The sequence below is a fragment of the Rattus rattus genome, chromosome 16 (genome assembly GCF_011064425.1).
Source record: "Rattus rattus isolate New Zealand chromosome 16, Rrattus_CSIRO_v1, whole genome shotgun sequence".
NCBI lineage: Eukaryota > Metazoa > Chordata > Mammalia > Rodentia > Muridae > Rattus > Rattus rattus.
The window spans coordinates 27,737,351-27,809,439 of NC_046169.1; positions in this window are offsets into that span (position 1 = coordinate 27,737,351).

Below are 72,089 nucleotides of genomic sequence, written 5' to 3' on the forward strand. Positions count from 1 at the left end.
ACCTGCCCCTTTCCATCCATCTATGTTACATGCCTGCTCTCGGACAAAATTTTTAATTCACTTTTGGACTATGCGTGAGTCCCTCGAGATTTTCATAGGCACTTGGACAAAGTGAACTAATTAGACCTCAGGAACTAATACAGGACCAAACAGAACCAGAACGCCAGGAGTAGCCATGGCACAGAATGCTTCTCTAGAAATTCATTGCCTTTGTAATTTGGAAATGAAGCACCAGGAGTCCTCTCTGGGAAAACCATCTTGTAAATTAATATCAGCTTCATTTACTAAAGACATGTCGCTAGTTTCTGTAGTGATTTATCAGTACCTTGTAATAAAGTAAAAATCTATTCACGTGCGTAGTGAGACAGATGACCACCTGAATTGAGTCTTTAGAACCCATGTAAAGTTGGGAGAGAAATCACTCTACAAAGTTGTTCTCTGACCACCACATGTACACTGGGGGAGGGGACTCATACCAATTTTCATATACTTGATGCATTCATCTGCAGACACACAATGATGATGATGATGATGATGATGATGATGATGATGATGATTCTTTTTACCAAAAGCATATACAGTCATCACTGGGGCTCATGCAACCAGACCCTATTTCTCAGGGTCTAACCAGCAAAAAGAATAGAAAGGTCAAAGCCAAACCTAGGTATAAATGGAACTGTGGAGGTCACCTACCCAGACGCATATTCCAAATTTGTCACACTGGTTTTGCATCTGAAAGGTAACTATTAAAGAGAAAATCTGATGCAAATATAAAATGGCAGTGGAGAGAAACAGTACATTTCTGGGATGTCCAACCATGTCGTGTCCCATTAGGCTCCCATACTCTTGAATCTGGTGGTGCTCATGAGTGATTTGCTTCGTTAACCAAGGGTGGAAGAATCTATAGTCAAAGGTGCTTCTGGGGAAATGGGAAGGGTTGACGAATCTGCCTGGAACTCCACAGATTTCTCAGCTGAAAATCCTTAGAAATGCTGTTGACTCCATTCATTGTGGAAGTTGTCAACACATAGGGCTGATATAGGGTCCAGAGAAGAAAGCACGGCTACTGTTAAGAATGTATATGAACATCACACTGAAAGATGAAGTGTGATTGGGTATTGGGATTGTGGCTCAGTTGACAATGTGCTCATCGAGTATGTACCATGTGCTGGGTTCGATTTCCAGGGACACATAAAGTAGGCATACTGATCCACACCAGCAGTCCCAGCGCTCAGGAGGAAGAGGCAGGAGGATCAGGGGCTCAAGGTGAGACACACACACACACACACACACACACCCCAGAGAGAGAGAGAGAGAGAGAGAGAGAGAGAGAGAGAGAGAGAGAGAGAGACACCAGTCATGAGCATGTGAATAGAGAGGGAGAAAGGGAATGAAGAGAGCAGGAACAGGAAGGCAAGAACAAGAACAAGAGCCTACTTCCTTCTAGTACCCGGAACCACCAGCCCAGAGATGGCACCTCCCACAGTGGGCTTGGCCCTCCCAGTCAATCATCCATCAATCAAGAAACACCCCACAGACATACCAATCAGCCATTCCAATAGGAATGAGTCCTCATTTAAGGTTGCCTCTTTCAGGATGACTCTGGTTTATCCCCATTGATACTCTTTTTCTCCTTTCTGTGATGAGATACCTTGAAAAAGGGCAGCTTAAGGAAAAGGGGGGGGTGGTCGGGTTTTACTGTTATTGTTTTCCAAGTTCAAAAGTACAGTCCATCACGGTGGGGAAGGCATGGCAGCAGGAGCATGAGGCAGCCGGTCACCTGCATCTGTAGCCTGGAAATAGAAATGAATGCCATTGCTTAGCATCAATTTCTCATCTTTATTCAGCCCAGGACCCAAGACCATGAGATACTACTGTTCACAGTTAGGGTAGGTTTTCCCACCTCAGGTAAGCCGATCTAGAAAGTCTCTCACAGAGATAGACCCAGACGTTTCTCTCCTACGTGATTTCTAGACCCTGTCGGAGTTGAAAGTCAGTAATGGCCGTCTGAAGCCTGCAATCTCTCTCCTCTGAGGGTGCTGTCAGGGTTCAAAGAGGTGTAGCCCATGGGTGTAGCCAAAGAGAACTCCTGTTTGTTTCACACCCATTTGTTCTCTCCTCCTTGCCCAACCAAAGTCCTGCTCTGCAGCCTCTCAGGAACAAGGCATCTATTCAAAGGAGGCTGAAGGTGAGTGTGAGCATTTGACCTTGACCCACAGCTGTCAAGAAGATGCCAGAGGCATTCATTAGAGTTGCCGGGAGGGGCTGGAGAGGTGGCTCGGGGGTTAAGAGCACTGACTGCTCTTCCAGAGGTCCAGAGTTCAAATCCCAGCAACCACATGGTGGCTCACAACCATCTGTACTGAGATCTGATGCCCTCTTCTGGTGTGTCTGAAGACAGCTGCAGTGTACTCATATACATAAAATAAATAGATCTTAAAAAAAAAAAAAAGGTTCGCCTGGAGTGCCTCTGCTATATGAATGCAGCATCTGCAGGTACCACTACTCCAAGTCTCCCTCCTTCATACTCCAACCACTGCTTGTGAGGACCTGCATTCAGAACACCATCTTGCAGCATGAAGCAGTAGTGATAAAAGAAGCCCTGAGTGTGTAGGAGAGAAAACAGGCACGCCCTCCCCCCCTTCTCCTTTTCCCACAGTGAGGGAATCAGCTAAACCTGGGAGAATTCTCAGTGTTAAGTCCCAAGGAGCCCACTCACCAACAGGCCCACTTTTAACTACAGAGAAGATCCAGATGAGTCTTTGACTAATGTGTCAACAAGCCAGTGTTCGCTTCGCTGTGTTTTTAGTTGTGTAGGTGTGTAATCAGAGAGTATTTTTTTTTCCCCAGATACTTCAAAGGGTGCTGCTAGTGAGCTGGCTGAAAACAGTACTTCTATGGCTGCCCTGTTCTGAATAAAGTCACTTTTTAAAGACTAACGGAGTAACTTAACACCTAGGCTTCCCAGGTCTGCATTCTCAAGAAATGGCTACACGAGAAACACTTGAAGCTGAGTTTCGGAGCAAGACATCTCCCTCTGAGGACGGACGGCTTCTAGAAATAAATGGGATGGCTTGGGGGCTTTGAGGACCTCTGAGACGGCTGACAAGAAAATAACACACATCAGCAAAACCTCACCAAAACCAACAACCTTCACCACCCAAGAAACACTCAGTTAAAGTTATCTCAGAGCAAGTTTTCTAGGCAAACTGAGTAGGGCATCAGAACAAATGTATGCCCTTCCCAGCTTCCTCAAATGATAACTAACTATTTTTCTAGATCCTTGTCTAGTTCTCAGTTTGGTCAAGAGATGTTCTACGGACAGAAGTATTTGGCAGGTGAATCCTGTGGTACATGACTTCTATCTCTACAAGTCCAATATTAGGAAGAGTCCGGTGCTTTTCTTCATGTCTATATCTACTTGAACAATCACCATATCAGTCTCCCAGACTAGCATTATCTTATAGAACAATCCCCCTGCTTCTACCTTTGCCCCATCCTGATGCAGACATTGATGGCCCTGTTAAAATCTGTTCTGTGGGTGGGTCTACAAAGATAGTCTAGGTTAAGTAGTTGCTGTGCTAAAATGAGGAGCCAAGTCCAGATACCCAGCACCCATGTGCAAAGGCAGAGGCAGGATGCACCCATAATCTTAACAGTGGGGAAGAGGAGTCAGGATTCCTGGAGCTAAGTGACCAACCATTGAGCTACAGGTTCAGCGAAAAACCCTGTCTCAAAAATAAGGTGATAGCAGATGAGGAAGGGTTGTCACCCTCTGCCCACTCCAATCTAGATATTCTAGCTTTTCTATTCTCATGGTACTGGGTTGGCTTGGCCATAAGCATTGGCACCACTTAGCCCCAGGGTGGATCAACTTCCTATATACTTTCCCCAGTGAACTACTCGCTCTTCTGTTTGATACTCTGATACCTCCCTCTATGGGCCACATTCTATATGATACTATGATACGCTCTTCCATACACTCTCCTCTAAGGTTCCTTCCCCCATGAACCATGTTCTCTATAATACTCTGATGCCTTCCAGTATAGATACCATCTTCCTCCATGATACCATCTACCATGGGTCCCTCTTCTCTAAGACACTATTCCTGCCCACCCCAAGCACTCTTTCTATGGTATAATACCTTCTCCCATAGACAAAACTTCCCTGTGGTACCTTCCTTTGTGGACCATGGTTGCCTGTGATGCTTCCCCTACTGTTGACTACCTTTTCAGTGATACTGTGTTATCTCAACCCAGCAACCAGTTTTTGTTTTCTCTGCTAATATTCCTCTCTTTCTTCCTCCCTTCCTTCAATCTCTATGCATACTGTTCTTTTCAAGTGAAATTTGCTTAATGTCTTCCCTAAAGGTTCCTCTCCCAGGACAGTTCCCTGTACTAATATCTAATACTTGATATCTAATGCACTATATATCATACTTACCTTGCTGTGTGTCTGCCTCCTAAGGAGACAGTTCCATGAGGATGAATAGTTTATCTATGTTTGCTACTGTTTCTCCAGTAGCCACTAGTGTATTTATAGAAATATGACATTGATGGATAAATAAAGGTATGCATGGAATGAAGGATAGATGCACAGTTGAATAGATAGATAGATAGATAGATAGATAGATAGATAGATAGATAGATAGACAGACAGACAGATGCATGGATGATGGATGGATGAACAGATGCATGGATGGATATGTAGATTCATGGATGCATGAACGGGTGCATGGATGGATGGATAGATGGATGGATGGATGGATGGATGGATGGATGGATGGATGGATGGATGGATGGTTGAATGGATGGATGGATGGGTGCATGGATGGATGGATGGATGGATGGATGGATGGATGGATGGATGGATGGATGGATGGATGAATGGATGAATGGATGGGTGCATGGATGGATAACATACTTGTGGACAACAGTTATCTCTACATGTGACACTCTTATCAAAATGAACTATTTTCTAGCCTTTGACCCATCAGGGTAGACTGTAGTTCCCAGTCTTCCTCTCATTGCTCCCAGCTACCTTTCCATATTTCTCTGAATTTTCAAAACTTGGTGGTCAGTTTCATCTCTGCTGAGTTCCACTTTCCTCTTAATAGGGGCAGAGATGTCCTTTTCCCAGGAGAAACGTTAAATGGCAGAGTCAGGTTAGAGTGGAATTTCAAATAGTCAAATACAGGCTTCTGCTGCTGTGTTTAATTCATCTCCATGTGTCTAACTCAATGGTCTTCTCCAGGGGCATTTAATAAGCACCTGCAGAGTATCTAGCCTTCATTTTCGTTCTTGAATCAACTCGCTTTAGCACGTAAGGTTTGGAACACCATGAGACCCAGATTGACTGGGATTACATGTTCACCGTAGAAGCAAAGACTACATTTAGTTTAATCATGGAACCCCCAAAAGTTTTGTGATGGCATGGTGCTCATTAAATCATGCTTAAGTTCAAAATCAGATTGCTCCATGAATATAACCATCCTGGAAGAATTCTCACGAACAAAAGGAATAGCTTAGAACTCAATGCCCATCAGCAAGGCAGGCTGAGAAGCAGTGTTTTCAAAGTACTTCCGTGACTAGGTACTGAGGCACGAATGACAGTGACCTGGGTATCAAAAATAACAGGGGCCACCAGCTCTGCCAGGAAAGAAGAGCTCATAGCAGCTTAGAAGCACTCATAATTGGGCTGGGGATATGGCTCGGCTGGCAAAGTGCATGTGTAAAAGCCTAGGGGCGGGGTTCAATCCCCAGAACCCACATTTTAGAAAGTTGTTGGAACGTGCTTGTCATCTCAACAGTGATGAGGTGGAGACACTCGGGGTAGGTGGGGAAGGGATACCTGGGGATAACCAGTCAGCTTGTCTAGCCTAACTCAGTGAATTGCAAACTAGTGAGAAACCCTGCCTCCAATACAAAATAAAAAGGATCCTCAGAAACAGCCCCCAACACTGACCTCTCTCTTCCACATAAATGCACAGGCATGCAACCTGCATATGAACATGCAAACACAACTGCACACACAAAATAATGGGAACATTAGTAATCATCAGGTGTTAAATCCCAATAAAGCGAAGAAATTTAATGTCAGTCCAAGAGAAAAAGGCTCTTGAGTATACGCACATATACACAGGCACTCTTCTTCTTCTTCTTCTTCTTCTTCTTCTTCTTCTTCTTCTTCTTCTTCTTCTTCTTCTTCTTCTTCTTCTTCTTCTTCTTCTTTTTAGATTTATTTGAATGTATGAGTGTTGTACCTGGATGTATATTTGCATACCACACCCATGCAGTGACTACAGAGGCCAGAAGAGAGCATGAGAGGCTCCCCTAGAACTAGAGTTAGAGAGCTGTGAGCCTCCGTGTGGGTGCGGGGAACTGAGGCTGGGTCCTCTGCAAGAGAATCACATTTTCTTAACAGCTGAACTGTCTCTCCCTCATGTACCCTCACAAACATATGCATTCCTTCAGGAGAGAGAACGCGAGTGAACTTTTCTAAAAACTGTAGTTCAAAGCATGTATTTTGACCATCCTCCAGGTCCACGGCTATACCGTGGGGTGACATCAATGCGCACAGAGACTGACTCCAGCTCCAGAAGCTGGAGAATTTAGTGAAGGAGACGCAGCCGGGTCACAAGTGGGACAGCACACCGAGTGCCATTTGAGTCACAAAAAACCAAATCAGAATTCTTATAATGTTCAATTAACCCAAGGTCTCTCCAACACCTCTCATCTGGACAGAAATTCAATGAAGGGATTTGCTGGCTCTTATAATCTTAAAGTGTGTAAATATCCCTAAGAGAGGAACTCTTCTTGGAGAGAAATGAGACGTTGAGGTGCCCAGGCTCCAATTAATGGGAATCCAATAATTCAGCCATAGCTCCTACTCAACTCACTGTGATAATTACCAAAGATTCGAATTTCTTTTCCTTGCAGGACAAAGAGTTTCATTCTGGGCACCCTGACATTTTAGGTCAGATGCCTCTGTCTCTCTGTCTTTCTCTCTATATCTGTGTGCAGGCATATGTGCATGTGCAAAGCAAAAATAGTCTCATATATATATTTTCATGTACACGCCTAAACACACACATATAGGTATCTAATAATAATCAAAGGAAAGGGGGCTATCAACTTCAGAGTGGGGTGTTATAAGAGGATAGGGAGGAGGGGAAATATTTTTAAAGCAATTTAAAACATTTTTTAATGGCCCATGTTGAGGAACGGACTTCCTGTTTCTTATGTGAGCACTTGCCTCCCTGACCAGGACAACGTAAAGAATACAGACCTTGGAGTTATTTGTGACATACAAAACCGAACGGTTTCGAAGTCACATCCCTCCCATCCCAAACAGCCATCCTTGATCTTTTTGTTGGGCAACACAATTAAAAGCCAAGTGACTGGATTCATCCCGAATGCCATTGATTTGCTTGTGCAAACCCGCCAGGATCTCAATCCCAAAAAGGCAGGTGATAAAGCAGCAGGAGTTTGTATCCCTCAAAGTTCACAAAGTATCTTCCCGGCCCAGAGCCAAAGACGACGCTCACCTTTCTGTGACCTTGGGAAAGGAGGTTGTCTTTTGTCCCAGCCAGAACGGACTCAGAGCACTGGGACAGGACATCAAAGTCAAGGAGCACCTGCAGGCTTTAGATTCATCAGAAGTGAGCAATTGCCTAGGGCTTATTTCTCTCTACTCAGGAAATCACATCTTAGAGACTGGAGTCCTTCTGTATCCTGGGTGGTACCCTCAGGGCTCCCCAATCCCAGGATCAGCCAGACTGATTTTTTTTTTTAAAATCACAGGATAAAAAAGACGTTGCAAGCAGATGGCTTGATCTCATGCATCCCTCTGCTGGAAAGTCAAGCCACTTATCTCTAATACACGCTGGGAATCACATTCAAAATGTGATTAAACGCCACCAGCCAAGAACGGCTATTATGTTTAACAGACTGATTAGCAAGTGGGGGGCGGGGGGCTGCAAACTGCGGTTGGGGTAAATGGAATGTTTTAAATGATGCTAGCTGGTCTGTCTTCACTTCATTTTTAGGGCAATGGTTTGTTACACGTATAACTAATAATGCCGAATAATGGGACGAGGAGCTTCTAGTCTTAATGGGCTCATTTAAATTAAATTTGTATTTACTGTCATTCTAATTATTTTCTCAGCGTCTGAGCAAGACCCTTAGATATGCCACGGTGAATGGCCATCTTCCTAACGCAGGGCTGGTTATAGATAACACACCAGTTCTTGAGAAATTGGAAATGGCAGCTGGAGGGATCTTGGCAAGACACTTTCAGTTTAAACATTTTTTCCCCTAATACCACATTCTGAAAATAGCTCTTCCAGCTATTCGCTTAGAGTACATCGTATTTACTCGTTTATTTGCTTACGGTGTAACATAAAGCTACTTTCTTGCAAATATATACTGTTCTTAGTACACATACTCTTACTCAATATTCTCTTCTTTTGCCTCCCTTCTTCTTACTTGGTCCCCTTTGTTCCCCTAGACGGTCCTATTTCTACTTTGTGTCTACTTTATGTATCCATGTATTATGTATGTATATATCTATGAAGTCTGGGTTCTACAAATGAGAGAAAACGGTGATACATGTCTTTCTCAGACTGAGCCAACTTGCTTAATATTGTAACACCCAATTGTATCTTTCCCTATGAGCAGCATGACCTCACTCTTTTCTGTTGCTAAAAATCTCTATTATTAACACAAACCACCTTTTCATCTGCATCTCCTCTGCCAGGCTTCCCAGATGGATGCGAAATATATTTGTAATTATGAGCACAATAACCTCCCCAGACCTCACTGATGAATCTTCCTTCCACGTACTTGTCCGCGCTCACATAAGTGCTCCCCTGTGGTCTTGAGGTGAGTGAGTACCATAAATAATCTGTTTTACACTGCAACTCTGGTTGTTACAGATTATTTCAGGGTGTACCTGCTGGTTTCTGGCTACTTCTAAACACAAGCCTGCTCTCAGTCCACTTGGCAATAGGTGTGGTTGTCTATAATCCCTGGGGATAAGAGGGAACAGCATCTTGGTTCACTCAATCAGACGATTCCAACCAGGACAGAGATGCGCCTGAGACTGGGTAGAAACACAGTATGTCCTGCAGTATTCGAGCATGGAAAACTGAGCAAAAGCACTCCAGTCTTCATGAGTTCAGAGCTACATGGACACATGCTGGGATGTATCAGGGGTTGGGCGCATGCAAACACTGTTGGAAAATGAATCCAGCACAGAGGGAACTGGGCCAGAGACAGGTAGTGGTAGACAGTTGGGACCTGTTCGTGACTCTGGAATTAGCTAATGCTCATTTTTGTTTGCTTGCCTAATATCATCTCTGTGTCCTTGAGTAGTTTTAGGGTCATAGAGACAGGAAATGGGATGTGTGGAGTTCCCACATAGACCCTCCACACCCTACGTACACATGCAACACCTACTCTCCAGTAAGGATCAGAGCCACAGTCGTACACTTGTTACAGTCTGTGAACCCATGTTAACACACCATTATCACACAATGCACAGCCTCCATAGGGATATCCAATAACCTCGAAGGACAGAGGGAACCTCAAGTGTTAAAGTCGAGTCCTCCTAAGCACAGAGCTCCAGGTATGATTCACAAAGAAAAGCAAACAACAAAAACCAGTTAATACACAGTGTCATCATTCAGACCAAAATAGCGTTCATCCAATCAATCAATCAATAGTGAACATCTTCACAGAATGTCCTGGATACTTTTCTCACCATACTAAGAATTAGGGAGAGCATTTCTTACCTGAGAGCCAAGCATAGAAATAAATATCTCCTAGGGTGTGCTAAGCAGTGTAGCACTCACACGTCCTCTGCAGATATTTTTAAATGTAAAATAATTTAACGAGACGAAATAAAAATTAAGCTCTACATATGATAAGCAGCCACATTCAGTTGTGTGTGCACCAGTCACAGGTGACACTTGGCTACTAAGCCAGTAGCACAGATACTGAATGTTTACATCATGGTACAAAGTGATCAGCCCAGAGCATCAAGGTGTCGCTGTTGATGGTGATTGGCTTCTCTCCCGTTTTCTCCATGCACCTGTAGGAATAAAGGTCATCGTCAAAATCGCTGCTGTCTCTTAGGTTGGCAGGCTGCCTTCAGTTGCTAAGCTATTGCAATCTATTCCCCATCGTGTGATGATCTTACAGTGTGTTTTAGTGAATATTTAGGGGTGCTGGGAAGATGACTCAATGGTGAAGCTCTTGCCGCATGAGTATCAGGCCTGAATTCAGATTCCCCATAACCCACATAAAAGCAAAGCATGGCATCGTACCTCTCTAATCCCAGGGCTCCTGTGACAAGACAGAAGACAGAGACGGGAACATCCCAGCATCTCTCAACCCTCCAGCCTGGTGCATGCACTGGTAACCAACAAGAGCCCTGGCTCAAACAAGATGGAAGATGAGGACCAATAGCTGATGCTGTCTTCTGACATCCATTAGCATACGGAGTGGGAGGGGCAAGGAGAGAGAGGCTAGAAGAATAGCTCAGTGGTGCCTCACAACTGCCTATAACTTTAGCAACAAGTGATCCAATGCCCACTTTTGGCATAAACACACACACACATACATACACACACACACACACACACACACACACACACATACACACACACACACACACACACACACACATACACACACACACATACACACACACACACACACATACACACACATACACACACACACACACACACACACACACACACACACACACACACACACACACACACACACACACACACACACACACACACACACACACATACACACACACACACATACACACACACACACACACACACACACACACACACACACACACACACACACACACACACACACACACACACACACACACACACACACACACACACACACACACACACATACACACACATACACACACACATACACACACACACACACACACACACACATACACACACATACACACACATATACACACACATACACACACACATACACACATACACACACACAGGGTGGGGGGAGGAAGAGGGAAAGAGAAAGAGGTGGGAGAGGGGTGGGGATCACAAATAGAAAGTAAAATAAGTCTTAAAAATGAAAGTGTTCTGGGGGATAAATAATGACAATCAATACAATGTATATTGTAAAGGTTGAAAGAAATACAAATAGCATTTAATATAGTAACAAAGTAGCTATGACTGAAGCCCGAAAACATATCAGAGTAAACCCACCTCCCAGGACTCGCTGCTGTCTAAAGCTTGACTTTCTCATGCCTGGAAATCTGTGGGAATCTTCCCTAACACCATATATCTATATCATGTAAGGATTTGGTCAAAATGGCAAGACATAATTTGTGTGGAGCATCATAAAACCAATCTTCCTCATCACACACATATTCATTTGTGGGTGGATGGGAACTTGTGATGCGGAGAGGATGAAGGGTGTTTGAGAGAAGCCCAAACACTTAAAATCAGACCCTGGGAACGCGGCTCTAATTCTGATTTAATGCCAGCTCTGTCAGAACCAAGCTTGCATCTACACCGCACAAATGATAATGTGTGTCTTAATGGCCTGAGCATTTTACCTCCCCGTGTTTCTTTAAATCAAATTCAGCTCCATGCCTTGCATCCTTAGAATACGATATATTTTAGTTTCACTTACAGGCGGCTGCATGAATTAGAAAAAGCCTCAAACTCAAAAGCAATCTTATCTTAATTTCTAAATTTTATTAGGAAAAAAAAAAAGAGCCATCCAGCTGCAAAGTGGTGCCGTTATTCTGATGCAAGGCACAGGTTCTGTCTCCTTTAGCCCACCCTTTTGCCTTGCAAAGACAAGAGAAGTCAGCTGAATTCCCCCAAGGGAGACCATTTTTCCTCACCTTTCTCTTTCCCGGAGAAGCATTTAATTTGGGGGTGTTAATTATACTTCTCATTGAAATTAATTTTTATTTTACTTAAGTTCTCTTGGCTCCTGTTAATATTAATCAGCTGCTGGGGCATGCGGTAAAAATATCATTAACTGATGTTTAGGGCTTTAATTTGCTTCTCTTTGATGTGGACACGGTGGGTTTTCTTTTGTATGGTACATGGTTTATAGGGGGAGACGTCGGAACCATTTTCATGACTAGTGTGAGGAAATCAGAGAACGGAATTAAAACATCCAGAACTCAGTTATAAAATCCACGGTGGTCATCATTAACGGCTGTGATCGTTGATGTTAATGATCAACTTGACAGGTTCTTCATCACCTAGGAGACCAGCCTCCGTGCACACCTGTGAGGAAGTATCTTGATTCACTTAATTGAGTTGGGAACACTCACCCGAACAGTGGGTTACGCCATTCCCTGTAATTGGGCCCCGGGCTGCATAAGAAAGAGAAAGCTTCAGGGCTGGAGAAAGGACTCTGTGGTTAAAAAGCACTTACTGTTCTTGCAGAAGACTGGAGTTCAGATCCCACCAGCACCGCTGACAGCTCACAAATGTCTCTAACTGCAGCTCTGGGAGAGCTGGCTTCCCCCTGCTGGTTTCCATGAGTACTGCACACACTTGCATTCATAAGAGACAAGGGCACATAAATGAAAATAAAATAAATATATATATATTTTAAAGACAGAAATGCAATGTGGCAAGCTGCCTCATCCTCCAGGCACCTTGACTTCTCCACCATGATGGGCTGTACCCACGTACTTCGAACCAAAACGAACCCTTCGTTGTTGAAGCTCCTTTTTGTCACGGCATTTTATAACAGTGACAGACTGGAAACGTAAGTAAGATGAAGCTCACAGTAAGCCTGGCTTTTGGAGACCTGAGAGGAAGGAATTCTTCAAGATCATACCAACAAAAGCCCCGAAATAAGGGGTTGGGGATTTAGCTCAGTGGTAGAGCGCTTGCCTAGGAAGCGCAAGGCGCTGGGTTCGGTCCCCAGCTCCGGGAAAAAAAAAAAGCCCCGAAATAGAACATCTAGTGATCTCTCCTCCTGAGGCCATTTTGGGTAAAATAAATGCATTTTTTAAAAAAATCTAGGACTGGAGAAATGGCTCAGTGGTTAAGAGCACTGACTGCTCTTTCAGAGGTCATGAGTTTCCCAGCAACCACATGGTGGCTCACAACCATCTGTAATTTGATTGGATGCCCTCTTCTGGTGTGTCTGAAGACAGGATGCTCACACACACACACACACACACACACACACACACACATACACACACACACACACACACACACCTAAAGAAAGTATCTTTTAATCTCCCAAAATGGAAACTCAAATCCCACTATGGTTAGAACAGAGAAGCCACATCATGTTGAAAGTTAAAAAAGGAAGTGCAGCCATTTTTTAAAAAAAACAAAAGCATCCACTTGGTTCCTTGGTTTGGGCTCCTGAAGTATCCCTTCCCTCCATGTCTCTCCATACCTCTCACTACAGAACTGCAGGGTGACTCTTTTTGACACATCTGCTGTGGTGTGCTGATTTGGGCCAAGAAGATGCTGTGATGAGAGCAATGTCCCACAGTACCTTCTCGGTGAGCTTTGGTCAGCCTCTTGTACTGTTCTTCAAATGTCATCTCATAGCACCGCCTTCTGGATACAACATGGCCAGCACACTCACCAACTCACAGCAGATGAAGCTGCCATCCCAGGACCCACATGAGCTCAAGTCAGCCAAAATCCCAGCAGGCATTGAGAAAAAGACCCAACCCTAACTTAGAAGCTATTGCCAGTTGATGGCCTCTGAGGGAGGGAAGATCGTTTCTCTTTGGAAATTTAAACACTGGTAGGTTTCCCATGCTCCTGAGGAAGGACCCATGCATCCATGGGCAACCTTGCATGGACTTAGTGGATTGTTGAACAAGAACAGCAGTGGCAGGAAGAGGAGGGGACGATGATAAAGTGGGGAGATGGACTTGGGAGAGACGTGGGGAAATTAGAAGTGGATGTGAGGAGTGTATATCATCATATTTGGTTGTCCCCATGCAGGAAATTCTCAATTAACTTCTAAAGTACTTCCTGCTTTTAGAGCTGGAACTAAGCTCATCTCCTGTCTGGCAAGGTGTCCAGTTGTAGCCTCTCAGCCTTGACTCTGGGTGGAAACCTAGACTTTGGAGGATGCCAGAGAAATGAGGAGGAGTGGCATATTTTGGACTCTTCCGTTGTCCCTCCATTGCCGCAGAATAAGGAACTGACCTGGAACTGTCTGGAAGGTCTTGTAATATTGGTGCACACCCTCTGCAATTCTAATACAGAGGTGGGACCAACAGGTCAGAAGGCATCCCTAGAGGCAGGACTGAGCAACAGGCCATCTATTCCTAAGATGACAAAAGACAGTTGACTGCAGCTAGGGTATGAGCAAACATCTGAAGAGAGTGTGAGTGTTCATTTCTTTTTACTTTAGTGTTACTTACATAAATATATCATTTATCAAAATTAATTGAGCTGAACACCAAACATGACAGGGTTTCTTTCTACATGTAATTTTGTGTTTTGATTTGCACTGTTTTTTTTTTTTTTTGTCCTTTGTTTCTTGTTCATTTGAGCCAGAGTCCCACTATATAGCCCTGCCTGGTCTGGAATCCCCTATGTAGTCCAGGCTGGCCTGGAACTCACAGAGATCTGCTTGCCTCTGCCTTCTAAGCACTGGGATTAAAAGCATGTACCACTGTGCCCAACACCTGTATATAATTTGCAACTGAACAGACCTTATATATCAAAAATTAAAGAAATGTATACTCAACCCCACCATTCTAAGATATTGAGTGAGATTATAAGGTGTTCAACAACACTGTTTCAAAGGAAAAATGAGCCCAGGTAGGACTGAGCTCTGGTTCTATTCATGCAGGCTAAGAACCTCCAGCTCTTGCAGCAACAGGGCACCAATCAGCTGCATGTTGATGGACTTGTGCCTTCTATGGATATGCAGATTGCTGCCAGCACAGCTGGAGTTGGTGGCCCTGTACAGAGTCCTTGACTGGGAGGAAAGAGAAGAGTGGCCATTCTCCTGAAGCCATCCTGCCAGGTTGGAGACACAGCTTAACTTTGCCTGACAGGAAGTATTGATCTGAGTTCCACCCAAAAGAAGGCTTGAAGGCTCACAGGGTAACACATGGCTTAAGGTCCCTTCTCTAAGCAGGACCCAGCATCAGTGTAAAATAGAATATGAAACAAATGGGACCCACTCAAGATGGCATCTCTGCGTGGAAAAGGTACTACCCTGAGAGTATGTCTTCTCTTGTTCCTTTTCCCTTTCTGTCATGGTACAGGGAAGATTCAGAGACCCACTTCTCTTCTTTGGACCTCAATTGTACCATCAATAAAGATGAAGGGGACAGAGTAAATAAACTCTGTGATTTCTGGGAGTCCAACTTGTCCTTGAAGGAAGAAAACTGAAGACTCTGCAGTGAGACTTAGGGACCACATCCTAGCATCCTAGCATCCCAGCATCCCAGCATCCCAGCATCCCAGCATCCCAGCATCCCAGCATCCCAGCATCCCAGCATCCCAGCATCCCAGCATCCCAGCATCCCAGCATCCCAGCACCCCAGCATCCCAGCATCCCAGCATCCCAGCATCCCAGCATCCCTGCACCCCAGCACCCCAGCATCCCAGCATCCCAGCATCCCAGCAACCCAGCATCCCAGCATCCCAGCACCCCCAGCATCCCCATCCCAGCATCCCAGCATCCCAGCATCCCAGCATCCCAGCATCCCAGCATCCCAGCATCCCAGCATCCCAGCATCCCAGCATCCCAGCATCCCAGCATCCCAGCATCCCAGCATCCCAGCATCCATCTATGTACCAGACACTGATGACTGTCCATATCCAGTCAGGAAAAGAGAGAAAAGAAGCAACATGGGCCATGGTATAAAGGCATAGAGTGAGGGTAGTCTTCTCTAGAGTCCCCCAAAGTTCATTACACATATAACTGCAAGAATAGATACTTCTAGTGACATCTGAGAGCTTACCAGGCCACCAGGTTAATGTGTGACTCTGCCTATAAGTTACTCCTGACAGCAAGTATTTAATATGTCCAATAGAAGCCATGGAAGCTCACAAGATTACCCTCTGGTACCTTCTATAAGTAGGATCCAAGACCAAATATATAATGAAATATAAAACAAACAGCAGGCGTTTGCTCATTGGATGACAGCTGCTTGAAGATCTACCCCTCCGATGGGCAGACGAAGTAGAAAAAAAAAATCTCAGTGATGGTGGTGTTTTAAGCAGCAGAAAATTCAGAGATAAGAGGACCACTAGTATCGTCTTCACATCTTCCATTCAGACAGGTCATATGAATACATACTCTCAAAATATTCCCTGGGGCTGTGGTTCCCAGACTGGTTAATGTTTAGGTAACATCTTATCACCCATCTATTGGAAAGATTTCCTAGCAATATCCACGCACACACGTGCACACATGCACAGGCATGCACACATTCAACTGAATCCATTTAATATCTCTCTCTCTCTCTCTCTCTCTCTCTCTCCCATGTGTATGTAAATGTGTATGTACACACACACACACACACATATGTGTGTGTCGTATAAGGCTGACCACTCATGATTGGATAACCTATAAAAGAGCAAACTAGAGAAAACTGATACTTCTCTCAGCAGCCATTGATCACCTATTTAAAAAAACAAACAGTCAATGTGGAGAGGAAGCAAGTGTGAATCCATTAGGAGACCCACTGCCTCTCTTGTGATTATCAGGTCAATGACCAGCAAGCATCCTTTGTTTACAACTCCTCTCTGCTAACCGCTGCTCCCCAGTTTTCACTAAGGATGCTGTGCATGGAGGACCCTGGCACAGGAGCTCTCATCCAGAGGCTGGAGGAGAAACAAAGATAGGCATTTGCATTTCAGATCTGTTCACACAGCACGTTCCACTGGAGCCTAACTCCACCATTGGGGCAGGCTCAATTCTCACCAACAGATCAGGCCGTTTAACTCAGGCATGCCTTCCAGAAAGGCATGGTTGAGAGAGAAATAAGAGGAAATTTCCATGCTGGGGACTTGCAAAATCATCCCTGTTTGGGTTACTAAATACTGCAGGAAAGCGCTTCCCGGAATAATTTGGTTTCAACAACTGCATGAAGATCTTAAGGGACCTGTGGATGAAAGCTCACAGCCGTACCTGGTGAGCGAGCACACTATGCTCAAGATAGCCCAGGAGCCCACAATTCCCAGACAGAATTAAAAGAAAAGATAATGTGCTTTTTAATTCTGCATAAACTCCCCCAAATTCTAGACAACTGCTTTATCAATCAGGAACGGTTAAAGAGATGCTATGAAAAAAAAATGGATTAAATTAAAACCAATTAAAAGAATGTGATTTGGAAGCACAAGTGTAATGAGGAAAAATCTAGAACCTGCAGGACTGGTACAATTCTGCCTCTAATTTTTGTGACCTTGAACAAACTATTAGCTTTCTCCCTGGCTTCCTATGTAAAGTGCCTGTCACTCTGGCGAGCTGGATCAAGGGTCTGAAAGAAGCCCAATGGAGCACAGCATAGCCCAGGGTTGTGTTACAGGAAGAAGAATGTGGTTGAAAGATTAATAGCCCTCCTCCTCAACTTCAAAGCTCTGTGTAAGTCTGTGAATCCAAGTGTGTCATGAGCTGTAAGGACACCAAGAAAGCAGATCCCAACATACATGGCTGTGACCATGTTGCCATTCAATGCTTAATGCGTCTGCCATTTTGCAGAAGCCCCTCCCTCTGCAGGGCAGTGGGCAATATGGCTTAGCACAGATATAGCCAATATGCAGGACTTTTCAGTCCTCATCCAAAACACAGCAAAAAGCACAGAAGAAGCCAGGAATCAGGCATGACTGTACTTCTACTCGAAGTTATTCAACCACATAATTCTTAAACCAAAAATCTTATTTGGAATTAATTATTTTGAAGGGTAGGTCCCCTGTGGATTAGTTATTCTGTGATTCGGGGATGGGAGAAAAAGTTAATAGCTTTCTAATTATATCAATTTTCCATTTTAAAAATCTGGTTCTCATTTACGAGCCTGTCAAGGGATTATCAAGCTACTTGGTCTTTGCTCTTAATTCAGAGAGCAAGAATAAATTAGTGCAGAGAATAAGGTCTTACTCCCTTAAATTACTACCTTGCAAGTTGGAGCAATTAAACTCATTTACTTTTATTGAAGTTGTTAATAAACCCATTTATCAGAAATCTGACTATCTATGAAGGATTCAGGAGTTTTCGGGAACTAACCCAAAGAAGACTGGACACCTGACTAACATTACCAGTTGCACATGAGATCAAAAACTAAAATGAATGCATTAATCTCAAATATTCCAAGTTTAAATTCCTGGTCAGTTAAGATTATAAATCTACATTTTTTAAGGATTTATTCATTTTTACTTTATGTGTATAAATGTTTTGTCTACTTGTATGTGCACCATGTGTGTGCAATACCCATAGAAACCAGAAGAGGACATCAGTTCCTCTAAAGTAGGAGTCACAGAAGGTTGTAAGCTACCGTGTGGGTGCTGGGAACTGAACCCAGGCCTCTAAAAGAACAACCAATGCCATGAACCACCAAGCAGTCTCTCAGGCTCCAAATCTTTATTTTCAACATATTTAAAATGTTGGCCAATCATCACTTGTGTGGACAAATATCACAGTGTTTCCTGTATCTGCTGATGGGCTCTTTTTTTCTCTGTAGTCCCCAATCATCATCACTTATTTATCTAATGTAGAGCAGGGCATGCTATGCTGGAGGGAGGGGTTTCCCATGACTTGAGAGAGATGAATGGCGATTCCTCCAACCCCAGCTCAACTGTATCTGTAGCTTTTAATTAGGGGTTAAAGTCAGCCTCATCTGGAATGGGCAAAGGGGGTGTATACCTGTCTGCAGGAGTGCACCTATATAAGGATTTGATATTCTCCTCATTACTATAACAAAACGCCTGACAGAAACGACTTTAAGGAGTGGGGGAGGGCAAGTATTTTTGGCTCATGGTTTCATTGAAGAAATGATGATGGTGGACCCTGAAACAGTTCATTGCAATGCACCTACAACCAGAAAACAAAGAGACTGCCACTAGTACCCTTCTAGTTTTATTTCCTCCCTCCTTCCCTTCCTTCCTTCCTTCCTTCCTTTTATTTTTTCATTTTTATTTTTTATTTATTTCTTTTTTTATTCAGTCCAAGACCCCAGACCATGAAACAGTGCCACCAAATTCAAGTTGTACCTTCGCTTCTTTGGGGAAATCTTCATAGATATGTGACTCCTAAATGATCTAATCCACCCTAGTTGACCATGACATTTAACATTCATAGCATGCATAGTTGTATGTGCCCTCATACATGTGCAAGTGGACAGATTATACACATGGAAAAATGAAGAACAAACTTGGCAAACAATAGTTCTAATTTCTGCCACCATAAAATACCCTGGGAGGGGAGAGCAATCTGGGGGAGAAACATGTCTATTTTAGCTTACAATTCTAGGTTACAGCCAATTAAGATAGGGAAGTCAAGACAGAAACATTGAACATCTACTCACACCACATCTGCAATCAAGAGCAGAGAGAGATCAATTCAAGGATGTCCATTTGCTTGCTGGTTCCCAGCCTAGTTTTTTTCTATTCTTCTCCAGTTCTGGATCCTCTGCCTAAGGAATGGTGCTGCCCACAGTGGACTGGTTCTTCTCACACCAAGTAACTTGATTACAACAGTCCCCAACAGACATACCCTCAGACCAACCCAGTGTTCTTAACTCTGACTGACACTCTTCCCAATGATACTATGTCGAGAAATGTCAGCACTTAAAGCTAACCAGTACAGGTGATTATCAGAAGAATCCTGGGATAGGGGTTTTGTTTCCTTCATTTTTTATTTCAAGCTGCAGATAAACCTTAGCTGAGAAGTATCCCTATCAAATTTTGCTCTGATTTATTGTTTCCCCTTCTTTGGCTCTTCCACATAGTTACCTCAGCAATGACACAATGAAACATGACAGGACACAGTGACATGTCTCACACACTCCACAAATATTTATTGAGACCTGGATCTGCCCAAGCACTGCTTGAGATTTGGGAGGCGCAATGAATCAAACATCTCTGCTGTCACGGGCATCGCTTCATCATGGAGTAGGCTGCAGCCTGCACAATAAACAGATGGGTGTGTGTCAGGCCTGGAAGTGGAACGTGCTATACGGGATTGCAGTGTTAGTAGCTGAGAGTCTTTACAAAGAGGAGCTAGTATTGGTGTGGTGGTGTATTGGTCCGGGTTCTCTAAGGAACAAAACCAAATGAACGTGGAGGGATTGTAAGATTGGCTTGCCCTATGAGGATGGCATATCCCCACAGTGGCTTTCCGCATAAGAGAAACCGAGAGCCCAGTAGTCGCTCAATCCATAGGCTGGATGTCTCAGCTATCCCTAGGTGGTAGGAAGGAAGGGTTGGAGGATTCCCAGAGAGCTGCTGGTCTTCAAAAACAACAGGCACTCACCAGCAGGATGCAAAGGCAAGCAAGCAGCACTGCATTCTCCACAGACATCTTCATTCGTAGGCTGCTTCTAGAAGGTGCCAGAAGGTGTTTCTATGGGAGAGATCCTCCTTCCTGCAATAAGTTCCTTCTGGAAATGCTCTTGCAGAGATGTCAAGAGGCATGTGTCTTAGATGATTCCAGACAAACACACATACATACAGAGAGGTGGGTATAGGTATATAGATATAAATGTTAGAGATAGTGATATAGATAGAAATACATATATAATATATATGTATGTACATACATGCATACATACATATATACATACATACATACATACATATCTCTGGGTTTCTGTATAAATGCGAGTTTTCAACTCTTTGGTTTACATGTCAGAGGACCCAACTGCATATATATATATATATATATATATATATATATATATATATATATAGTGAATTTATACTTAGTTTTGTGAGAAATCACGAAACCACCTCGCATAGTGTCTGGATCCCTTTTTTATTTCCTCCCTCAATGAATGAGAATTATTGCTACCCTACATCCTCATCAGCATTTGAGGGAAACCATAACATTTTTAAATACTGTAAATGCATTTATTATTTGACACATCTCTCAGTACATTTGTTTCTCTCTATGGTCTTTGTCCTTCGCCTGAATACTCTGATTTTTTTTCACACCAAAACAAATTTATAATACAATTTCCTATGCGAAAAGAAAACAAGTCAATTTGGCTTACTGTACCGTGACTGGCGGGAATGTGCACGGGCTTGTGTTTGCTTTTGGCACTGTTTCTAATCTAGACAGGATCCGTCTCCAGAACCCATTATTTGAACTATCATACAAATTCTAGGATTATTGTCAAATCAAGGCAAAGCACTCTCAAGTCAATTCAAGTCTTTCCAATAGATTTTGAAAATGGGGAAGAGTTTTTCTACACACGGCTGCTAGCCGCGTTCATTGCCAGTCTCCGGGATTGTTCTTACGACTTATTTCAGAAGCAGGGTGTGGGGGGAAATTAAGGCTGAGATGTATCTAGGAAGACAGACTGTCTTAACTCAGAGCAAGGAATAAAGCCCTGTGAACATTGAACATTATGCCTTTACTGCCTTTAGAAGGAATAAATTTTACTGGCACATTAAGAGACCAATGAGCTATGCTATTGCCTCTGTCTGGAGTCTCCCTCTTCCCAAATTTCTAAAGCCGGCTCCTTATTATTAACATTTCTGGCCATATCTGGAGCAGGAGTTCTTACCATCTTCTTTACAATAACCAGTCCCAATTTAATTAACTGTTAATTAAGTTACATGATTGTATTAGCCTGGTAAGAATGTAACTAGCCTCAGATGTCCCCAGTGTCTTTAATTTTTTTCTTGTATACACATGTGTGATTTCATGTATGTGTGTGTATATATATATATTTATATACATATATGTATAGACATTTATGGATATGCACAACCATGTGTACACTTTCCTCCGTGAGCAAATGCCTTGTACGATAGAACAGAGGCTAGGAATACAATGAGCTTGTCCTGGTGACATAATGAACTATCCCAGAGCCACTACACAAAAATATAACATTTGATCATTACTGTATTCGGTTCATGGAATTTTGGTGTTTAACATTAACATGTGGGCTCTTACTGCTTGATAATAATAACTTAAATGTGGCTCATTTCACCCAAGGAAAAAAAATTAACATTGAGAATTTTCTGAAGCACAAATGTTTTTTCTCCACAGAAGGAATAGGAATTTTCCTCTCCCACAAATGACACGAGCAATTTAGAAAATGATTTAAAAGAAAGGGGGCATCTTACAATATTGCCAATAACAGTTAGCAAATCTCATTAATGAGATACACTGATGGGGAAATCACTACAATTCTACTTTGCAGCAAAATACTGTAATTAAGCCATTGTGTGTCTGTGTTATTTAGCAAATGAATAATTGTACCGTGCCCTTGAGACTTACTGCTACTTTGGAGCATCAGGCTAATATCCTTGCTGTCTTGTCTGGAGCTCACTTAATGAGCAATAGATTCTGAGCCATGTCCAAGGCAATTGACTACTTTATACACACTAACAGCCCAACAACAGAAAAGACCCAGTGCGTTGAAAGCTGTAACACACTGATACAGATTTAAATTATATTTAACTCTTAAAAGGAGATGTTGTTAATTTGGAAAGGGTCACTGGACATCTTGTATCTCCAAGACTTTCTGCTGATCTAAGGATCTAAGAATATCACAGTTCTGAGGCTGGGGAAAGTATTTACGAAGAAGTCATGAAACCAACCTGGAAAAATAACAATGTTACTGTCTGCCAATGTCTGGCCTTACTGCATAACTTCCTCGCTTTCTCCACTCCAAAATGACTCTATCAGGGAGACACCTGACATGCTTGGCTGGGGGAAATAAAAGAAGCAAGGAGTATCTAGTGCTTCAAAAACTCAAGCAGGAGCATTGCAAACTCAGGGCCAAGTAGGAGAATGCAGAGATGGCTCAGAAGGTAAAAACATTTGCCACCAAGATAACAACCTGTGTTCTAGTCTCTGAGACCCACAAGGAGAAAGGAGAGAACTGAGTCGTGAAGGTCATCCCCTGACCTCCACGTGTGCATCATGGCATGCATGGGCATGCAAGTTTCACACATGATAAATTAAAAAATGAATGTCTTTTCAAAAATATTTATCTTATTGTTTTTAATTACACATAGGCATGTGTCTCTGCTCGTTGGTATGTGCATGTGAACAAAGATGTCCATGGAGGCCAAAGGCATCAGATTTCCTGCCCCTGGGTGTTAGAGATGGTTATGAGCCTCCTGACGTGGGTGTGGGGAATGGAGTCCTCTGTGAAAGTAGCATGAGCTTTCAACTGCCGAACCATCACTCTAGACTCATAAACAAATGTAATAATGATAAAAGAAAAAAAGAAAGGAAGGAAAGAACGAGAAAGAAGGGAGGAGAGGGAAGAAGGAGGGAGGGAGTGGAGTGGAGGGTGCAGCTAGGGAACAGTGAGTTCCAGGCTAGTCTGGGCTACGTGCTGAGACCCAAGGCGGGGGAGGGGGAGGGATAGAGGGAGAGGGAGAGAGGAGGGGTTGGGATGAGACATCTTTGCAGCTGTCCATAGTTCCTTTTCCTTCTTGCTCATCTGGAATGTCCTGAGGTCAGAAGAAGGGCAAATAGCCTTAGGTTCTGCTTTGGAAGTAGAGGGATGGTGGTCTGATCTTTTAATAAAGCTAAACTTGGATTTCACTAAAGTCATCTTCCAGCTCTTTACTGAACTACCTGAGGCTGGGCAACAGGCAGTTTGGCCAGGAAAAAAAGACTTTTCCTTCAAAGCCCATGCATAATAACACCACCCCTGTGAGTCCCAGCTAGCAGAGCAACTTTAGCAACATCCACTATGGGGTGTGTAAGCCCCCTGCCTTCCATGTCTAGTGATTTGAGCCCAGAGTAGGGTTCTTATCTCAGCAAGCACAGTAGGTCTGGCTAGATTTGAACCACTCACCCACGCCAGGTACCCAAGACCAAAATATCATTTCCTTATGATGCTGCTTCACCATGTTGTTATAACTAAAGTAAGAAGTTAAGCATGGAGCCCTGTAAGGTTTGGCTACCCTCATTCAGACACAAGGCTAGCACAGAGACATGGAAGGCAGGAATGCAGTTACAATTCCAGGTTATATTTCCCCATAGCAGGGGAATCATAGCAGCAGTGGCTTCACACAACTGGTCACATGATGTCCAGAGTCAAGATGAAAAAGGGATAAATTAATGCTTGCATGGCAGTGTGCTCAGCTCACTTTATGCACTAGGGATTGGTACCACCCACAGTAGGCAAGTCTTCCAACAATAGGCCCTTATAAGACAAATGCTCTGTGACTCAGACCCCACCTCTATAGTGAGTTTGAGGATGTTGGAAGCAGAAGTAAATTGAAATCAATAGTACTGGTTTGAGGGTAGCTTCTGACTAGCTTTTACTGGCTCATGCTTGCAGGGCTCTGATGCACGGAGCTCTGGGTTGCACAAGACCATCCATATAGGCTTGGTGCAGAGGTCTTGCCTCCCACACTAAAGAAATCCAAGGAGACTCCTGAAAGAGATGAGATCCACCCTTCCAGGTGACATGCCCCTGTAGCACAAGGGGACTCTCTCCTCCAGAGAATTTCAACATGCTGTGCTAAGGCCTCTGGGTGTTGTATGGCTAGAGTTAGTCTTATGCATAACAAACAGATACTGAGCTTAGTTCTAAAAGATATACAAAGCATGAAGCTGCTACATGAAAATATGTTTATTTCAGTTGGCATTAGAAAGGAAAGAGCCTTGAGTTTGGTACCAGCAGCCTTTTCTCTCAGTTGGGATTAGCCTACCGTGAAATAAGCAATAGAGAGTTAATAGACAGGGACTCTCTTGTATAGGCATCCCTACAATCGTTCCTTTTCATTGTCACCTTGACACAATCTAGAATCACTTTGCAGGGACTCTCAGTAATGGGTTGCCTAGATTAGGTTGGCCTGTAGGCATGTCTGTAGGAGGATATTTTGATTGAGTTCATTGAGGTTGGAAGACTTGCCCACTGTGGGTGGTACCAATCCCTAGTGCACAAAGTGAGCTGAGCACACTGCTGTGTATGCATTAATTTGTCCCACTTTCATCTTGACTCTGGACATCATGTGACCAATTCTCTGAAGCCACTGCTGCTATGATTCCCCTGCTACGGTGAAATATAACCTGGAATTGTGAGCTGAAATAAACCCCTTTTTACTTAAGTTACTTTGGTCAAGGCATTTGATCTTGGCACCAGTAAACTAAGACACTCCCCTAAACCATATATATGTGAATCTTCATTGTCTAGTCTCTTCTATTTAGGGTCAAAGCACCATGGGGAATGAAATTGAAAACCATCAAATGAGACAGATAGCAGGGCTTACTCAACTGTCATGGCTCCTGCTGCCGTACCCACTCCCAACGTTCCCCCTACCATAATGGACTCATCCCTTTGGAACTTTAAGCCAAACCAAACTCCTTCTGTAAGTCACCTGGGTCCTGATGTCTTACCATAGCAACAGAAAGTAACTAGTACAGTGTACCATGGGAAACCTGTAACCTGTAACTCTAAGTATCAGGGCCTATTAAATACCATCACTCTCCAATCTTCAAAAACGGGCTTCGTTCTTAGATTGTCTCACCAAAGCACTCAGAATGGAATTGAATCTCAAAGAGTTTCACCCCCCCAAGTGTGTATAAGACAACAATAAAACAACCTACTATTAAACCTGCCTTCGAATATACCATATGTAATTTACCAGATGTAAATTGCCTAGTGCACGCCAAAGGCTAATGCCTCCTTGCCCTAAGGAGAAGGTAAGTAGCTAGCTTGTTTATGAAACTCACTGGGTGCTAAGAAAGAAAAAAATCTGAAAACCCAGGTGTGGATAAAAGATAGATGAGGCCTGCCTCCAACTGCAGAGACAAGGAATTTGAAACACAGGAGACATAGGTTGTTGGACAAGAACTAGTGTGGGTGACTTGCAGTACCCTTCACCTCAAGTGACAGGGGAGAATTTTATAGACTCGGAGTCTCATATCCCAACTAAAGAAAGGAAGTCTTCCTGGATCCCTGCTGCCCTCAGAGACCAGGGAGATACCTTTTAAAAACATACCTGCAGGTTGAAAGGCATATCGCCCTCTAGGAAGACACCATGGGTTGTGACACACTGACATCTAAGATAGGGGATGCCTGATTGTTAACTTAGACAGCTGGGAACTCTCTGAGTTCATAGAAACTAGAGAGACAGTTCAGTGGACAAAGAGCTTGCTACCTGGACATGAGGTCTGAAGTTCAGATCCCCAGAAACTGTGTAAATATGGGGCGTACATCTCAGCCTACTTGCAATTCCAGCCTCAGAAGATGACGATGGTATTCTCACAGCAAGCTGACCAGAAACACTGGCCATGCTGGCAAGCTCTTGGCTCTTGGTTTGATTGAGGAGATCCTGCCTGGAAGAGTGATCCCGGGTGGTTGCCAGCATCAGATATGAGTCTCCATATTTGCATGCACAAACACATACAAACGCACGCGCATACACATGCATGCACGCAGACATGTACACACTCACATGCATGCACATACACATGCATACACACAAAGACATGCACACACACATGAATGCACACACACACACACACACACACACACACACACACACACGCATACGCACACAAAAACAGGACAAAATGGAGGGGAGAAAATGTACTTCTACCCGTAAGGATTTCTCTGTGCTTTTAGTCTTTATCTTCCTTCCTTTTTCAATTCCCAGAGCAAGTGAGGGGAATAAAACAAGAGCCCCAGGAATTTTGCTTTGTTTTTAATTGGTGTATATTCACTGTACATGATCCTGGGTTTTATACGGACATTTTCATATGCATATATAACGTATTTTGGCCATATTTTACAACCCCATCTTCCTTTTTATTCCACGGGTATAATAATCTCCGGTTGCATCTATTTCCCTGAAGACGACATAACTTTATCCTCCCTTGTGGCTGAATAAAATTCCATCGTCTATCTACATCACATTTCCTTTATCCGTTCATCCATTGGTGGACACCTAGGTTGATTCTTTAGCTTGGCCTTTGAGAACATGGCTGCAATAAACATGAACCTGGAAAGATCTCTAGTGTGTGAGGTTGGGGTCCTTTAGATAAATTCCCAGGAGAGGGATAGCGGGTCGTGTGATCTATTTTTAGTTTCCTGAAGAACCTCCACACAGATTTCTGTCATGTCTAATATCCTGGGTGTTCTCATTCCAGTCCTCTGCTCAGAGCTGGCACTGCCAGACCACAGGTGTTGCCCGGGGTGACTCCTCTCACCTTCTGACTCTCGAAGTCCATGAGTTGGAAGGTCCTACTCTCTGAACAGCTAGAGACACATAGAAGGTTCTAGCAATATAGATGCTTCTCATGAGATAATCATAAACATCCTTTCAGGCATACAACAAGCCTAACTCTTCTAGTTTCCTTTCTAATGCTAAGACAGACATCATAAGCATAAACAACTTTGGGAAGGAAAGGGTTCGTTTAGCTTACACTTCCAGGTCACAGACAACACTGGGTCAGGACAGGAACCAAAGTAGTAATTTGAAGCAGAAACCATGGAGGAATGCTGCTTGCTGGCTCACTCGAAGACTTATGCTTTCCTATTCAGCCCAGGACAACCTGCCTAGGGAATGGTGCTCCCCACAGTGGGCATGGTCTTCCTTCATTAACAACCAAGACAATCCCCCACAGACATACTCACAGGCCAATCCGATGTATAATGCCTCAATTGCAGCCCTCCTCTCAGATGTATTAGGCTGTGTTGAGCTGACATCAAGTGTATTTAAATTCCATCTATACATAGCTTTCAAATTACACTTAAATCTGACTTTCACAATGAACTCTGGACTTGTATGCCCACCTGTCTCCCTAATGTTTCTATCCTGGTGTCTTGTCAGCCTATCAGGTTTTAAATGGACTTCTGCATTTCCTTCCCTGAATAAGATGATCAGCATTTTCTCCTCTAATAAATAAGCTTTCTCTTCTTCCCGTCACGCCGGTCAAGTTCATGGAGTCACGTCTAAGCCCTTTCCTCTTCCACCCTCTATAGATGGTCAGCTGCTCCTGGCAGCCCTCTGCACAGTGGCATCCACATTCTGAACACATTCCCTTCACCTAAACCACCAGAGCCCTCTTCCAGGAGGGCAATTTGGAAGAAAAAGGGTTTGAAACTCAACATGTGAGCAAAGCTTTGGGCAAAAAATGGCTCCAATTCCCTCTGCTTTATGGTTTTGTTTTTTTTTTCCTCTCAGAGAAATCAAGTCCACACCTGTGTCAGAAATGAAATCTGCGCACTGCAAGAAAGGGCATGTCTGCATTGAGATTGCAGGAGGAGTATGGAAGCAAAAACAAATTGCTTGTGCCTTTACTTCAATAATGAATAAGGACAACATTTGAGACTCAGATTTGCATTTTGCTGCGAGTGACGAGCCTCCATGTGCTGTGAGATGTAACCTGGAAAGCTAAGAGACTGTCAGAAATAGCCAAGGACTAGACTTTAAATGGGTTTGGCGCCTTCATCCCCTTCTCTTTGGAAAGAAGAAGTGAGAAGAAGTGAGAGTTGAACACATGGTAGATATGTAATATTTACCAAGAACCTTCTATACATACAAGAGGAGATTTTTCTGGACTTGTGAAGTTATGTTCATATCCGGACTTCACCCCCTGTGCTTCTCTGAGCCTCTGACTGTTCCTTTATAGACATAGCTGAAACTGTTGGCTGCACTTGAGTGTGTATGTGTGTTTTGTTTTGTTTTGTTTTGTTTTGCATGGATTTCCGAGTCAACGGGATCAGCGGCTGGAAAACTATTGCTGATGGACCAGACCTGCTACCTCTTGTTTGCGTAAATAGTTAGGCTGGCATGGTTGTGCCTGTTGACTTTCCTCTTGCGTCAGTGCGCACTCATGCACACCGTGGTTGTTGAGTTACCACTGGCTGGTTATAGAGGCTTAAAGTATTTACTCTCTAGCCTCTAAAATAAGAACTCTGTCAACCCCTGATGTCTAGCATTGGACCTGCTACATACAAAGAGCTCGGTGTCTGGGCTAGGATTTGAAGGATGAACCATTCGTCTTTGGGTTTAGATGCTGTTTGTCCACGACTCTCTTGTTGGTTTTATTTTTATTTATTTTACTTTATATTTTATTTGGTTCTGTTTGTTTGGTTTGGTTTTATCTGCAAAGGGTATCTGAGGAAAAGCATTCAAAAGAACCGGATGGATGAAAGCAGCAGAAATTACTCTGGCCATCAAATGCCAGTTTTATGTTCCTCAAATATAAAGAAAAAGAAGTGTATAGAGCACAATACCAACTGACTTTCACAAGGCTCTTCGACAACTTACTCAGATATAGCTCGTTAGTCACATGAGAAACCAAACCCAGAATTCATCCACACTTACCTACAGTCTCCACAAGATCCGTCTTTGGGGGTAGCCCCACAATGCTAAGCCTCAGTGATTCTTTTTTGCAACCTTCTATCCAAATTTATACATTGGAGCTTCCTTCCCAGTGGGATGGTATTTGGTGGAACCTTTGTGAAGGGACAAGATTAGGGCTTTATAAAAGCCACCCCCAGAGAGTTCCCTGGTCCCCTGGGCCATATGAAGACATAGAGAAAGATGACTGTCTCTGAACCAGGAAGCAGTCAGTCAACAGATGCCAAGAATCCTGGCCCCTTGACCTTAGACTTTCCCACTATAAGGGTGAAATGTAGATTCCTTTAACTCTAAAATACTCGAATAATTGGATTCTAGAATACAGTCCCAAAAAACTGGGATGGCTCACTACTGTTAAATGTTTTAAAAAGAAAAGGCTGGGCCTGAGGAAGACAGCCCAGGGTGTAAGAACACATGCTGTTTTTGCAAAGGATATGACTTCGGTTCCTTGCACACTCATCGGGCAGCTAACACAAGCTTCAGGGGATCTGGCGCCCTCCTCTGGCTTCTGTGGGCACTATAGGCACACACATGCAACACACATGGATTTTTTTTTTAATGAAAATTAAAAAGAAAAAAGGAAAATATTGACCTGTTATTGAGGATGGGTCAAAGTTAACACAGAAATAACATACAAGGTGGGTTTCATAGAGAATAATAACCCAAAAGTCATCCCTTAAGTGTTGACATTTATAAAACATTCCTGATGGTAACAGTAGGGATGCAAATCGATCCATTCTTATCGTAACGTACAAAGCTTAAGTCCAAGTGGATCAGGGACCTCCACATCAAACCAGATACACTCAAACTAGTAGAAGAAAAAGTGGGGAAGAGTCTTGAACACATGGGCACTGGGGGAAATTTCCTGATCAAAACACCAATGACTCATGTTCTAAGATCAAGAATCGACAAATGGGACCTCATAAAACTGCAAAAGTTCTGTAAGGCAAAGACACTGTCATTAGGACAAAATGGCAACCAACGGATTAGGAAAGGATCTTTACCAATTCTACATCAGATAGAGGGCTAATATCCAAAATATACAAAATCTCAAGAAGTTAGACTTCAGAGAGCCAAATAACCCTATTTAAAAATGAGGTATAGAGCTAAACAAAACATTCTTAGCTCAGGATTATTGAACTGCCAAAAAGCACCTAAAGAAATGTTCAACATCCTTAGTCATCAGGGAAATGAAAATCAAAACAACCCTGAGATTCCACCTCACACCAGTCAGATGGCTAAGATAAAAAACTCAGGTGACCGCAGATGCTGGCGAGGATGTGGAGAAAGAGGAACACTCCTCCATTGTTGGTGGGATTGCAAACTGGTACCACTGCTCTGGAAATCACTCTGGAGGTTCCTCAGAAAATTGAACATACCACTACCTGAGGACCCAGCTATACCTCTCTTGGGCATATACCCAAAAGATGCTCCATCATACAACAAAGACACATGCTCCACTATGTTCATAGCAGCCTTATTTATAAGAGCAAGAAGCTGGAAAGAACCCAGATGCCCTTCAACAGAGGAATGGATACAGAAAATGTGGTACGTCTACACAATGGAGTACTACTCAGCTATCAAAAACAATGACTTCATGAAATTCATAGGCAAATGGAATGAACTAGAAAATATCATCCTGAGTGAGGTTACTCAATCACAGAAAAACACACTTGGTATGCACTCATTGATAAGTGGATATTAGCCAAAAAGTTCTAATTGCCCAAGACGCAATCCGCAGACCACAGGAAGCTCAAGAAGAATGACCAAAATGCGGATGCTCCCACTCCTTCCTAAAAGGGGGGAAAATATCCATAGGAGGGGATATGGAAGCAAAGTTTAGAGCAGCAACTCAAGGAATGGCCATTCAGAGCCTGTCCCACATGTGGCCCATATATATACAGCCACCAAAACTAGATAAGATGGATGAAGCTAGAAAATGCATGCTGAAAGGGACTGGATATAGATCTCTCCTGAGAGACACATCCAGAGCATGTCCAATACAAACGTCAATGCTAGCAGCAAACCACCGAACTGAGAACAGAACCCCCTTGGGGGGAATTAGAGGAAGGATTGAAAGAGGTGAAGGAGCTTACAACCCCATAAAAACAACAAACTGCTAACCAACCAGAGCTTCCATGGACTAAACCACTACCAAAAGACTATATATGGACTGACCCAGGGCTCCAACTGCATATGTAGCAGAGAATAGCCTTGTTGGGACACCAGTGGAAGGGGAAGCCCTTGGTCCTGCCAAGGTTGGACCCCAGTGCAGGGGAATATGGGGGGCAGTAAGGGGGATGTATAGGGGGAATAACTGCATGGGGGAGGGGGAGGGGGGGAGGAGGCTTATGGACAGGAAACCGGGAAGGGGAATAACATTTGAAATGTAGAAATATATCTAATAAAAATTTTTTTAAAGAAAGGAAGGAAGGAAGGGAGGGAGGGAGAGGGGGAGAGAGAGAGAAAGAGAGAAAGAAAGAAAGAAAGAAAGAAAGAAAGAAAGAAAGAAAGAAAGAAAGAAAGAAAGAAAGAAAGAAAGAAAGAAAAGAAAGAAAGGGAACTGGTCATAAGTTGGCACTGTGTTGTATATTTTTGTGGTTCAACACTATGAAGGAACAGGCCAGCATCACAGCAGAACAACTCTGAAGGAAGCTGGAGACAAAGGACAGGGATCAGAGGGTTTCACTGCAGCGCATCACGGGTCCCGCGGAGAGAAGGGGGCGGGGCGTGTACAAACTGGCCGAGCAGATTAGCTAAGCCCCATTCCAAGCTCATCTGCTTCGCAGTCTCCCTAGCTCAACGTGAAATAAAAGCTTCCTTTGGTTCCGTGGCAGACAGCGAGGAAATCAAAGTGTGGGAAGCTTAATGAGTTTTTTTAAAAAAAGGGTTAAAAACCCAAAGATGCTAAAATCCCACCAGACACAGAATAGATGTAAGTAATGAGAGACTCTCCCAGCTCAGATTTCACCCATGTAATTATGTCTGTCCCGGTGTCTTAGTTTCACTGATGCTGCATTTTTTTGTATGGATGCTGAATCTCATCAGAAATTTAATAAAAGCAAATAATGAGAGATTCGGTCTGTTTAGTTATCGTCTATGTAATTATGTCTGTCTCGGAATCTTACTTTTGCTGGGTTTTTTTTTTTTTTTTTTTGGCATAGTGTTCAAATTTTAATTGCGTAAGAACTGATATGTCTCAAATCAATCAAGACATAATCACGGCCTCCCTTCAATTGCTTAGGATCTCTCCTGGATTAATTAATGCGTGCAAATAGGAATTCGCAAGAGATTGGGTTCAGATTTCTGAATGCAACAGCACCCTCAAACAGAACTTGGTTGTCTTAATTCCATCTCCAAAGGGAGTCTGGAGAAGAGGAACTGTGTGGTCTCCTTAAGGAGTCTATATCAAGGTTTTGTTAGTCTTCTACATAAATATAAATAATAATAATAATAATAATAATAATAATAATAATAATAATAATAATAATAATAATAATAATGTTTTTCTCTTTGCCTGGCCACTGTGCTTGTCATTGAGTCTCTGCTCCCATGTCATTGAGTCCTGGCTCTGGATGAGGGATTTTAGTCCCATGAGAAGATATTTTCTCAAGAAAATGGTTTCTAGGGACACGAATAAAAATCACTGAAGAAGCAAGGGCCATCCACAGTGTCCACCTATCCTCCAGGTGGCTGCTCTTCCTCTGCCAACCTTTCTGGGAGGCCTCCGCTGCTCCCTTTCTTCTTGCTACAAAACTCAATGCACAGCTTAGACCTTCCTCACCTCCACATTTCCACGATGACGATTCTTCCGCGTATTCAAAATGAAGAGGAGTTTTTCTCTATCTTTTTCACAGAGCCCATCGAGTCCTTCCTCGGTACTTTTATAATAAGAAAACTATTTTCCTTCCACCTTTGTTTTATTGTTAGTTTGGATGATTTATCTTTTTCCTTTTGCTTTTTATTATTTCTTTTATTCTTTGAGATTATAATATAATTACATGATTTCCCCCTTCCCTTTCTCTCTCCAAACCCTCTCATATAGCCCCTTTCAAACCTCCTTTTCAAGTATATATTATTATATATTATATATATGTATTATATATATTATAGTATGTATGTTGAGATATATAGTGTGTGTTGATATATATGAACAATATATTCACACATATATTGTATATGTATGTATAAATATATGTATACATATATACATGTATCCATGTATATGTATATATAATATGTATGTGTATATATATGCACACATAAATATAGCATGTAAAGTCTGTATACTGTTACTTGTATGTATGGTTACATCTACAGTACCTATGACCCATAACAATGACCAGCATGACAGGATAGCCCTAAGGGTGCAGCAGTGACATCATACACACATTAATGATATCCAACAGCTCTCTAGTGGGTCATAAGACCTATTCAAACAGAAAGAAATCATGCTTGCTACTGTAAACAAACATAACCGGTGAAATCATGGATCTTGATGAAGAATTTGCCGCCACCTCTTTACCTAACAACATTCTCAATAGCTGTCCTTATACCACAGACATGTGCAATCTTCACCCCTCATCAAGGAGACTGCCTATGCGATGGACAGAAACCATTACTGAAAGCCACAACCAATCAAAATGCATGGTTGTGGAACCCAGTCTAAATGGAGACATCTATAAAGCACTCCAGCACCGAAGCCTCGGGAAACACTAAAGAAGGGAATATCAGAAGATCATAGGACCCAGAGGATTAGGGAGTTTGCTTGAAATTATGCCTCCTAGGAATGTCAGAATTTACACCCATAATGTCTTACTAGTGCCTGAACAATATGAACAAGGACGATGACAATCATATTTCTTTAATTTTTTCGCATATATTAATTTTACACAGAACCCAGTCATATGATGATTTCTTATACGATCATATATTAAATAATGAACATATTTGCCCCAAACCCTGAACCTCCCTTTCTCTTCCTCCCTCCCTTTAGTCTCTGCTCCCCAGACAATAATGTGTCTATTTTCATGTCATATAGAGATATATGATTTTATATGTAAATATAAACAGAATCCACAATATCTGTTTTTCTGAAACTGGTTTGATTCATTTAATATAATAGTCTCCAGTCACATTCATTTTTCTGCAAATGACATAATTTCATTCTCCTTTTAAATTTTAGTTTAGATTTGCATTGTTTTGACTCTGTGTGTGTGTGTGTGTGTGTGAGTGTCTGTGTGTGTGTGCACCATGTGCATGCACTGCCTAATGAGGCCAGAAAAAGACAGAAAATCCCTAGGAACTGGTGTTACAGACAGTCGGGAACTGCTATGTAGATTCTTGGAGTCTTTTGGGTAAACGCTAAGTAATATAATTCCAATTTGTCTAAATAAATGATAAAATGGACATTTTTAATTTTAATACATCAAAACTTAAGCATCTTTTTAAAAAAATAGTCCTTGCAGTCATTTCATATGTCATATTAAAACTCTAGCCTACCTATGGAGGACAGAATTCAGGCTCTATAGTCTGTGTGGTGCTGTGCAGAAGAACATTTTTTTTTTGTTTTATTGGATATTTATTTACATTTCGAATCTTATCCCCGGTCATGCATATGTTTTAATCCCGTGAGCCCAAGCCTCTCCTCTCATTTGACAACCCATTCCAGGAAAACCAGTCAGCAGGTAATCATTCATTTAAATGTGAGTTTAAAAAAAAATATTAGCCAAAAGAAACGTCGTTTAAAAAAGAAAGGTGTGTTTCTGACCTCCCACGGGAGTCCAGAAGGAAATTTATTTATTTAACTTTCTGCGTCTGGGTGTTTCACCTGAGTGTATGCCTGTACTGTGTCTGCATGCCTGGTACGACCAGAAGTCAGAAGAGGGTATCAGATCCTTACAGCTGGAGTTACAGACTTTTATCAGATACCATGTGGGTGCTGGAAACTAAGCCAGGCTCCTCTGTGCTCTTAACCACTGAGCCACGTCTCCAGTCTCAAATAACTACTTAGAAAAAGAAAAAGATGTTCCTGTCAGTAGGGTACTCCTCCCCTCTCCTTCAGAGACTGAGGCCCTCATCCATCCGACAATAGAGAATGCTGGCATCTTCATCCCAGAGTTCCCATCTCTCTGAAAGATGGCAAAGAAATCTCTCTCCTTTGCAAATTACCCAGCCAAGGATATTCCGAGCATCCCGGATTGGATTAAGACCATCTTGTAATGACGCGATTGTGTTACTAAATGAACTGCCTTTGTGTATCCAGCAGGAGAGTTGCCCAGAAGCAGGGCAGGTCCCACATGTAAAGACACAGGTGTAATGGATATTGAACAGAGATCCCAGCCCACAAGGGGTCCATTTACTTGATCATCTTCTCCCTCTGAAATGAAACTTCAGGTAGAAACAGAAGAAATCTGGGGAGTGTTTTGCTCTGGTCTCTCAAGAGGGTCGGGTTCCCTGCAGAAGAAAAATGGAGAACAACTCCTGACTGCTGTGTAATTTCTTCTTTATGTACTCATTCATCCATTCGTGCATGCATGCATGGAAGGTTCGTTAAGTATCTACTTTGTTTCCAACTGTGAAACCGAAAAAAAAAAGTTATGGTCTAGAGAAGAGAAAAAGGAAATCACTTGGCCCCAAGTGGCATCTTTCATGAGTAGGCAGGTGGTTGGGTACTGGGAAGGGAGGCACTGGGGCAATCTGCTGGCTGGACCACTTCAGCAGTGTCCGGGAGACGTGCTCAGAGGAAAAGGAACTGGTGAAACATTGTGCTCTTCCTCCAAGGCTAATGACTTGTTAAGCCTGCTAGACATTGGGATGCAAGCACACCAAGTTTTGCTGCTTTCAAATGAATTCAGGTACACGAACTCCAGGTACGACCTTCAAGACAATAGAGAAATGATGCCAGCGAACCACGCGAAGCGCTTGACTGGCTGATCCTTGGAAGTCCTGAGAGACCTCGGTCTCAGCACAGAGCAGGTGTCCAGTCCAATTGTTAACATCTGCAAAATGAATACATTCAAGCACAAAGGACCAAGCCCCCCAAGGGCCTGCCCTGTGCTGGTTTTTCCTAACAAAATGCACATCTTGTGTTTGCCTCTTCGATCATTTCTGCCTGTGTTTCCATTTCAGTCTTTAACTCTGTGTTGCAAATAACAATAACACTTTAAATGTATCCTTGTCTGAACTTCTCTGTGACAGATGCGAACGGGGATAACATTTGGTCACCTTAAATCTAATTAGGTCATTAGTGAACGAGAGACTCATGCAGTCAGCGGCGCCTCCCTGTGATGGAGCCATTCCAAACCTTTCAAGCTGAGCCCTGAGGATGAGCTAAAAGAAAACACACGTTGCCAAGAAAACCGAGAAGCAACGCTTTCTAAACATGCAAGAGCTCATTATTTCCCTGTTAGGGTTTTAGGCAACCCTGTGGCCTCAACGATTCCAGCACTCTGCATTTCTCTTTTGAGGAGAAAAAGATGATGGTCCCCATGGAGGAGGGCGGCATTGTCTAAACTCAGCTAATTGCTGCTTCCCCTAGGACTTGCTATGGTTCTTTGTTGCTGACTTTGCAGTCGTTGTGTTAGCACCTACGGCAGTCTCCACTGCATTGATTGGAAGCTGCCTCTGGGAAACCATTTGGATGGGATGCAAACCAGTTCCCAGTGAAAAATCCTCCCTTCCTCTAGGAGAAGTGGGGAGCCGTGCAGTGGACAGCTGGTGACTTTGCCTGTGAAAACTAAACTCGCCTTGGGCTTTGAAGCAATCTGGCCAAGGAAGCCAAGCATGTTGGTCTTTTGAGAAGTCTTTTCCTGGGAAGGCATAAACAATGTCTACCCCACTCCTCATAAGATCTCAGTGACTAACCAAGTACGATTCTATCAAAATTCAGTCTGGGGAACAAATGAGTTTATTGAGTTTACCTACAGAGTAAGGATGGAGGGTAACCAATGGGAATGTTGGGTAACCCCAAAGCAGCCACACTAGAAAGATTCACCTTGCAGGGATGCTGATGACAATGGGTTAACCTTCCCAAGCCCATATACCCCTAACATCTATATGGAGGCACCAAGGCCATGTGCAGTTAGGTCAGAATTGCATATACAATTCTGGAAGTATTGGCTGCAATATCAGGTGAAGGCCCAATGACCCTATCTATTCCCGCCTTCTCTGAGGGAATGTCAACAATCAACAAGCTGGCAAGAGGGGACTTCCAGACTCCTGTGAACAGGCGACAAGTGATCTGGTGAAGATGGTGCCTGTGTTGCACTGAGGACCTCATTCTACAACTTTTGAAATACATGGATAGATGATAGATAGATAGATAGATAGATAGATAGATAGATAGATAGGCAGACAGACAGATGACAGGTAGATAATGCATAGATGATAGATTATAGATGACAGATAGATGACAGAAAGGTAGATTGATTGATTGATTGATTGATAGATGACAGATGATAGAAAGGTAGATTGGTTGATGACCGATAAATGATAAAAAGTAGATTGATTGTTGATTGATATATGAAAGAGATAGATAGATAGATAGATAGATAGATAGATAGATAGATAGATAGATAGATAGATAGATAGATAGATAGATGGATGGATGGATGGATGGATGGATGGATGGATGGATGGATGGATGGATGGATGGATGGATGGATGGATAGATAGATAGATAGATAGATAGATAGATAGATAGATAGATAGATAGATATTCAATATGTATACTGAGAGCTAGCTCACTTTCCATTGCTGGGCCTAGTATGATGCAATAAGACAGACAAAGCCTTAGAATCTCCCAGGCTGCTCCTTAACTCAGGAAGGGAGGTAGAAAACAACTGTGAGGACCTAAAGCTTGGCAAACCTAGAAATCACTCTATCCAGGGAGCCTCTGCAGTGACTCAGTCTGAGACGGAAATGATAGGGGATTTGGTCCTTAGGTGTCTGAAGAACAAGCACTTGTATAGGATGAGTGTAAGGAGGCAGGCACTTTCTGGGATACCTGCACCACTCTGGTCTCTCAGAAGAACCAAGCTATGACATCCCACCTTGAGGAAAAGCCAGAAATGCTCATGAACTGATCTGGCCCCTCATTTTGGAACTACCTGTGTGACAGAAAGGATGCCTCCAGCCACCTTCTCTAAGATCAGCCCCTGAATTTGCCCCAAAGCAGAAGTATATAGCCATAGCCATGGAGTGCCTCACAATGCAGCCATCCTTGGTGAGAAGTTTTAAAATCAGACAGACTAGTGTCTCCTCTGAGACATGAAAGGACTCGCCCCTCACATCTTCATCCATGTTTATCTTGTGGTGCTAATCCAAAAGATGGGAGGAGAAAGATAGTCAAACCAAATCGTTGTGGCCAAGATAATTGAAGCAAGTGATTAATTAAAGCAAGATTTATTATTCACGTACGCAGGCTGCCTTCCCCTAAGTCACAGTTTTGAGAGGCCAGCAGTGGACATGAGGAAGACAAGGAGTTTATAGCTCAGGGGTAGGGAGTTTCCAAATGGGGGATTTGGTGAGCAAAATAGGCAGGGATTACAGGACCAGAACATAAACACAACAAGTTAGTCATAGAGACCTCCTGAAACAAAGACACGACTGCAATGTGGTCAAAAGGTAGCCATAGCAACCTTTCGAAACAAAGACAGGGCTGCAGGATGGTATAAACAACTTTTGAAACAAAGACATGGTTACCATTTCTGGGACCAGGCAGTACAGAACCTTTTGTAGTTAAGGTTACAGGTACAGCATAGCCCAATCCTTGACAAAGAGGTTTCATCATAAAGAAGAATGAACCTAATTTGTGTTTTCTATAATATGACTTTTAAGCCCAAGATGCTTCTTGCCTGGCTAAGCAGGCTAGCTCTCAAGTAGAAGGCTACCCCTTGGCTCTTCAGTCATAAGAATCTTTGAACTGGATTGTGTTGATAAAGAGAATGTGGAGAAGTCTTTGAATCTCTTAGTGCGAATAGATGCAGGCATCACGCTGGCTATGGACCATGGCTGGATCCTTTGGATGTGACAAGTCTTAGGGTACCAGCCTAGTTTCTACCCAGCTCCGAGATAAGAATGTGGGTGGAAGCAGACGCTGACCCTCATCCCACCCCTCATTTCCAACCACGTCAAGTTCCACCAGTACAGAGCAACACCTTCAGTCTTGAGTGGGAGGGCTCCTATCAGTCATGGTGGTGGAGGCATGATGGAGTCCACAGAAGCAGGGTCACGTGACAGAGGCTGTTCAAGTCATATCAGTGTTGGTCAGTTTATGTCAGCTTGACACAAGCTGGAGTCACCGAAGAAAAGACACTCGTGGTTGAGCAACCGCATCCATCAGATTGGCCTGGAGTTGTGTCTATGGGTCATTTTCTTAAGCGTTCATTGTTGTAGGAGGACCCAAGTGACTGTGTGCAATGTGACCCCTGGGCAGGTAACTCTGGGTTGTATAAGAAAACAAGAAAACTCTGGGTTATGTAAGAGCAGGCCATGGAAAGCAAATCAGTAAGAACTGAAGCTTTGGCTTTAGAGTCTGCCTCCAAGTTTCTGCCCTGGCTTCACTCAATGACGGCCAGTGTAACCTGATTGCCAAAGAACCTCTTTCTACCCTAAAGTGTGGGTCAGTGTTTTTACTACTGCCATGAAGAGCAACGTGACACAGCCTGCTTCCGTCCAGGTACCTCCTCCAGCCAGAATCTACCTCCTAAAGGCTCTACACAGCCTCCTAAAGTAGCATTCACTGACTGAAGAATAGACATTAAGAGACACAGGCCTGAGTGAATCTATCTCCTCGTTTCCACAGCTTACCTTCCAGGAAGCCACAGTGAGGCAACGAGAGCTTGATGCTTTAAGCTTGATTTCTCATTCGACCCTCTCATGTCTGGCAACACGGATGTTATGATTATTCATATTCTCCGGAGGAAGAAACTCCTCTGAAATGCCACCCTATGCACAGAGCAGATGAAAAGGAGAGGGACTCCCTGCCTAGGCCATGCCTTTGTTACTATTCTGTTACTCTGATAAAAACACATGACCAAGAGCAACCTAGGGGAAGGGTTTACTCGGACTTCTATTTCCAGGGAGGTAAGAGTCCATTTGGGCAGAGAGCATGGCAGCAAGCTACAGACACTGAAATAGCAGCAGGAAGCTGAGGGCTCACGTCTTAAACCAGAAACATGAAGAAAACTGGAAGTGGATTGAGACTATGAGCTCTCAAAAGCCACCCTCCGTGATGCAATTCTTCCAGCAAGGCCACACCTCCTATATCTTCCCAAATAGTATCACCAACTGGGAATCAAGTGTTCAAATCCCCGAGACCATGGGGGAAAGTTCTCCTTCAAACCACTGTAGCACTGTAACATTTTATGAACCTATTATTGGATTTGTTTTCTCTATACCAATAGACATTTTTGATTATGTGTTTGCTAAACTATGCAGGTATATCATCCAAAATGTTTCACTTTATCCTACACATTCTGCCTTCAAACCTATTAAATTTCCTTACCCCTATGAATTACTTTCAGGAAAAATTTAATGATAAAGACTAGCAATATTACTGGCGGACACTAAAAGTAAAATATGCCCAGCCACTTGAAACAATAATGCCCTGACTCTCAGTTATGCACACTAAGAATTTTACATTCTGTTTGTCTCTCTAGAAGACCGTCATTGCCCCCAAGGATTTTCTCGTCTGATCACCTCAAGCCTTCAGGCTCCTAAGACAGAAAAGTCAGTGCAAGAAATACCCATTCTGATCTGACCACTAAGAAATTAGTCCCAGGAGAAAAAGAGTCACTTAAATGGCTTTGATGTCTTCATAGGGCAGGCTCCATCTAGCTGTCAGCAGCCAGCATGGCCGATCGATCACAGCACGCCTTGTACATCATGTGGGCTCTCATGAGGTCAGTAAAGGATATTGGAAAACCCCTGAGAAGCTATTGCAATCAGACCCAGCAGGATTCTGTCCATTATCCAACATGTCTACATGAATAGATAGCCAAGCAGAGAACAAAGAGGTTAACGAGGGTGACTGTTAGGCACAAAACCTTCTTGGAATGTCAGTCATATTGCCCCATCCCACACACCCCCAACCCTCAGCCATTTTGGCTCCTCAATACATAGGAGAGAAAAGCACATCATGGTGTTTCTGTGTAGGTGGAGGGCCTGCAGTTCAGTGTATCTGGTACCCCTTTCTCTTCCCCGGTCTTCATTCTGTTATTGCTCCTTGACTCTTTAGGAGTCTTGACTTCCTGCTCCTGCTTCATTCTTCCTGTTCTTCCTCCTCATCCTTAATCACTCCGTTCTAGGTTTGTTCCCAGAAAGAAGGCTTCTCCAACCCATAGAGTTTGGAGCTGCCGCTCTGCCATGCCCCATCATAGCAAATTGCTCTTAGATAATTAGTGATTTGGCTGTGGTTTAATCCTTACTTCCCTCCAAGGCTATGATTTCTGCAGCACCCAGACCTACCTTGGCCCAGCTCACTGTCATGTGTCTCCACACTTCCAGGGTAGGCTTAATGAGCCGTAGAAAGAGGCCATCTTGGAGCACTGTGGAGCAAAGCCGGATGTATGGTGGGTACCACTCAAAACTGAATCCATCCTACCACTTCGGTGCTTTCTTTGCTCCTACCCGGTAGACTGGTGTGATATACATTGTCCTGTGTCGTTTTGGCTCACTATAAAGCTGGCTCTGGAAATGGGGTTTCCTTATTTGAGATCCAATCACTCTTCCTCTAAAGTATCCTTCTGTTGTTATTTGTCTTGGGATGGAATGGCCCCTAACCATGTAATGAGGAGGGAAGACAATGCAAAGGAACCAACAGTGCTTTTGAGAACAGTTAGAGGGTGAACCATTTCCAACAGAGGTTACTAGGGCTGACTCAATGATATAAGAGTCTACAGTAGGAAAGGCAACTAGCTGGAAAGTCAGTCATGGGGAGCTCAGCAACTGATGAGAGAAAGCTCAATAGAGACCTCCAATTGGCTGCCCCAGCCTCCCCAGTCAGTGTCTGTGGGATATTATGAGCTTCCCTTTAGCAAATCCCATCTCTGACTTGAGGACCCCATGTCTCTCCATTGATATTTGTTCTTTTAAACATGGAGGGGACACGTTCTATGGCTGGAACTCTCTGTTGAGAGTTGGCTGTGTTGCAAAGGGGATTTCTCAGCTTGTTTCTGTTGAATGTTTTGAGCATCTGATTTGATAGTGCTTTATGCCCCCTCATATACCTTGTAATAGACTCACTCATTCAAACCCAAAGATGTGCCTGTTTGAGACGATCCTCCACAGAGAACAGCTATGATCTCCTAGAGTTGCTCCCCTCTCCTCATAAACATGAGAACCATCATGGGTGCCATTGGCTTCTGTACCATCTCCACCTGGATGTGGCCACAGTTCTAAGGGCAGCAGATGCCCAGGATCTCTAGAGAAGCATTTAGTGTTGGTGACTTCAGGTTTTCATTTTTATTTCTTTTAAATTGATGCCTGCAGCAATTTCTCCAGGTACCTTGCCGAGTGGAATGATAACTCGCTATTCTTTTAAGGTGGTGGTGGGGTTTTCTGTTCTTTGAAGTCACAGCATTTTAACGTATGAGAAGAGCGTGTTGGATAGATGTAGGGAGCGGCGCAGCAGCTGTATGATAATGAGGTGAATCTGCCGCCCTCCTAACAACAGTACTGAGCATGCGTGGGGTTTTGCACCTGGCGTCAGTCTGGCTGGGGCGTTACTATGTTAATGGAGGTTCATGCAGGTTCATGCCGCGCCAATCTCTGGAGGACAAGTAGCTGGGATGGCAGTGGGGTGACTCGTGCCCGACCAATCCCTGAAAGGATATTAGCATGCTGTAGTGTATAAAAGGAGAGCGGCTTTGCCGCTCGGGGCGGTAATACTGAGAGCGGTAATACTGAGAGCGGTAATACTGAGAGCTGTAACACTTGGAGCTGTAACACTTGGAGCTGTAACACTTAGGGCTGGCTGCCGCCGCCTCCCTGTATCAACAAAGAAGGTGTCCTGCAGTAAAGGCTGTTGAGAAGAATCCAACCGTGTTGCGTCTTCCTTGCCGGACGAGGTGGGCGCGACAAAGTGGTGGCCCGTACGGGGACGAGGACATCCTCGTGGATCTCAGAACTCTTCAACCTTCAGGACGAGCGACGTCGGAAAAGTTCCCGGTAAGGGACGATAAAGTTCTCTGGAGGTGAGCAGAGACGATGGGAGCCTTGGGTTAGAGGCTGAAAGGTCTGCGGTCTGCAGCAATGTTTCAAGTTGATCCTTTGTGGGCAGGATTTATAATTTTGTTTCTTTTCGTCTTTGTGTTGTGGGTTTGCTTTCTTTTGAATTGCCACCGTCCCGGACGGGAGTGCACTTGCTCGGAGTAGCCAACAGGTGCCAGGCTACGGAGTTGGGTATAAACAAACAGGCCAGCTTGCTAAAACCTCTTGTAAATAAGTTCATTGAGTATGGGAAGCTCACATTCCAGCCCACTCCTGACAGCTCTCCAGGAGCTCCTTAATAGGCGTAAGCTCAAAGTTGAAAGGAAAATTTTGTCAAGTTTTCTTGATGAATGCGATCGTTGTGCTCCGTGGTTTATAGTATCAGGATCTCTTACCTTGCGAGCATGGGACAAATTGGGAAGGGATCTAGATAAAGAAGCCACAGAGGGCAAGCTTAGACCCGGATCAAAGCCTCTTTGGCGAATGGTCCGTGCTTGTTTAGAGGATAAGCGATGTGAGGAAGTCATTAGAACAGGTCAGAGAATCCTTGCAGAGCATCAAGAAAGTATGTCAGAGGGAGAAAAGGTCCAAAAGAAAGAAAGGAAAAGAAAAGGAGACAAAAGGAACAGAGAGAAGGCAGAGATAAAAAAAGAAGATAATCAGGACCAGGAAACAAATAAGATATATTCTTTAAAAGCCTTGACCTTAGAAATGTCAGACAATCTAGAAAGCATCACCGACAGCTTAGAGAAAGTGAAAGAAAAGGTAGAACCATCAGGTCCGGGGCCTCCCACAGAGCAACAAAAGTAAGCGCAGGACTCGACCTCAGACTCGTATTGACCCCTCGAATGGGAACTCAGGTGGTGGATACAGATTTTAAAGGCCCCAGTAAGCAGAATTCAGAAGGATCGCAGAAATTGGAAGCATGTACAAAGATAAAGATTTGGGGTAGTGGTAGTGGTCAAAAGGGGACAAGGTAATAATGGTAAAATGTTTTTGTGTATGTGTTCTTTTAGAGTTATGTTAAAATCTAGAGAAACAAAGTCAATTCTCATAGATGCCTTTAGTCTTTGGACCCTGACTAGAGACAGTTTACACCCTAGACAAGAGAGAGAATGGGGTTGAGAAAAACAGTCCTCCCGAACTCTCCACAGATGCTTTGACAAAAGAAGGAAATGAACTTAAGTTTTTTGAAGCTCTCCTGGGAACAGAAGGAGGTGGGAGACGTCTTGCCTCCTTGCTGGCTCCTATTGGAGAAGTGCTTATTTCTGGTTCTGGGTTCTTTAGGTAGGATGTCTGGGTCCCTTTGGTGGAACACCATCTAGTTCTTTCTGTGTCTATTGTTTGTCCTTGGTGCACCAAGCTGTGGATGTATGTCAATTTATGTCTGGGTTTTGCTTCTCGTTGCTTGAATGTTTTGTGTTTCATGTTTAAAAGAAAAAAAAATGGTTAAAACTTTAAATGCTGGTTGATTCACCCATTGATGTAGCTTTAACTCCTTTCAAGAAAGGAACAAATAAATAAAATGTTTCAATTGGCTTTTGGAGCCTGCATCTGTAGCTAGAAGCCTAAATAGGCTGGGCAAGCTCCCCAGGGGGCTGGCTAAATGTTTACACTAGCCGATCCTAAAGACACCAGCTTCTAAGGTAAAGGAACTGATGGCTGTCTCTCTTAGAAAAATCTTTGACTGTGATTATTGGACTCAACAGGTGACAAGGTGTTTCTCTTAAAACTACAGCTAGAAAAAGTAAAAATGGTGATTGATTTAAATATTAAAGACATGTGTAGCCACTTCGATTTTGTTTCTGATTGGTTTTAAATGTATGAATATTCTCTACATGCCTTGGTTATGGACTATTGGCTTTTAAGTTATTGGATATGGTTTAAAAAAAAAATGTAACATTGGTAACAGAAAGTTGACATAAAACTGGTAAATTTGGATGGAGTCATTCTAGACAACATGTGGCATGAGCCAATCTAGGGAAACAGGTCTAAATTGGGATGATCCTAGAAACCAGGCTTCTAAAAGATTTTAAGGCAATGTCTCTTTGTTGAGGTATTGGAGACCGCACCATCATGTGTTCATATGAAGGAATTGGCAGTCAAACCTTGTAAATGAAGGATAGACTCGGGGTTTTGGAGACTGGATTTTGGGATGATGAGGCTGATCTCGAGTAAGAGGCTGCTCAGTGTGAGAGGGAGAGATATGAAGATTGTGGCAACCTAGAAGCAGCCTATGCAAAAGTGGTTAAGATGCTTGAAAACAATCAATTGTTCATAGCACCTGAAAAAGTTCAAATGGGCCAAATGGGAGAATATTTAGGAACAAAAATCACTCCTCATAATATTTCTCCTCAAAAAATCGAATTACGAAAAGACCATTTAAAAACATTAAATGACTTTCAAAAATTACTAGGAAGCATAAATTGGATTCGACCCTATATTAAAATGCCTAATGTAGATTTACAACCACTTTATGAGATCCTGAAAGGGGATTCTCAGCTTACTTCACCCCGTGTTTTAACTAAGGAAGCACGATTATCCTTGAGGAAAGTAGAAGAGAGATTAGAAAAGGCAATACTAAAAAGGTACAAGGAAGAGGAAGATCTGCTTTTGTGTATACTGAGAACTTTTCGTCAACCTACAGGAGTATTATGGCAACAAGGTCCACTTCTTTGGATTTATCCCCATATTTCTCCTAATAAAACCCTTGAATATTACCCTTCTGCTGTTGCACAGCTTGCTGTGTTAGGCGTTAAATCTTGCATTCAGCATTTTGGATTTTCACCAAAGAAAATTATTATACCATATACAACTGCTCAGATAGAAACATTGTGTGCATTGATAGATGATTGGGCCATATTGCACTGTAGTTTTGATGGAGAGTTTGACAATCATTATCCTAAGGATCCGTTGCTACAATTTTTTACTGAACATCCAGTGATCTTTCCTAAGATCACTGCCTCAGAGCCTTTGTCTGGAGCGTTAGATATTTATACAGATGGCTCCAAAACTGGTGTAGGTGCCTATATGGTTGATTCTCAAGAACCAGTATTAATTCAATATGGTCGAGGTACCCCCCAAATTACAGTATGTAAAATTGTATTGGAAGTTTTCAAAAGATTTCATGATTCTTTTAATTTAATTTCTGACTCTGCTTATGTAGTTAATGCGGTGCGCTCACTTGAAATTGCAGGGCCAATTCGGTCGACTAGTACTGTATGTCAAATTCTTTTAGAATTACAAAATTTGATTTGGGCCAGAAAAAATAAATTTTTCATACAACATATTCGAGCTCATACTAATTTGCCTGGTCCGATGACCAGTAATAACGCCCTGGTGGATGCTAGTACTCGTAGAGAGTTTATTTTTCATGCTGCTCCGGTTGACCTCGCTAGAGAATTTCATCAAAAGTTTCATGTACCTGCCTTTACTCTTCAACAAAAATTTAAAATCTCTAGAGCTGCAGCTCGTGATGTGGTGTTACGTTGCCAAAATTGTGTTCAATTTCACCACCCTCCTCATGTGGGGATTAACCCTCGTGGTCTGATCCCATTAAAACTTTGGCAAATGGATGTCACGCACATATCTCAATTTGGAAATTTAAAATATGCTCATGTTTCTGTTGATACATGTTCTGGTATTATACATGCTACTCTGATGACTGGTGAAAAGGCTCGTAATGCCATTAGCCATTGCTTAGAAGCATGGGCAGCCTGGGGAAAGCCTGATAGTCTCAAGACAGACAACGGGCCTGCCTACACTGCAAAGTCCTTTCAGGCATTTTGTCAGACAATGCAGGTCAAACATACTACAGGATTGCCATACAATCCCCAAGGTCAAGGAATTGTGGAAAGAGTACATCGTACCTTAAAAGAGCTTATAAAAAAACAAAAAGAGGGAATTGCCAGCGGCCGAACACCAAAAGAACAACTTTCTTTAGCTCTTTTTACTCTAAATTTCTTAATTTTGGATGTGCATGGCCGCTCTGCCGCGGATCGCCATGCTGCTACTACACCTATAACTAATGCAGAAGTAAAGTGGAAGGATGTCTTAACCGATAAATGGTGTGGCCCAGATCCCGTGATCTCGAGATCTAGGGGAGCTGTTTGTGTTTTTCGCAGAATCAAGAAAATCCAATTTGGGTGCCTGAGCGCTTGACTCAAAAAATTGCCTTCTGCTCTTCCTGAAGATGAGACTCTGAACCCTACTATTACTACTGGGAATGGTAATACAGGTTAATTCAATCACCTTGTGGGCTATTGCCAGATCCTGGCCAGTACCCATGCCAGTTCATAGCAATTCTACTGTTTTGCCAACCTTTTCTCTACCTCCTGTTTGCGTGATGTTCCTGTATAGTGCCAACTGGAGAATGCCCCAACGGTATGCCGCCACTAACGTTTCTCTGTTGCATACCTTATGTTTTTACCATTAAAGACTCTTCCCTACCCTGTATTTGGTTACGAGAGCCACATTAGCTAATTGGTTGAATCCTATAAGTGACAGCGCAATGAACACCGGGATTATCCTGGCTGCTTTGAGTCAAATCGCCCAGGGAGTCTCTTCACCCAGCGAGGACATGTCAGTCGATAATTCTGCTGATCTGAACATTACAACACTAATTGTGATGCATAATTGTAGTGTTCCATCACGCCAAGGGCAAGGTAACTATGCACAGAATAGCTCTACCCGTCGTAGAGTCTTACCTGCTTGCCCCCCGCATCAAGGGTTTCCACCTAATTTTACCCCATGTCAGAGTCCATTCCATAGAACAAAACAATTCCTACCGGGATTTGAATTTTCCCTTCCTCTTGGCCATGTACAGTATGATTGGGGGGAAAATAAGACTGGCAAGCATAATCTCTGGCCTTGGTTTCAATGGGTGCTGTCCAATGAGCAAGGGGCATATACATCCCTGACCCCCTTTGCTAGGTTGATGGGTGAGAACTTCACGCTGTATAATGTTTCGGCTACCAGAAAAAATGATACCAGGTTGACCAATGTTCAATATAATAACCTCTTGGAACATAATACTGCCACTAGTACTTCAGTATGTGTTAGATCACCCTTTTTCTTTCTGATAAGCACTAATGTCAGCAATGGTGCTTTAAATTGTAATAGCTCTGATGTAGTCTGCTATTTAGCTGAATGCTGGGATGGCACCAATGACACTGCAGTGATGGCTAAGATTCCCTCCTTTGTGCCAATCCCAGTGGAGGCAAACCCAGATAGTTTTCCTATTCTTAATTTGCTGAGAACTAAAAGAGATTTTGGAATTACGGCAGCCATAATTTCAGCCATCGTGCTATCTGCTGCCGCAGCTACCACAGCTGCAATCGCTATGACCAATCAAATACAGACGGCTGAGACTGTCAATCAGATTGTAGAAAGAACTGCAATGGCGCTAGAGATACAAGAAGAATTTAATACTCATTTGGCATCTGGCCTTCTATTAGCCAATCAAAGGATAGATTTAGTTCAAGAACAAATTGAAGCACTGTATCATATGACACAGCTGTCTTGCGTTTCCTCCCTAAGAGGTTTATGCATTACTCCTTTGCAAGCTAACTTTTCTCAGCATTCTCAACAGAGCAAAGAAATCTCGAATTATCTGAAAGGAAACTGGTCCATGAAAGCAGAGCAACTATCAAGACAATTGCTGATGCAGATTGCTGTCCTCAACAGCACTAGGCTGGACCCCATCACAATTGAAGACTTTACCTCATGGGTTACCAATGCTTTCTCCTTTTTCAAGGAGTGGGCGGGCATGTTTGCCTGGGGAGCTATTGTCCTCCTGGGATGTGGAGTATGTCTCTGGCTTATTGGCCATTTAAAAAGGGAACATGCCAGACACAAAGCGGTTGTTTACCAGGCTATGACCGCCATTGACAATGGTGCTTCTCCCAATATATGGCTGGCCTCTTTGAAAGATTAAGAGGTCGCCCTAGATCATTTTTGTCACAGTCATGTGGGGTCATTGTATCCAGGGACGGGCAACTTTCCTCGAGCTCGGACCAACCTAAGACATTGGGCCCAGTTGCTATAGGGTAACTCTATGACGGATAAGTCCGAGGTAGGATGAGATTGCCCTAACACAGGAGCAATGACAACATTGACGTGACACCCAGATCTAGACCAGTCATTTTATTAAACAAAAAAGGGGAGATGTAGGGGGAGCGCAGCAGCTGTATGATAATGAGGTGAATCTGCCGCCCTCCTAACAACAGTACTGAGCATGCGTGGGGTTTTGCACCTGGCGTCAGTCTGGCTGGGGCGTTACTATGTTAATGGAGGTTCATGCAGGTTCATGCTGCGCCAATCTCTGGAGGACAAGTAGCTGGGATGGCAGTGGGGTGACTCGTGCCCGACCAATCCCTGAAAGGATATTAGCATGCTGTAGTGTATAAAAGGAGAGCGGCTTTGCCGCTCGGGGCGGTAATACTGAGAGCGGTAATACTGAGAGCGGTAATACTGAGAGCGGTAATACTGAGAGCTGTAACACTTGGAGCTGTAACACTTGGAGCTGTAACACTTAGGGCTGGCTGCCGCCGCCTCCCTGTATCAACAAAGAAGGTGTCCTGCAGTAAAGGCTGTTGAGAAGAATCCAACCGTGTTGCGTCTTCCTTGCCGGACGAGGTGGGCGCGACAGATAGAGACATCCCAGCATTCCCAGTCCCCATTTCTTCATCTGTGGAATTGGAAAACAATCAGGCGTCACTCAATCCCACAACACCAAATTGCTAAGGCAATTCACACACTGGAATCTGTTAGCTTGAAGAGGGAGGAGGGGGGGGAGGAGAAGGAAGAGGAGGGGGAGGAAGAGGAGGAGGAGGGGAGGAGAAGGAAGAGGAGGAGGAGGGGGAGGGGGAGGAGGAAGAAGAGGAAGAAGAGGAGGAGAAGGGAGAGGATGAGGGTGAAGAGGAAAGGAGATTGAAATACAGTAGCATAAAAGACACTGTGTATTGGTCTCATCAGAACCGAACCTGTCACTCTCTCTTTCACTCCATAGACATCACCGAATAGTTCTGCAACAAGTAAAACCTGAAGAGGTGCCACAGGATATGATCCAGGTTCCATCTACCGTGCAGTCAACTGCCTGCTGTTTCAACCCTGACATTAATTATGAAACTTGCCAAGTCCTGAGCTTCGGTTTTCGATGTCAATTCACTTTCTTTAGAATCTTTTATTATAAAGCAAAGTACATTTCTTTATTCTATGAGAACATATAATTAGCTCCCAAAATATCCTTTACCCATATACAGAGCTTTTTATAGTCTTAGAGGACGTCAGTGGCAAGGCATACCTTGGCACCGGGTTCTAAAAGTTGCTAATAAAATGGGGCATGCGTGTCAGTTTTCTACCGAAACTCATCCCTACTTCCCAGGCCTGGAGTAACTAACTGCTCCATTTCCAGACAAGCCCAACCTCTGGTTGACAGATCCGATTCAGGTTCTGAAGCCAAATGTCTTACAGACATCAAGAATGCTCTAAGTGTTTAAGGGTCACACATGCACACATAGCCGGCCACCTTTGTTTTCTTTTTCTTTTCTTTTTTTCGGAGCTGGGGACCGAACCCAGGGCCTTGTGTTTGCTAGGCAAGCGCCCTACCACTGAGCTAAATCCCCAACCCCTAGCTGGCCACCTTTGTTTATGTCATAACTCAAATACGACATCGAGCTATACACTTAGAGCAATCAGCTTCCAGACATGATGCTATTTATATGTAAAAATCGCATACAAAGGACAGGCATGTAAAACCTCACTTCTGCACCGTGCTCTGTGCTTGTTATGGTCAGCAAATCGGATCAGGGGTCTCACTCTTGTTCAGTGGTGGCAGGCAAGCACAGAGGAACCATAGAAACCCGGAATCCCAGTGGCAGTGACATAGAGATCACATAAGAGATGCTAGCATAGAGCTCATGGGATTGCCATCAAGACAAACAACAAATATGTAAAGGAGACACGCCTGGCAGTGATGGAAACCCACAGAAGGTCAAAGACGCCGGGACACAGGAGCCAGAGGGCGTGGCTGCAAGAAATCAGGATGGGAACACTCTGAGACACGCTGCCTGGAATTTTCTCAAATGTGCAGAGAGAGAGAGAGAGAGAGAGAGAGAGAGAGAGAGAGAGAGAGAGAGAGAGAGAGAATGAGAATCGATGCCTTCCTAATTTACACCAAGTCAAAAATCCCGTTATCAATAGTGTTAGGAAATCATTTTCAGGTGTGGCTTGGCTGAACCATAAAATAAGATCTGTTTCTTGTTTGCTGAGAAACAACCCTGTCTGTTTTCTAAAATGACCCTTCATTTGCCAACCGACAGGACGCAGACTGTGTAGTCATGACATAAAGTCCCTTCTTGGAATCTCCAGCGACGCTGCATGCCTTTCTTCTTTTTATTAACAGAAACAAGAAGTCCCGGAGCTGAGAGATGTTAATTGGGGATGTTACATCTTTCCACAGTCGATCTACAATACGCTAGATAAACATAATCCCATTACAACTCGCCACTTAAATCTTTAAGTCTAAGAGCCTCATGCTCTGCAGAAAGAGTTAGTCAGACAGCTAAGTCTTTATGGTTAAAAATAACGGATACTAAGCCATTCCAGATAACTCATCATGGTTTTCTTTTTCCATCAGACAAGTGGCACCTGACACTGATGCTGGTCTGCTATACCAAGGACAGATGTAAAGTTCCTTCAGCTAAAGCCAGGGCAGTATAACATCAATTAACATTGCTGTGTCTACTTCAAGGGGAAGCTCAGACACAGTGCTTTCATTTTAACTGAAATATATTTTTCATACAATATATTCCGATTATGCCTTTCCCTCCCCCATCTCTTCCCAGAACTTTACTGCCTACCCAACTCCATGCAGCTTTTCTCTCTTTAAAAAAACAATCAAACAAAAGATACCAAGAAACACACACAGACATACACACACACACACACACACACACACACACACAAGCACAAAAAAGAAACCAAAATATACAAGCAAAAGACCAATGAAACAACAACAAAAGACCAAACTGTTGGCAGTTCATCTAGGCTCTGTCCCAGTTACCTGGCAACAGCCAGGTGTGTCTGACTTGCTATAAAAGGGGATGCTTGCCCCCTCCTCACTCTCTTGCTCTCTTCTTTGCTCTCCCTCCCTTCTCCTCTCCCCTCTCTCTCTCTCTACGTGCTCAGGGCTACTCTCTACTCCTCTACTGTGCCTCTCTCTCTCTCTCTCTCTCTCTCTCTCTCTCTCTGACTTTCTCTCAATTCCCCTCCCCATGCCCTAAATAAACTCTATTCTATACTATACCATGTGGTTGGTACCTCAGGGGGAACGGACGCCTTAGCTTGGGCCTGCAGAGGCACCCCCTTCCCCCACACCATACCATGCCTCTACCAAACATACACCTTCCTTCTTATCTTTTTATAAAATATAACACAAACAAAATACTATTGACTTTGTTTTCTGTTGGCCATCTACTACTGGGCATGGACCTGCCCTGAAGTGTGGTTAATATACCCAGTGAGACCCCATTACAAAAAACAAAAAACAAAAACTATTTTTGTTGTTGTTGTTGTTGTTGTTGCCAACAGGTATCAGTTGCAGATGGCTTCTTGGTTAGGGGTAGGAGACCATGTCTACCCAGCCTCTCAGAGCTGGGTCCCTGTCTGGCTTGAACCTGTGCTACTAGAGGGAGAGGATAATCATTACCACAGCTACAAACACTATGACTGACATGTTTAATAACGGAAAGGGGGGGGAGGGTTCCCTTCCATATTGAGGAGTGAGATCCCTACGCAGAACTCTGAGGTCGGTGGGAAAGTTTTAACACAGTATTTCAAAGTTGATTCATTCAACTAATATTTAATGAGATCTAATGAGCTGCCAGTCTCATGCAGGGGAGGCAGGGATAGCCGTTTGGCTAACTCTCTTCAGAAGGCTCATAATCAAAGTGACAGATGTGGAAGAAAGTGCGAGCAGAGAGAAGATGAGGCGCAAATAGTTATCTGAGAGAATTCTGCAAATTTGGGTTCAGAAACCACGTGATTTTATGCAATTAAAATAGCACCGTTTCATAATACGGGTCATAAATTATGATGGGCTAGGGCAAGCGCTCATCTCACTTTGTTCTCCTTAAATGGACTTTGAAGTCTCATAAACGACAGTGAGTTCCAGCGAACCCCACATACTGCATAAATAGATTTTCATTGGAGTGAATCAAACGAAAGGGTGCGCTCCTTAGACAGAAGAAATCTGAAGAAAGTGTTGCTAAACTTCCCCTCCTCCTGTGAAGGTAAAAAAAAGCTATGGAGATATCCTGTGATGATCTACCAGCTCAGGGTGGAAGGCCGTGGAAGAGCCGATGCTACAATCCGTTGCTAACAACTCCAACTTCAAAAAGTAGAAGAGGCCATTCAACCGGATACCAGCAAATGAAGAAAACGGAAGATCCACTAGGCAGGCAACTACTTCAAAACCAGCCAGTCCCCCTAGAGTGACTGGCACTAGTCTAACTGCTCCTTACACTGTCAGGTCTCAGCCCAAGTGTGAACTCCATTAGGTCTTCCCTGATCCCAGATGTCAGTTCATCCTGTGCCTCCTGGAAATCCACAAAGTGAAAGGACAGCATAAACCCTGTTTGTCTCCATTTAAGGACCAGGCCTGATTATGAAAAGTAGATCAAAAGACACCAGCTCTAGGAACAGACCATAAAATCCAGGAACAAGGTCATAAAACCCCCTCCCAAAGAACAGCCTGGGGATAAATACAAGGATGTGAAAACACCTTATCTCAGGATGGGCCACCTAGGCTGGGCACCCCTTATCTCATCCTGTGGTTAAGCATTCAGTTTGAAGCCTGTCATGAAGTCAGTCTTTCTCAGTCAGAAGCTTTGTATCCATTTTACCAACCTCTTGGAAGATGATCAAATTCTCTCGGGCCCTGAAGGAAATGCCCTATGTAAATTCACAAGATCTGAACTAAATTTATATTTTCACCTTACCCTACCCAAGGCTCATTGTCAGAATTCCAACCCAGAGAATGCTTATCTCTGGGCTGGAGTGCCTCCTCTCTGACACCCATATGGAAGTTTAAGTTCAGAGAACTATTGAGGAACTTGAGGGGATCTTGTTATCTGTAGGAGAGGGGCGAGCAACATGGCTCAGTCAGTGACTGCACTGCCTGGTGCCCTGGAATTGATCTTTAAGGTGTTCATGGTTCAAGGTAGAAGTTAATCCTGTAAGTTGTCCTCTGACTTCCACGCAGGCCTTGGCACACATGTACCCGTATATCTGTGCAGATAGATAAATAGATAGATACATAGATACATAGATACATAGATACATACATACATACATACATACATACATACATGGATAGATAGATAGATAAATAGATAAATAGATACATAGATACATAGATACATAGATAGATAGATAGATAGATAGATAGATAGATAGATAGATAGATAGATAGACAGACTCAATTTTTTATAAAAGAAATTTACCTATTATGTTACTAGCAGTCTTTCAGCATAAGGTCAGTGACCCCAAATGTCCACTCCAGCACTGACCACCCAATTGTCTTGGCATCCTAATAAGTTGTGATGGTGGGTATCATCCCCATCCCATAGGTCTCTGGAGCTCCAAATGTGTCACATTATTCAGCAAAAGGAACTTAGCAGCTAGGATTGAGAGGGATCCTCCTACACATTCTTCACAGAACTCATAGTAGAAACCCTTCAAAAGGAAGAGAAAGGACAGAGGGTCAGGCCAGGCCAGGGAGAAGTAGACAAGATGCAAAATAGACTAGAAGCATGGCGGGCACTCAGGAAATGTGCCTGGGAAGATGGCTCCCTGGGTTGAGCCCTTGCTGAGTGAGTTTGACATCCAGAACCCACAGGTCATGCACCATGAGATTGTCCTGACCTTCACATGTGTGGGGCATGCACTTATACATGCATACATGTGTACACATACATATAAATACAGACACAGGGGGAGAGACATGGTCATGCACACCTGTAATCTCAGTGCCCTGAAGGAGTCTGGAAGACAGAAACAGGAGAATTCCCCCAAAGCATGTGGACCAAGTGTACATGCCAACAAGAAAGAAGAGACCCAGGCTCAGACGAGGTAGAAGATGAGGGCTGACATGAGATTGTCCTCTGACCTTCACATGTGTGTGGCATGTACTCATACATACATACATATATGTACATACACATGCACAAAAGAGTAATTGATTTTTTTTTAAAAAAAAAGAAGATCACAGGAGGGAAGGAGAGGCGATTTAATTGGCAAAATGTTTGCCTCATGAGCATAGGGATCTGAGCTCAAACCACAGTTATTTAAAACATTAAAAAAAAAAAAATACCAGGCATGGTCTTTCTTTTAAAAGATCCCAGCTCTGGGGGTGGAAGGGACAATAGCATCCCAAGAGCTTGGTCATCAGCCAACTGACCCTAACTAGTAAGCTTCAGATAATGAGAGATCTTGTCTCAAAGGAGACAGGTGCCATTCCTAGACTTTATATGCATGTCCACACATATGCTCCCCTACATACAGTAACACATGTAAATAGTAAAAAAAGGAAATGAAAGTATGAGATGGGGCTATGGGAATCCTCTAGAACCTAGGCATGGCCGCAACAGCCACAAGCAAACAAGGACCTAAGCTTAGAAACCTCCACTCTCCTCAGAGGTTCTAGAAAGGAATACAGCCATGCCTGACATCTGGATTTTAGCCTGGTAAAATTCATAGTGGTCATAAAACCAGGAGGCAATAACTGTGTGTTTCCAGGCTCTGTGTTTATGGTAATCTATCGCGACAGGGAAAGAAAAGTAATTCCGATTAGGCAGAAAATAATGTTTTGCCCGAATGACAAGTCCTTGTCAGTTTTAGGGGTGTCTGATGAGTGGCTAGGTTTACATCTGTGAAGAACCCCCAGGGATGGCAGCAGGTGTCTTCATCAATCAGACACAGCTTGACTGGCAAGAGCACTGAAAATCGGTGAGACACGGGCCTCGGTATAGTCTTAGCTCATAGCAGCCGATGTGATTATCCACCTTGGAGACATAGCTGGGCACAAGCATATGTACAGGCAGCCCCTGAAATAAAAATAACCACTGGACAAACTTGGGGAGGAGCCTTATCCTTCTTAGATGGCCTAAGATAGGGAAGGCTGAGGTCAGCCCTGAGGAATGAGAAACAACTTGAAGATCCAATAAGAGGCCCCCTAACACCTAGTACCCCCGTTCCCATTTGTAGAACACCTCCCTTATTTTTGTCTTAAGAAACTGCCTTGACTCAAGTTAACCATGTGGTTTGAGAGAAGACCATGGCCATGTTGAGGCAATCACAATAAGGCCAAATTTCATCAGTCAGTCCTGGAATGAGCTACACTCTTAGGAGGCTCTGTGTGGAAGCTGCAGGTCATTATCCCACCAGGGCATGCAGGGGTCGTGTCCTGAGGGAAGCTTTTCCTATAGAACTTACACAGTTCCTTCTCTGTACTTATGCTGAGAAACGATCCACACCATGTCCATCTCTTTCACTGAGGCATCCTTGTGACCTGTGCCATCTGTCCCTTCAAGAGCATCCTTCTATGTCAGGTCTAGCCTCCTAGGCTTTTCCACCATCAGCAGAAGAATGAGAGACCTTTAATGAGCTGTCAGGTTTTCTACAGCAACTCATCCACGCTCTTACCCACCTCTCCTGAAAGCTGTTTCCCTATATTCAACGACAAAATTTACGTGCAATACCACTGGTAGTATTTACTTCTTTATTTCTCATAACCTGGATTCTGTGAAAACTTGTCTGATAATTCTTGAGCCCTTTCCCGAAATGACAGGAAGATGCCGCCCGCATAGACTGCTGTGAACACGTAATCGGTGTGCGTAGACTTAACTGTGGCTGTTCCAGGGAATGGACAGCTTCTTAAAGCTTTGAGCAGGTAACGTAATTTTATTTGAAACTTCCGTTTTCTATAATCAGAACCTGCGGGTATTATCAAAATAGTGTAAAGCACGCTTGAAAAGATTACTCCGTGTTTTGTAGATGTCTCCTCAGGGTGTTCCGGGTAATCCTTTGTTTCCTAGAAATTACGGCATCTTAGCATGTCTGAGTATCTCCAGGCACAAGAGTATATATACAGGTGGCCAAGAGGGGTTACAAGTTAACTATTAGTGGGACATTAAACATTGTAACACGCAGTCAAGGCCAGTGAGATGGCTCAGCAGGTAAAGATGCTTTAGACAAACCTTTGATAGTGTGAGTTCAATTCCCCAGACTCCACAGGGTAGAAAAAGAAAACTTGCTTCCTCAAGTTGTCCTCCACAGCTACACTATGACAGACACATGTTCACACACATATACACTCATGCACATGTGCATACAAAATCGAAAAATAAATGTAAAAATATCGTGGGTTTTTTAAGGGGGTTGGTGGTTTTGATGGGAGAGGAGTAGAAAAGGGAGGAGGGAGAAGGAGGAGGAAAAGGAAAAAGGGAGGAGGGAGAAAGGAGGAGGAAAGGAGAGGAGAAGGAGGGGGAGGGGAAGAGTAGAAACTTGAGGCCACCAGGACATCCCTGAACCACAGTGAGGTAAAGAACTTAGAGGTTTATTCCTGGAGCAGACCGTCCTAAAACCAGCTTTGTAGCCGTGAGGCTTCAGCTAAGATTTGAGACAGAAGTCCCCTTTGTGCTCTGAGACCACATTGCCAGCTGCTACTGGATGCCTACTGCTGCCCCCGGCTTCTGCAAGGTCCCTACTTCAAGTACAGACCTTATGTTTGCTTGCAGGCCATTCCACTAGGCTCCTCCCAGGAGACCTAGCAAAGCCCACTACCCCAGGTGCCAGTAGACTGTTGGCCATCCCAGTTCTCTTTTTCTCTCTCCCTGTTTCCACCAGTCTCTCTCCCACTGTCTGTCCTTCTGTTTCTCTCTATATCCCTTCTTATCTGCCCTCACAGCTCTGATCCAATCTGTCTTCCCCTACCTCTTCTCCACCACCACCCCTGCCCCCCATCTCAAAGAAGCCTTACTGAAATCAGATCTGTCACATGGTGTGATCTCTCAAGAGTGGGACCTTGGCATGGCCCACCAGGTACCACTCCCCCACCCTGCTCACCACCATATTATAATTCATATCTTGGCTGTCAGGATCAGTACACTCACCCTCTACCACTCTGGGCTCAGGACCGTGAGACCACCTACTCACTGTCCAAATTGGAGTAATAGGCTCAGACTTCCTTACAAGTGGAATTATTCATCTTACAAAGATGTTCCCTTTATTTAATTTGCAAACCATGTACGGTAAGAGCTAACCCACAGGTGGCCCTTCTTTCTGAGCTGGTTTTACATGCATTGATTCAACTTAATCTTTCAGCCATCCCCTCGGGAGGTTCCAGTTTTTCTAAAGTTAAGGAAATATAACCACCGAGATGTTAATTTTTTATAAACTAGTAAGTTCTCGACGTCTGAAAAGTCCATTTTTCGAACCACAAACCTCAGCCTCTCACCAGCTCTCCTCAGAGATACAGTCTCTAATCTGAATCCATGCCAGAATGCTCCATTTTGGTAAACCCTTCTCTTAGACAACCATGTGTGACCACTTCCTTCCAGTAGGGTCACCGAGGCCTTGCAAATGTGGAATGGAAACACACACACACACACACACACACACACACACACACACAGTCTTATCATGAAGGAATGAATTTACCTCAGGTGTGTCAGGAAGAATACCTCCCCAAAGGTATTCTCCACATGCTACACCCCAGATGCAGTGAGAAAGCTAGGCTGATCCCATGACAGGCTTCAAGTTGGCAGTTAAGGAGACTAGGACTAAATCCCTGTTTCCAAGAACTGGGCAATTCCAGGCAAGTCCAGGCCTCAGAAGCTGCCCTGATACCTAGCCTGAGGCACGGACAAATGGGTCAGCAGCAGTTTCCAAACTTCCTCATCTACTTCCTCAGCCAACAGTTTTCAGACCTCCCCAGCAAGTTTCCGGCCCCCCACACCCCAGTAATGGAATGTCCATAGAGATGGACCCAACAGAGTCACATAGAGGTCACCTACCCTGGAATTCCCTAATGTGCTTTAAATCAGGCCTGCAAGCTCACTTGGGGGGAGGGGGGAGCCTCTCAATCTTGGTAATGAGGAGACCCCAGCATCCGTGACTTCTGTAAGGCTTTAAGTGAGTCTTAACTACCAGGAGACCCCACCAAGTTGAGACACAAGAACAGAGTTGCATGCAAACACAAAGGGTTTATTTTTCCCTCAATCAGCCCCTTGTGGTAAGCGACTAGAAGGTGACCCTGAATGGCTGTAACAAGCAGTTTTTATACTTTTTTAGGGGTACAGGTTACATCAGCAAGGTTACAGTTTAAACTTATCAGCTAAGCATATTGACCATTGAATCTATTTGCTAGCAAGCATGTAACATGCATTCGAACTCTATCTGGGACCAGAGGCTCAGGTGACTATCAGTCAGTACATTCTGCAGTTTTTCAAGAATGTTCCTGCTCCCTGCAAGAACTGTGGGTGGAGAATGGAACTTGGCCTAGTCTTGACCTGAGGTGGTGGGTGTAAGACTGGTGAAAGCCCCTATGGCTTCACTTCTGCAGAATCAAACACTCTTTGTGTTTGCACACTATTTTAGTTCAGGGTGTCATTCTTCAGTGAAACATGGACTCTTACAATAGCATTGTCTCAAGACCCAAGGACTGATAGGCTAAGGAAGTGGTAGGTGCTGGGCCCCCGTAACAAAGCACTTCAATCTAAAACAGAAGCCCCAAGTGCTGTTATAAACTCCATTTCACTGCTCTTAAAACCAAGGAAGGCTCAGAGAAATCTAGTTTTTCAACCATTACATGGCATGCTAGTGACAAAGCGGGAATCAGAACCCATGCCTTTCTCTTGAGGAGGAAACAATCTTCTTCGACCTTGTTGAAATAGAATTTCACAGACCGGGGGTTGGGGATTTAGCTCAGCGGTAGAGCACTTGCCTAGCAAGCGCAAGGCCCTGGGTTCGGTCCCCAGCTCCAGAAAAAAAAAAAAAAAAAGAATTTCACAGACCATAGGCAATTTCAGATTTGCCACAATTTTTTTTATTACTCTGTTTTCCCGTCTTGACATCACAGTTAGGCCAACACCTATGAAGTGAACAGGATTTGAAGCTAGCAGAGCCTTTGACGTCTGGCAGAACTCCTGGCCCCCATGAGGCATCCATTCTCTTGCAAGAATCAGACTCCGTCATTATGACCAAGGTCAACCCCAGCAGCCTATACAAGCCCCACTCCCCACCGCCGGGTTGACGTATAACAATTTCCCATCAGCACAGACTCAATCTATTCTTCCATCAGCCAGATCAATACTGGAAAGTGGAGCTATGGAGATCTGTGACTCGGGGTTGTATGGATTTAATCAGGTAAATCAATTACACTTTACCAGTGCCATTGTATGGGGACCCATGGAGTTTGGCTGACCCACAATAAAAGGATGAGTCTGATATAAGTCTCAAAGTCATTTTAAATACCTTAATTCAATAGGAATTTTTTTTTTAAGTTCACATACAGTTACCATAAGCCACAGATATGGCCTGGATCCCAAAGGCATTGAAGCTGCCGACAGAGGTGAGGTCCATGGTGACCTTGGACCTTACTTCTGGGATCTATCAGCTTCAAATCCAATTCTATCCCAAAGGGAATCAATAAGAGATTGTCTGTCCTAAACTGAATGTGAGTGAGCCTGGCCCAGAAGCAGGCATTCAGATGACCCCACATGCTGACAACATTACAGCTGACATCCTGGCCGCTGAGTGAAGAGATTTTCACAAAGACTTAAGCCCAAGGATTAAGAGAATAGCATGTACTTAGAAGAAAGCAAGACACACTTAGGAGTATGGCTGTGGGCTCCTTAAGGGAAGCCAGGTAGACAGATAAAGGAAGACAGATAGGTGAGGCCTTCCTCCCTTCCTAGTTATGAACCTGCAGTTTTCTAGAACTGGCACCAGAAACCCTACTCACAGGGAAAAGGCATGTACTAAGCCTCCTGTGTAGTCCCTAGTGGTTCCTGGTTTCACTTTGTCAGATTAGATTATAATTCTTCCTGCTGTCGGAGAGGGAGAGAGAGAGAGAGACAGAGAGAAAGAGAGAACTAGAAATAAATAAATAGATAGACAGACAGACAGACAGACAGACAGACAGAGACAGAGGTTTCTGAATGGCCCTTTGAGACACACCTTAAGAGCCACCCAAACTGGCGTGTGTGTCTAAAGATGAGATGATGGTTGTTAATTTTGCTGGAATTCTTCTCTGTTGCCCAACAAGCTTCAACTGGATTTCTATCTAGGTAAGGCACTCCAGTCCAGTGGTCTCCTAGCCCTAAAACTGGTGCAGGCTTTTGAAACTGCAAACCCTATCGCCTCCCCCACAGACACGCCTCCTCCAACAAGGCCACACCTCCTAATCCTCCGGAAGCAGTCTATCAACTGGACTCTTCAGCATGCAAATATAAGAACCCATGGGCTCTAATGGGATACTATGACTCCAACCACCACACGTGCGTTCTACCCTACCTCACCTATCCATTGGGAAAGTGACCACATTTCACCACAAGCTTGTGACTCGGTGGGCACTATCGTCACAACCGTCATGGTCTGAGCTCAATATTACAGTAGCAAAGGCCAACAGAGCCATGTCTTTGCTAATTGGCTGTGTTTAATTTTTGATAGCTTATTTCTCCGCTGGTGAAAATGAGCAAATTTCAACCAGATTGGATAAGATTAAAGGCAGGTTTATTGGGAAGCTGCTCTCTGGTGGGCCAGTTTACTGGCCCCAAGGGATCCGGGTGTGGGAAGAGAGAAAGGCCGCACTCACAAAGAAGAGAAGAAGAGAGAGTGGCAGACCAAATTGTGTGGATTACATGGGGAAGAGCTTCTGGGGGAAGGGTGCCTCAGCCTCAGGGTTGGAAAGTTCAAGGTTGGGGGCAGGGCATGCCAGGTAAGGACTGAGGGATGCTGGGAGAGCCTGGAGGCCAGGTCTGCCTTGATAGTAAAATATGCACCTCAGTCCCTTGTCCCAGGGTCCAAAACCAAACGGTTTTGGTTAACCTACAAAAAGGAAAATAAAGTTTCATTGTAATATTTTTAAACATGCCATGAAACTTTGTTTTATTTCCCCCAGCCACTCTCCCCTCTCCCTAATCTTTTTTCTCCCCACAGATAGTCCCCATTTCTGCCTTCATAACAGATCCATTAATCTACCCTGGGACTCTTTCTTTCTCATTTTGTGAGCATGTGGAGGAGGCAGGGTGGGGTGGGAGTGGGGTCTAGATTCTGCAGGTGAGAGAAAGCATCCAACACTTGTCTTTCTGAACCTTGCTTAAGGTTTTTAACCTTTCAACCTAAGGATGTCCACTTGCATCCATTTATCTGAGATTCACATAATTTTCATCTTTAAAGCTAAATATGCTCTCAGGGTAAACTTCTGATTCAAAGAGAGGCCTCTGCACCCAAGGTGGGCTATTCCCCCCACCACCACCACCACCAGGACTGGAATGGGCTTTACTTTCTTAGATGGGTCCTTCTCAGCAGGATGGCTCCAGGTCCTTAAAAGTAATCTAGGTTGTAAAACGAAAAAGAGGTTTTTAAAGGTATATTTGCATCTCAAAGGCACAGAGGAAGTTAACACAGACGGGCTTTCTGTAGTAAAAGTACTTGGTTAAATGCTTTAAATCCCATAAGGTCTGTGTGAGAAGTGCATTGGTTTTCTTACAGCTTTGTTAAACTGACAGGAGGTTGAGGGGAGGGGCAACAGGCAACTAGAGACCCTATGGCCTTGTAAATCTCCCCTGGCTGACATTCATTCTGACATGGGTCTGACGACACCCTCTGTGTCAGCTTTCCATAACTGTAAGAAACATTTGAGAGAAATAAATTCCAAAGTATTCCACTGGCTGTCTTGTTTCTGGGCTGCGGTGTGGCAAATCAGGGGGTCAGGGTAAAGCAGTTTGCCTCATACAGTGGACAAGGCAAAAGAGAGGCAGGAATGAGGAACAATGACAGGATGTAGTCCCCAAGCATCCACTTTCTTCAGCGAGGTCCCATCCCCTCTTTTCAGTAACCCATCAAATTATACATAGGTCCTGATCAGAGTCCCCAAGATCCAACCACTCCCCAAACATCACCTCCCAACACTACTGTGACTGAGACCAAGCCTATAGCATGTCAGCCTTTGTCTGGGAAATTTCAGATCCAAACCCTTAACATTCTTTATATCAGTGGTTCTCAACCTTCCTAACTCTGTGACCTTTTAGAACAGTGCCTCATGCTGTGGTGAGCCCCATCCATAAAATTATTTTGTAGCTACTTCATAACTTCAATTTTGCTATTGTTAGCGAATCATAATACAAATACCTTGTGACTTTAATTTTTTTCAAAACCTATTTTTAATGATGGTTCTTAAATGCTCTAGCCTCCCTTCTAGCCCACCACCCACCAGAGGTAGTGGAAAAGAAAGGATATGGGGGAAGTATACCAACACTTATCTTTGGACAAGTTCTTTGGAGCAACTCCTGTCCTCTGTGTTGTCTGGAAATTCGGCAGCTCAGTTCACAGGTTAGCAGCTTGATCCACTGGCAAGCACTTCATGGATACACCAGCAGTCCAGTTTGGTAAAGTCAGGAGAGCCAACACAAATCAGCAGCAATGGCACTACCTAGCAGAGACAGCCAGGCCTCAGCAGGAGGGACCAGGAAGAACACCAGGAGAACTTCTTGGCTGTGCCTCTCTCAGGGAAGCAAAGATCAGGAAAGATTCGAGACCCCCAAGTGTTGCACAACTAGATCTAGAAGCAAGCCCCCATCACTGTCCCTCAAGTCCTTTTTATATGCCCTCCAAACACCACATGTCCTCCTCGGGTCTTGGCTCAGCATGCGTATCTGTTTCAGCTGACATTGCCCTGCCAATTGTTGACATTGCTCTGCCAATTAGCCAGAGTCCAAGGAAGCAGCAAGAAACTGCAGGACACCACCAGAAGGTTGTTATGCGTGTGTGTGTGTGTGTGTGTGTGTGTGTGTGTGTGTGTGCATACATTTCTCTCTATGAAGTCCTGTCAAATGCAGCTCAACATAAGGTGGACCAATACATGCATGTTGCTAGCAAAGAATCTTTCATCACGTCCCCCTTCACGTGTTTGCGTTAACAGAACACCCTTTCACCTGTGTCTGCTTCAGCCCAATGTTCCGAGGCTGCCTTAGTCTTTCACCTGTGTCCACTTTAACAAAAAGTGTCTTCCTGTGTTTGCCCCAGCAAAACACTCTCCAACCGACTTTCCAAAGAACACTTAAGTTTCCACTTCAATACCTGACGTGCAGGATGTCTGAAAAGGGACCCTCGCGGTGTCTTACCCACAGATTGAGAACTGCAGCTCTGTTACGTGATGCTAGGACCTTGGGAGCATCATTGGTTGCGTGTAATATATTACCCAACACTTCACCTTATTACACTACGTCATCAACTGATTGGAAAATTTCCCTGCAGGAGATGTGGCTCCTAAGATGTGTCTTTTAGAACAAGTTGCTATTTTGTGGCTGCTTCTCTCGATTGTTATATTTTTGAAACATGTAAAGCCGGAGGTGAGACCTCTTTTAACTGTGCTTCTTGTCTGTGCTGGTTCATTTTGTGTCAACTTGACACAAGCTAGAGTCAACAGGAAAGAGGGAGCCTCAATAAAAAAAATAGGCCAGATTGACTTGTGGACAATAATACTGTGGGAGGCTTTCTTGATTAATGATTGATTGGGGTCGGGGCGGGGGAACGCAGCTCACTGTGGATGGCGCTACCCTGGCACAGGTGGTTCTAGATGCTATAAGAAATCAGGCTGTGTAAGCCATGTAGCCAAGCAGCATTCCTCCATGGCCACTGCTTCAGTTCTTGCCTCCAGGTTCCTGCCTTGGGCTTCCCGTAATAATGGACTGACTGCAAGCTGTAAGCTGAAATGAACTCTTTCTCCCAAGTTGCTTTTGGTCATCGAGTTTTGTCACAGTAACAGAAACAGTGAAGACATTGCACATACCCAATATACAAAGTTCAAACACATATAGGAGAGTCAACAAGACTCACTATCCCGAGGATACTCTGAAGTACAGCAAGGACTGTGAGGGAAGATCCTTCATTAAGGTAAAGACTGAGCTGTTGAGAAGGCTCTCGCTCTGCAAGTGTGAGGACCAGAGTTCGAATCCCCAGTATCTACGTAAAACACAGGGAAGTCTACAAGTGCCTATAACTCTAGCACTGATGGGGCTGACTGAGGCCAGGAGATCCTAAGAGCTCACAGGCTGGGCTGGCCAAGCCAAACAGCACAATCTGGTTCAGTACAAGACATCATCTCTGAGGCAGTAATACAAGGTTATGGAGGAAGACGTCTGAGATCCTGTTGTGTCTTCTGCATGCGCCCCCATGCAATATGTACATAAACATGTGTGTGTGTGCATATACACAAGACCAAGCAATAGTCCCAAGTGGCTTGCCACTCCATTCTTCTGAGTGGAAAAACCACGAAAGAAAACATATCTCTACAGATGAGTTGTTTTTTGCTCTGGGCAAATTGGAGATGCAAACGCTGTATTTAATTTCATGTTGGTTCTCTCTTTATATTCAATATGACAGTGTGGCTACTGATATATAGTTTTCTCCCTGTTCCAACACCACTGATGTTCCCTCCATTACTAAAAGTCACGAACATCACTTCGTCTTAGAGGAGACGGAACTTCACAGGCTCTGTAGAAGCCCCATGGTTTGGGAGACTGACTCTTACTTTCATGAATGGACCGTGTGTAGCTGAGCAATGTTCCACAGCCCTACACTTCCGCTCTGTGGGTTCTAACAGCCAAGCCAACCCCTTCAGCTCCTTCTCAGCTGAACGTTTTCCTGGTCACACATTCTTGGGAACCACTCTGCATGTTAGCACTAAATGTCCGTTGACAGAAGAGGCAGAGAACCGCCGAGGCTACTCTTCTCACACACTATCTCCATTAGGTCTCATTTGACTCTTAGTCCATAGGTTTCCTCAGCAAAGCACACAGCGCCTTGTTTGCATGAGAATTGCCCTGGCTAGATGGCCAGCTGGACCCACTGGCCTCATTTTTGACTTGTCACACTCCTACAGATGGGACGCAAGGCTAAATCCCTCCCCATTGGTGCTAAGGTTCCTCCCATCTCAGTTCCTGCCCCCCATCCCTCATCTCAGTTTCTGATCATTTCTCCTCACTCACCCCTGAACTCTCCATGCCAGATGTCAGGACAGTACTTCCAATGGGGCCTCAGCAACCCTCACGCATTGTCCTGAGTCCTTCCAGCCTCTGCCTGGGGTTTGTTCCGAGCCAGCTCCCAAATCCTTGGTTTTATATAGCAGTGACACCCCCAACTTCTTGCGCTAAAATGTTATTTTTTTTTTAAATATTGCTTCTAAATAATCTTCCGAATCAAATAAAACCCTAATTGCACAGCGCCACCATTTCCGGGAACACCTTGGGTGCTCGCCTGTGACTGATGGAATGGTTGTGCAGAGCTGAGGTCATCTGACCTTTGCCAGCAGGCTTAGGCTCCCACCCACTTGCTCTGGAATGGACAAGCTGTTGTGTTCTTAGCTACCCTGTGAAGAATTAATTCTACACGTGTCACTAGGAAATCAGATCGTTGGCCACCATCGGGGAGGACTTGCCAACCACACGCTCAGTTCAGAACCGGCAGGGAGCAGAGCTGAGGGTAATGCTTGGAGGAAGACATGATGGCTTGGGCATCTGCTGCCTGAAGTTTTACAATAAATAAGAAGCAAACAAAAGAACTCTTTGGAATGAGAGGCAAACATCACCAAGGGGTCACTAGAGTCTCCAGGCGGGTGTCCCACAGGGTATCTGCACAGCTTGCCCTCCCTCCATGCTGACGAGGGATCTAGGTTACTCCTGTATTATAAGAAGACATGGAGGGTAAAGGAAGCTTTCCCCAAGGTACTGTCACCAGAACTTTCGGGAGGAAACAGATGCCCGTGCAGATTGGGCGATTAGAAGACTGTTCAATAAAGGAGCCCTTTACAAAACAAGGATAATATTTAATATGAACCATATAAAGAAAAGAGAGTAGAAGAAGACAGGAAAGGAGGAGAGGGGGGGGAAGAGGAAGGGAAAGAAAAGAAAGGGAGGGGAGGGGAGAGAAGGCCTAGGAGTATGGCTCAGTAGTACAGCACAGACTTGGTGCACACATAATCCAATATTAATAGACACACACAAAGATAATTTTTAAAATGTTATTTTAAGTTGCCGCCTCGGATTATTAATGTGGACTGCAACAGCTAGTATGGCTTTGACCACAGTGATTAAAAAAATGCTTTAAAACCGATATTCACAATAATAAATTCGACTCTCAAGAAGGAGTCAACAAAGATCTTCTGAAGGAAGAGTATGCATGCATTTTAAAGGAACTCATCCTTAAAATACTTCCCCACCCAACTGCACCCCCATCCCGCTTAAGTGAGCAATGTCTCAATGACCCATGTGACTCAGTTGTCTGGGCGGTGGAATGAACACCTTAGGCATCTCTTGAGCATTGAGAGGAAAGGCAGAGGACGTTTCTAGAGTCAGAACAGAGTAGCTACATAGAGGGGGTGTCTCTCAGAAGCTGTAAACTTTGATGGGGAAATGGTATTTCCAGTGAGTTGAAAAACAGGGAACTGGGGATTCACGGTGCCCAGCTCCAGGGCTCCCTGACCCTTTCTCTCAGGTATGTGTCTTTAGGACACAAACGGGGACCCAGAGGACACAAAACTGGGAGCTTCATTCACGAAGGCCAGCCTCTCAGTGCACAGAGAACGAGCAGAGGATGGAAGACTGATCTGAAGGGAGAACGGAAGATACTTAGCGCTCGCTCTGAGTGGAGAGAGCACTGCCCATGCAAGAAATAAACAGTGGCCAGGAAAGCAGAGACAACTCTCCCTGAATCCTTAGCAGCGGGATGGCATCAGAGAATGCACAGGACATGTGTCAGGTCAGGGTGCACAGGTCAGCTGCCCTTAGAGCTCCGCCCACTCAGGACTGTGACCTCTTCCAGTGTGCAAAGGCCCTGCTTGTCCTCTACCTCACTGCGTTGAGAAGAGGCCATAAAGCCCTGGACGGCTGAGCTGTGCCTGCTAATCCCTTATCCCAGTTTTACTGTCAGAGTAATCCTTCTATAAGGTCAGGAGTGAGGGCTGGAAAGAAAGGGAAAAGTGCCCATTAAATTCTCAGCGTGGATGGTGAAGGTATTGGCTCCAGAAAACAAAGACCTCAAGATGGACAGTTACTTTGAAAAAAATGTTATTTTGTTTGTTTGTTTGTTTCCATGTTTGTTACTGTTGCCAGCTCACACCCTAGGAGGTCTCCCAGAATTGGGAAGAATACTTGACATCCTGTCTGTTAAACAGTCTAGTTTGGATCGTTTATAAACATCCAGTGAGAACAATAGTGGAATATTCTCTCTCTCTCTCTCCCTCTCTCCCTCTCTCTCTCTCTCTCTCTCTCTCTCTCTCTCTCTCTCTCTCTCTCTCTCCCTCTCCCTCTCTCTCCCTCTCTCTCTCTCTCTCTCTCTCTCTCTCTCTCTCTCTCTCTTTCTCTCTCTCTCTCTCTCTCTCTCCTCCTCCTCCTCCTCCCCCCTCTCCCTCTCCCCCTCCCTCTCCCTCTCTCTCCCTCTGTGTGTGTGTGTCCTTCTGTCTGTCTGTCTGCCTGCCTCACTCTACTTCCCAGTTGAAAACTAAAGTTAAACTTAATAAGCTCAAGTTACATTTCATGTTATGCACCATAGAAAACAAAGGATTTCTATTTTCAATTTAGCTATCCATAGAGAAAGTCACAAAAATAGCAATAACGTGTTAACAGTACAGAACTGGGGCAATGAGAGGGAATGTTACCTTTTTCTTTTCATGGATATCACAGTGACACATTCTGAAAGGACCTATACATTAAGTTATGTGTACTTGTGTGTCCTGGTGGCAGCAGTGGGGTAGAGATGGGTGTGGGGGAGTGTTACTTGAGTCCAGATGCCTGCAGAGGTTAGAGCAGACAGATCTTCCTGGAGCTGAAATTATAGACCTTTGTGAGCCACCAAATGTGTGCTGGAAACTGAACCTAGGTCCTCTGGAATAATAGCCAGCACTCTTAACTGCTGAGCCATCCCTCTAATCCTGAGACTAAATAATTTGGACGATGAACATACCTTGAGTTTACAACTTAAAATAGACACACAAACAAACAAAAGACCAGGCTGGGCCTCAAACACACAAAGATCCAATTGCCTCTGATTCCTGAATGCAAGGATCAAAGGTGTGTGTCACTGCCATTGGGCTCTGTATGGTAATCTTAATGGGGTGTCTGTCAACCCCAGATTTTCTGACATCCAGGTCTCTCTAAACACTAGAGGGCACCTTCTAAACCCCAAACTCCAAGGAGGGTTTTAAATAAGCCTCTGAGGAGGGTTTCTTTATTGCTTACGTCATCGTTTAGCAGCCTGTCTTCCCTCCAACCAAGAATTTCACACTGAGGGTTTTGACAAACTCCCCTAAATGTCCTAACTGTGGTTTTCAAAGATGCTAAGAATCCAGCCCACATATTGAGTAATTACATTTGTTAATGCATGATAACAACTTCAGCCAGGCGTGACCTTAACTGCTAAGCTTTCTATCGCCCCAATCAAGATAATTATTCTCTCACTCAATACAAGCCTCAAATTATGCAAACACATTAGAGGTGAAGCATAGGAGTGGGAACGGGAAGGTGGGGAGAGCTGCATCATTTCCTTCTTCACATGTTCTTTCTTTTAGGGGCCCTTTGTGCCCAAGTCAAACTATGTGACATTTCTTGAGAGATTGTCAAGTTTAGTGTTTGCTATTCTTTTCGTTTGTTCGTTCAGATTTATTTTAATTTTATGTGTCAGTGTTTTGCCTCCATTATGTATAACCCACGAGTGCAGTTCCCACAGAGGCCAGAAGAGGGCACTTGGGTTCCCCTGGCACTGAAGTTAAAAGTGGTCATGAGCTCCCCAGTTCCTACTTTTGTGTTTTATTAGTGAGTCATGCAAAGGATTTAGGACATTTCTGTCAGCGTTTTAGAACATGAAATGGACTTTTCTTATTTCAACTCTGATATGCAAATGAGTAGCTAATCTTAAATTTGGACAACCATACGTGGGAAAATTGTTCTAAATCTCAGAACTTCCCACAATTCCATGGCTCGGATATTGGGTCAGGATCCTCTCTGGTTCATTTCGTTTTCAAAAAAATGAAATTGCTGCTCCATCTACTCGGGGGCCCTCAAGCCTTTGATGTATCTTTTCTATATTCCACTCGACTATGAGAGCTGCGTGGTGTCTAGCGTTCAGCTATAAACACTCTTACACTGTGGATATTATTTTACCTGGATGGGGCCGAGCTTCTTCGTAAGGTAACTTCTCATTCCTCAGTTGCATCTGTGTGGAGAATTAACCAACACGGCAATGGTTATTCACAGCCCCATCAGAGGTAATCCTTCTTTAAATGTTAGCTCTCTTGCCCCAAGGTTATGCCCTACCAACACTGAGCCCAGTGCCTGCTCCTAACATGGAGCTGAGAGGGATTAACAAGCTGAGTTGTGCAAGCACCGAGAAATGTAAAGCCAAAATGTTAGATTTGCTTTGCAGATTAGGAAGGAAGTGGTATTTCCTGCACCTGTGCGCAGAAGCGGGGCTTAACAAATGTAGTCCCCAGGCTGGAGACTGTGCTTGAGTCTGAAGTTGGTCTTGGCATTCATAACAAACCTGAGCCCGGGGAGCTTTCTCTTTTCTTGGAAGAAGGATGTCAGAATAGACAAGTGGGTGGCAGGGAGTTTAGAAAGTTGTACACGACTGCATAGAAGTCACAGACAACACACAGAATATTCTCTAAGTGGTTTCCTCCATGCCTGTCCTCCCTAACTCCCTCCTGCCCTCTTCTGCTTTCTGCCTTCTTCCTCCTTGTACTTCCTGTCTTCCTCCTGTACTTCTTGTCTTCTTCCTGTACTTCCGCCTTCCTCCTGTATTTCCTGTCCTCCTCCTCTACTTCCTAGCCTCCTCCTTCTTTACTTCCTGTACTTCCTCTCCTCCACTTCCTGTCCTTCTTTTTAAATTCCTGAACTTCCCTTATTTCTCACATTTCTCCTCTACTTCCTATCTTCTTCCTTTACTTCCTGCTCCCCACTACTTCCCTGTCCTCTTCTTTTTCCTCCCCTCCTTCCTCTTGCCCCTCCTCCTTCTTCCCCCTCCTCCTTTTTCTCTTCTTCCTTCCCCTCCT